The sequence below is a fragment of the Mus musculus genome, chromosome Y (assembly GCF_000001635.26).
Source record: "Mus musculus strain C57BL/6J chromosome Y, GRCm38.p6 C57BL/6J".
Classification (NCBI taxonomy): Eukaryota; Metazoa; Chordata; class Mammalia; order Rodentia; family Muridae; genus Mus; species Mus musculus.
In genome coordinates this window covers 33013452-33085540 of record NC_000087.7, presented here as the reverse complement: position 1 = coordinate 33085540, position 72089 = coordinate 33013452, and positions in this window count along the sequence as shown.

The following is a 72089-nucleotide window of genomic DNA, read 5'->3' as shown; positions in this document are numbered from 1 at the left end:
AACTTAAAAAAGTTATCAAGCCACAAGTCCCAAGTGAGGACACCTCAATCCCACTTGGAAGGGAGAAGAAAGAAATCACAGAGTGGGTGGGGGTGGTGGGAGGGTCTCAAGTGGGGATGGGGACCAGGAGTACTAGAGAAGAACATGATCAGGTATTGGGTAGAGAAAAAAAAAAACTGAAGCCCTGAGGTTCAGCAGAAAGAATGAAAACAGGCAAACTGTGGAGGTATGGGGTTGGGGACCTCCCAGAATGTACCAGAGCCCTGGGAGGTGAGAGACTCTCAGGACTCAAATGGAGGTATCTTAGATGAAATGCCCTACAGTGGGGAGTATGAACTTGTAGATGGGGAGCACGAACTTGTAGAATCCACATCCAGTAGAAAGATAAGGAAGGCATGAAGTGAGTGATGGGGTTGCCATCCCACGTCAAAAGCTCTGACCCAGAACTATTCCTGTCAAAAAGAACTTCAAGAACAAAAACAGAGAAGAGCCTGATGGAAATGAGGTCCAGTGAAAGGATCAAGGTGGGGCCCAGCTTGGGGAAAGGCCCCAAGGCCTTACACTACTACTGAGGCTATGAAGTGCTCACAAAATGTGGCCTATTATGACTGTACCCGAATGACCCAAAAAGCAACTGGAAGAGTCAGGTACAGATATTTACACCCAACCAATGGACAGAAGCTGCTGATCCCTCTGGTTCAATGAGGGAAAAGCTGGAAGAAGATGAGGAGGAGGGCAACCCTGTATGAGGACCAGCTGTCTCATTTAACCTGGATCTCCAAGACCTCTCTGACACTGAGCCACCAATCAGGCAGAATATACAAGCTGACATGATGCCCCAAAAACACATACAGCAGAGGACTGCCAGGTCTGGGTTTAGTCAGAGAAGATGCACCAAACCCTCAAGAGATTGGAGGCCACAGACAGTCTCTTGGGTAGTTCTGGTGAGGTGGGGGTTGAAGACAATTTTGTGGAAATGGTCGGCAGTGGTATGGAATGTGGAATAATCGGAGGGGGGACCTAGAGGGGTATAACACCTGGAGTATGAAGAAAAGATTAAATAAATCAAAAAAGATAAATAAATAAATGAATAAATAAATAAATAAATAAATAAATAAATAAATAAATAAATAAATAAATAAATTCTAAATGAACACTGGCTTTTAAAGGTTTCTTTCTTTTGAGTACATTCTCTCTCTCTCTCTCTCTCTCTCTCTTTCTCTCTCTCTCTCTCTCTCTCTCTCTTTCTTTCTCTCTCCTTTCTCCTCTTCCTTCTCTTCCTATTTCTCACTTGCTGCTTTGCTCCAGAATATTTATCAACAGTCACCTATTATTCTACCTATGTTTAGAAGGGGTGAGTCTCTGCCTCTTTAAGGTATCTAAGGGAGTTTTCTTTTCCCTACAAAATTAAAATGAGAGTATTGGCCTGGAAATTACCCAATGCTTGTTTTGTAGTGTGTAGCACTTTCCTGATACTTCCAGAGGAGTTCCTATTGATTGAAAATTTTGTGTCTGTGTATCAGAGGGAGAACAATAAATGGAGAAAGAGAGGATAAGGTGGGAGTACTCATTGTTTTTTAATTGCTGAGAAATAATCTATGCACTAGACACACCAGTTCTTTGACCAATTCCCAGATAAAACACCTGCTTTTAGCTAAGAACGATTACAAACAAATATAGTAAAAATATGTAAGTATATTTTTGTGAGAATATGTTTTCCATTGATTTAATTATCAGAAATAATATTTTTCAGTCCTGTACTTAATTTGTGTAGCCCCTAGATATGAATCCCTGAAATATGTGTACTTGGGCTTTTGAAATATATTGAGATAGCTATCCAGGCTCTATTCTAATCTATCAGAACAATGTATGTCAGTTATAATAAGTATATAATATCCCTAACATAATTACTGAATAATATATAGATAAAGCAAGACATCAAACTTTAGCCTTTAGAGATGCCCAGACAAAGATAGCTGATAATAAATAACTCTGAAAAGATAGTTAATAAAATTTATATTTGTCCACTTTGGTGAAGTAAAACCCCTCTACACAGATATTTCTTTCATGATATAGAATAGAGGTCCTAACTGTCACAGGAACAGATTTATATAGTTTGTCAAATAATTCTTTACATGATTACAAAAGAGGTCGAATATACATGACATAGTCTTTAGTTGAATTGAACATTTATAAAGAGAAATTTGTCAAAAAATAATATTTACTCTATGGGTGCTTTCAAAAATAGAATGATTTGCATGGAACAAGTTAGTATTGGAAGAATTAGAAGTTCCAAGCTATCCTTGGTTACATACTAAGTTGGGGCCAGCCTAAGCTATATGACATCCTGTCTGAAAATATGAAATTACAGGGGAACCAGTAGTTTATCTTTATGAATCCTGTACTTTGGAGACTGAATCATGAGCAATATCAGAAGTACAAGGTCTATCAGTACCAGAAAGTATAAAAAGAATTTCTCCAAACTAAAATAATTTAAGAGTTATACTTAGTGGCGTGATTATGTTGCCAGGGAATAAAAGCACTTTGAGTTTAGAGTGTTCAGTAATGAGGAGTGAGTATTGCTCTTGGACAGGACTCACATTGGTTACCTTACAGTCACCTTTAGCTTGAACTTGAGGAGGCCTCTGGCACCTGTGGGCATGTGCATTTCCTTACATACATATGTACGTACCAACACATACACACACAAACACACACACAAACACACACACACACACACACACACACACACACACACACACACATTTAAATAATAGGGAAAAGTACTTTGCTTTATCTATCAGTTTAAAGGAAGTTTGAGTTGAATGTACTTAAAAGAGGTGCCTCATAACCAAAGTATGAAATCTGCTAGTCTTCCACAAATTAGGTGACTCAGAGCCACTAGTCAAATAAATTACACCCTATAAAATCAAATAACCCCATTAAAAAATGGGGCTCAGAACTGAACAATGATTTCTCACCCGAGAAATACCGAATGGCAGAGAAGCACCTGAAAAAATGTTCAACATCCTTAATCATCAGGGAAATGCAAATCAAAACAACCCTGAGATACCACCTCACACAAGTCAGAATGGCTAAGATCAAAAATTCAGGTGACAGCAGATCCTGGCGCGGATGTTGAGAAAAAGGAACACTCCTCCGTTGTTGGTGGGATTGTAAGCTTGTACAACCATTCTGGAAATCAGTCTGGCGGTTCCTCAGAAAACTGGACATAGTACTACCAGAAGATCCAGCAATATCTCTTCTGGGCATATATCCAGAAGATGCCCCAACCGGTAAGAAGGACACATGCTCCACTATGTTCATAGAAGCCTTATTTATAATAGCCAGAAGCTGGAAAGAACCCAGATGCCCCTCAACAGAGGAATGGATACAGAAAATGTGGTACATTTACACAATGGAGTACTAATCAGCTCTTAAAAAGCAGGAATTTATGAATTCCTAACCAAAATGATGGACCTTGAGGGCATCATCCTGAGTGAGGTAACCCAAACACAAAGGATCTCTCACAATATGTACTCAGTGATAAGTGGATATTAGCCCAGAACCTTAGGATACCCGATACAAGATATAATTTGCTAAAAACATTAAACTCAAGAGAACGAACACCAAAGTGTGGACACTTTGCCCCTTCTTAGAATAGGAAATGAAACACCCATGGAAGGAGTTACAGAGACAAAATTTGGAAGTGTGACGAAAGGATGGACCATCTAGTGTATGCCATATCCAGGGATCCATCCCATGATCAGCTTCCAAATGCTGACGCCATTGCATACACTAGCAAGATTTTGCTGAAAGGACCCAGATATAGCTGTCTCTTGTGAGACTATGCCAGCGCCTAGCAAACACAGAACTGGATGCTCACAGTCAGCTATTGAATGGATCACAGGGCCCCCAATGGAGGAACTAGAGAAAGCACCCCAGGAACTAAGGGAACTGCAACCCTATAGGTGTAACAACAATATGAACTAAGCAGTACCTCGGAGCTCCTGTCTCAAGCTGCATATGTATCAAAAGATGGTCTAGTCAGCCATCACTGCAAAGAGAGGCCCATTGGACTTGTACACTTTATATGCCCCAGTACAGGGGAACGCCAGGGCCAAAAAAGGGGGAGTAGGTGGGTAGGGGAGTGGGGGTGGGTGGGTATGGGGGACTTTGGTATAACATTGGAAATGTAAATGAGCTAAATAACTAATAAAAAATGGAAAAAAAAATAAATTACACCCTAGACATGTGCAGCCATGAGGTCCACTGGTAAACTGTGGATAGAGATCGATGGTAGAGCTATTGGATTATGTAAAGGGAGGCTTAAATAAAACTGAGAGAGTCACAGTCTCATGTGATATAAGCTGGCTTTTGTTTGTGTGTTGGTATTATATAGTATTATAATCCTTACTTGCTTTCGAGATATATTCCATATAGTTCAGACTGTCCTTTATCTCACTTAATAGCTCAATATGACTATGAACCACTGATCCTCCTGCTTTCATATTCCAGAACAGCTAGTATTAAAGAGAGGTACCAGCATGCCCTACTTGATGCAGTTTTAGAGAACAAACACAAGGCTTCATGCATGAGAATAAAGTACTCTACCAAATCTACTTCGGCAGCTGCAAGCCTTCCTGTTAAGGATAAGTCCAAGACAACATTTCTCACACTTAACACATCATGCCTATGGCTGTAAATATTAAAGTCCCCTGCTGTCTAAATCAATATGAACTTCACACAAGCCAGAGCCATTTGAGAATATTGAATTTCAATTGAGAAAATAACCCCACCAAACTTTTGCCTGGAAAAGGCTTTGTTGAATTTTATTAATTAATGATTTCTATGGAAGGATATCCCAGTTGGCAGTATCAGCTCTGGACTGATGGTACTGGATGCTATAAAAAAAAAGTAGGATGATCAAAACATGGGGAATATGCCAGTATGGAATTTTCCTACATATCCTCTACTTCAGGTCTTACCTGTTCCAAATTCCAGTCTAAGGTTTCTGGTGTGAATTTCATGTATGATGAATTACAAACTGAATTATGAACCAAACCATTTTCTCTCCCAGTTGATGTTGTTCATGATGTCTTATCACCTAAATACAATCCCTAACTAAGGCAAGTTAGTATGCCAATGTAGCTCATATGGAATACCAAGTACTGAATGTTCACGGTGGGCCAGATAGAGCATAGAAATAATGAACTTCACTGGTCATGATAATGCATACCTAATATCTATGTACGTGAAAGACAGGAGGATGAGTGTAAGTTCAATGCAATGCTGAGCTACATAGGGAGGTTCTGAGTCCAAAACAAAACAAAACAAAAACAAAAATAATATCAAAAATAAAGAAACACAAAACGGGAGGTTAATGAGATGCTAAACAAATAAAGCACTTGCTAAGCAACTGTGATGGCCTTCATTCCATTCTCAGAACATACATGAATGTAAAGAGGGAACTGCATTCAGCAAAGTGATGCTCTGACTTCCACATGTGCTCTAGATCACATATGCTACCACATATTAATAATAGTAGTAGTAGTAGTAGTAGTAATAATAATAATAATAATAATAATAATAATAATAATAATAATAAATGTGTTTTAAAAATGAAAAGAAAATTTATTCAGTCATATTATATTAGGCTTATATAAAAACTAGCACTGAGGAAGAGAAAATGGAGTAGTATTGAAAGTTTGATGCAAGCATGAACTGCATTAAGAAGGTTAGCACCTTATAAGTTTCTTTAGGTATCATGGCCAAAAGAAGATACATGAAAGTTTATTTTACACACAAATTTAGACTATAGTCCATCACTGTTGGGGCATCAGTGCAACAGGAAGTAGCAGAAACTTGACACAAGTCAAGAGTAGAGATAAAGGAATTGATGTTTTTATGGTTACTAGAGCTTAATTTGCTTTCTTTATTCTCATACACTCCAGAATCCCCATCATAAATAATGGTGCCACAACAAGGGAAGTTCTTTCCATAGAAATTAAAAGTAATCAAGGTGCAGGCCCACAACCATGCTCACAGACTAAGTAGTATAGACAATCCTTCATTCTGATTTCCCTCCCAGGCAATTCTATATTGTTTTAAGTATATAACATTAACCATCACAGCTTCATTCATTGTTAACCTTTTAGATAGACACATCACATTATGTTTTAGACATAACCTACCAACCCTTAATTCCAAAGTTCTCTGTGTGTTTAATAATGCAAAATACAGTTCAAATTTAAAAGTCCTCATAGTCTTTAAAACTTTACCACATCAAAAAATGTATTGTGATATCTTGTAGAAAATTATGTTATTGCTATGCATAATAGAATAATGTAAAAATTCTTATCACAAAATAAAAATAAGTATTAGGAATAGAAAGTGATGATTATACAAAAAGCCAAAATCAAGCAGAGAAAGGAAATCCTCCATTACTGGGGCTTTCCATGGAGAAATAAGCTTTGGTGTCACAATTCCTCTACATATGCTATCTTCAGCACACACAGATTTCCTCAGCATTTAAACTGATTCCATTTCTCACCTTCAGATGTCCTTGTCCAGATATTAGATCATGTCCCATCATCCTGGCCTTTCTAATACTCTGGAATCTCTACAGTAGCTTAAACTTTACCTTCATAACTTCATGCAAGCCTCTTGGGGCTTCTTTGCCAGGATTCAAACTTGTCACACAGTTCTGGTCTCAGCTGTTCTTAAAGACTGTCTTAGTTTTGCATCTTTCATATATTAAATTTAGAAAAATTAGACATTGACACCAAATTTCATGACTGGCCCAAGAGGTAACCTAGTTTCACTGGACCATAGCTGTAACATCATATCTACAGTTAATGTATCTGAAACGTTTGACCATGTTTCATCAAAACTAGTATCATTGGCGAATGTAAAACATACAGAGTTCCCAAAGCTTTTTAATCATTCCCAATTCTAAGGTATGTTAATTTTAGTTTTAAACAAATTCAACATATATATTTTTGGTATGAACTTCATTGTACAAAGTTCCATTTCAAGGACTTGTGACTTTGTGATTAAAAATATGAACATAAGATATTAAAAAAAGATAAAATGTATGCACAATGAAATGTTTTGTCCACAGACATCCAAATTCTCTCAATATGTCTTACATTTTCTAGCCTCCATTCTCCATTTAATGTTGCCTTAACTCAAGGGGATTAATGATAAACACCTTCTTTCTGAAAATATTTTTTTCCAAATTCAATAAAATAAAATAAAATAAAAGCCAATTCAGTTTAAAAGAATTCATTTCTCTTTGATGGGAAACTCAAGTTGATCGTGCTGTGCTTTAAAATATTTCGAGTATTTGATATGTTCTCTACTTTATAGAGTTTGACTCACATCTTAAGGGTACCCTGAGAAGTTCTGGTAAATAATTTTATAATATTCAGTCAAGTTCCTACAAATCCAAATTAACCAAAATATCTTTAGAAATCTGCAACCCTTGAAAAAACATATTGTCTTGCAGATTTTATAGTATATACACCTGTACTGGCTAGTTTTATGTCAACTTGACACAGGTGGGGTTATCACAGAGAAAGGAGCTTCAGTTGAGGAAATGTCTCCATGAGATCCAACTCTAAGACATGTTCTCAATTAATGAACAAGGTGGGAAGGCCCTTTGTGGGTGGAACCATCTCTGGGCTGGTAGTCTTGGGTTCTATAAGAGAGCAGGTTGAGCAAGCCAGGGGAAGCAAGACAGTAAAGAACATCCCTCCATGGCCTCTGCATCAGCTCCTGCTTCCTGACCTGTTTGAATTCCAGACCTGACCTCCTTAGTGATGTAAGCCAATAAATCCCTCCTTCCTCCCCAAATTGCTTCGTGGTCATGATGTTCTGTCCAGGAATAAAAACCCTGACTAAGACAACACCCTATCCTGTTAAATATATTATGCTATTTTTTCTAAGCCCAGTTTATAGAGATAATTATGTCTGACAGAAAATAAAGCTCATTAATTTGAACAAAGAGTTTCAATAACAGAATTTACTGTAGTATTGAAGGGTTAACATGGTGAGTCAAAAAATGAGATGAATTGCCTTGTTGCTGCTCTAAGAACTTAGGAGGTTTTTTTTTACAATGATGATTTGTGGGAATTTAAAAGGTATACTTAACTACATGTGTAATGTGTGTGTGTGTGAGAGAGAGATTAGGATAAAGTAATTTGTATTATTATTATTATTATTAACAATTTTTCATACAATATATTTTGAGCATGTGTCCCATCCCTGAATGCCTCCCAGATTTTCTCCAACCATCATACCCAATTTAATGTTCTTTCTCTTTCTTTCTCTCTCTTTTTCTTTCTCTCGCTAAATGAAAAAGCAAAAAAGCCTGAATCAACAACTACAAAAAATCATGAAATCAAAAAGCCTCAGAAAATCACACACACAAACACACACACAAAACACACACACATATACACACACACTCAGAGAGAGAGAAAGAGAGAGAGAGAGAGAGAGAGAGAGAGAGAGAGAGAGAGAGAGAGAGAGAAAGCCAAAACAAACAACATCAAAGAAATCCACAAAAATAACATGTGTTGGTCAACTCTCTGTAGGTATTAATCAACTCTGGAATGTGGTTGACATGCACAGCAATATTCTATCAGAAAAAAAATGTTCTTTCATATGCCTGAGGGTCTCAATTTAGAACAGAGTCTATGTCCATTTCCCCATCTAAGTGTTGGGATCTCATCTATCTTGAACTTGTAAAGGTTTCATTTGTGCTACCACAGTCTTGTGAATGCTCATGTTCAACACCCTTTTGTCTGGAAGAGAATGAAGAGGAAACCATATTTTTATGAAACTTAATAAATAAGTTTTCTCCACTTAAGAATAAGAACAAATTTGTTGTTAGAGTTATAACATCTCTCTTTTCTAAGAGACCATCTCATTACAGATGTGTTCATTCCAACTATGAAATAACTAATATAATAATGTAAACATTTAGTTATCTTCCAATATTGGTAAATATTTACAATGCAACTGATTTGGTAAATCATTTCAAAACTGACATTACCAATATGAAAATTAAATAACTTTATTAAAATTACTAAATTATAAAAATAAGTATGATTGCTATCAGAAAATATTGCCTTAATAAAATTAAGCATAAGTGAAGTAACAATTTTACTTAATATAGATTCTGTATCTCATATACATCAATACTATTTTAAGATATTATAGTCTTTATTTTATGCCTCTGTGATTAGATCACATGCTGAATTTCAGAGCCTTAAATAATAATTAGAGATGGTAGATTACTGGAAGAAAACTGGATTTGATTTTTATACTGAGTTTTTTTATAATACTAATAATTAAATCCATTGGTTACTACACTAAAGCTTTTTGAATCACTTTTTTTCAAATTTTAAAATCTTATGCTACCTCCTACACTACATAGCAAGGCATTATTCAACTGAAGCTTACTTTGTTAAATTGTTATTTGTGAATGACAATGATGTGTAAGAATACTAAAATCATCAATATACTCACCAAATAACTACAATGTTTTTAATATGTTGAAGGATTTTTTTATATTCTGCATCTGTTAGAAAAATATCTTAATGTTCATTAGACAAAGCCCTGGAAGTAATTAGGGTAATTTTTTTCTTTGAGCTTAGAGATGAGTGAGTCCTTCAGTAACATTTAGAATTTCTTTTTAACATGAGCATTCTTGAATCTCGACTGTCCTGACCCATGAAACAATCGAACAGGATTTGAGAAACCACCTAAGGAGTGAATGGGGAACAAGAAATACAAAGAATGGACAGCAAGACAAAAAAAAATAAAAAATAACAACAAAAAAAAACCTGATCAAGCTGACAAATTTTGTTTTTCCCAGGCAGGTTTTATACCCATAGAAACAGGAAATGGGGAGTGAAAATGATGCGAAATCACTTTGTTTCTGGGGGAATGCACCTGTTCCCCAAAGCAGGATATTGACTAGGTAAAAAAAGTTCAGCAGGAGGAACAGAACAGAGTGGGTTGCTAAGTACCTGTCCCCAATATCTATAGCTATTTGTTCTTAACTGGGACTAGTACTTTCCTACAGAGGCCTCAACTTTTCCCACAGAAATCTCAACTAAGTTAGGACTTTTCCACTAAGGCCAAAACTTTGTTAGTAAGGACTTCTGGCCTACAAGGCAGTTAACTTCACCCACAGTCAGTCCAAACACTTGACTATAAATACTGCACCTGGAAATTAAAAATAATATTTGTTTGCATGAGATGCAAGCATGAACATGTCTTGATTGGATTAACAACTTTTGGATTAGAATGGCTAGAAGATAAATACAAAAAGACAAATTAAAATTAAATTAACTATTGGGTAAGTAAACCTAATTAATATGCTTTATTGGCAAAACCAGAAAATAATATAGAGAAAACCATCAAAGTTTCAACATTAAGGTCAATGAAGCTATGAAACAAAAACCTTTTTAAAAGTAGGGATGTGAAAATTTTAATTTCTCATTTGTTTAGTGTTGCATGAGACTGTAGAAAAAATAGTGACAATGGGATAGAAGTCAACATAAGATTCAGAGTCACACAAAACATTAAAATAGACAGCATTTGATAAATAAAAGTGTAATTTCACAACTTAGTGAAATATTTATTTATAAAATATTATTTGAAATCATGTGACAATGAGCAGTCTAAAGCCCACACTAAAATGTTAGCTTATCTTTGGAGTTATAAATAGTATGCCAAAATTGGAATGTCTTCCTTTGAGACACGGATGCATTTGATGAAATCATATTCTCTCTAAAATTTTCATAACATCAACACTGCTGACAAGTATGAAGAAAGCAATGACTTGACTAGCTATTGATGTTGCAGTAAGTTTGTATTTTATTTTAATTTATTTACATTCCAAATATCCCACCTCCTGATCCCACTTCCTACAGTTCTTCAACCCATTTTTCTTCCCCATTTCCTCTGAGAGGGTGTTGCACAAGCCACCCACCCCATCTCACCTCAACATATCCCACAGCAGCATCCCTGATGCATCAAGTCTCTCCAGGATTCAGTCTATTGTTTCCCACTGGGCTGGAAAAAGCAGTTCTCTGCTACATATGTGCCAGATGCCATAGACTAGCCCAAGTATGCTCTTTGGCTGGTGGCTTAGTCTCTCAGATCTTCCTGGGAGTTTGGGTTAATTGACACTCTTGGTAATCCTATGGGGGTCTCATCTTCTTCAGTTCTTTCAAACTTTTCTCTAACTCTTCTGTATGCGTCCAATGATTAACTGTAATTATCTGCATGTGTCTCAGTCAGTTGTTGTTAGAGACACTAGGGGCTTTGCCTATTAACTGGAGGTGGTCTTTCCAGGTTCCATCTCCGCACTGTTGGGCAGTTCGGCTAAGATCACCACCGAGTTCCAGGAGCCTCTCACATCCCAGCTCTCTGGGACTTTCTAGAGTTCCTAAGAGCTCCCCACCACCAGATTACACATCTGGTACATGGATCAGACCCCCTGAAACTGGAATCATGGATGATTTCAACTTACAAAGAATGTGTAGAGAAACAAATGTTTTCTCTGGGAGAATACTGGCTATCACTCCTAACCACTGAGCAATCTCTCCAATTCAAGAATAGTATTTCTTTAAGACAAGATGTCTTTTCTGTAAGTTCTTAAATTGGAAATTATAGATAAAATCTTTTGTAACATGTTATTAATTGTCTGAGAATATGTTTCCCATCTGTACCTTAAATACTAGATTAATTTAAAATGTTAACTGTCACTAAACAACATTAATAACTATTTTTCATTTCATTTTTCATGCATGTTATTGAAGACTAAATGAATAGTCTGATGTTATGCTGGGCATGGTTGTGCACGCCTTTATTCCCAGCACATGGGAGGCAGAGGCAGGTGGATTTCTGAGTTCGAGGCCAGCCTGGTCTACAAAGTGAGTTCCAGGACAGCCAGGGCTATAGAGTGAAACTCTCTCTCACAAAACCAAAATAAATAAATAAATAAATAAATAAATAAATAAATAAATAAATAAATAAATAAATAAATAAATAAATAAATATTAAATAAAATAAAAAAGAAGTCTGATTTTATTGTGTGAATTGATGCATTTAAAATTAATGCAAAATATAACATATGATTATTCCCACAATGAAGATAACCATAAGATATCTTATGAGATAAAATGTTTTAGCAGTGAACTATATTTTAACAGAGAGATCATTGAGAAGCCCTTAACTTGTGTTTTTTTATCCGAAATAGGGTGTATTATGTGTATGTATGTATGTATATATGTATGTCTGCATTGTATGTGTGTCTTTCTGTGAGTGTATTTGAACTTTGTGAGGGTGCGAAGAGAAAGCGTTATAAACCAAGCAGTCCAGGAAGGTTGGGGTGAGTTGTCTCCTCTGGAGTTATACATCCCAGGATTTGTCTATATTTGAAGCCAGCAAACTCTAACAATAGTCTTGCTAATATTCCCTTCTAAATTTGAATCATATCTCTACACCCATTGCCCAAATTGTTGCTATATGAACAATAATGATGCTGTAAATTCAAACTCTGCCCTTGTGATTCATTAAAAATCTCAGTTAACTACTAAGACATCTCTTTAGATACTCTTTTGTGAACACAGACAAATAATAAAATTCTTCTAGTTTTAGAGCTTTATGATAGCTATGAATTTCAACAATATATCATAAGGATATATTAATGATTAGAGGTTTAGCAAAGGTAAGTGCTTGATCATGGACCATTTTCCCCTTTGGTTAATGCCTCACATGTTGAATTATACCATATCAGAATTTACATGAATATTTGTCTTAAGCATTAAACAGAATAAGAAAATAAACAGAATAGGAAAGTGAATGGAAGATAGTTTTGACATTACTAATTATTTTACAAAATTATTTTTAAGATGGAATTTAAAATGAGAGATAGTAATGGTTAGTGAAGTTGTTAAAAAAATGAAATTTTTGTGGAGAAAATAATTTTCTACACGAGATCTTTAGGCTAGTCTATTCCAATAGGGGAAAATAACTGGTATTGGTAAGACATAATTTTTATTTGCAGTATTCAGTAGGCTAATGCAGAAAAATCATACTTTCCAAGGAAATTTGAGCTATGTAGTGAGAGCATATGGCTTAATAAGTGTTCTATTAATACAAGATACCATCACCAGGAAAATATTGTAAAATGAAACCATTTAATCATGACTTGCTTACAGTTTCAGAGACTTAGTTCATTCTTACTGTGGTGGGAGTGCAGTAGCATGTAGACAGACATATTAATTGAGCAGTAGCGAGAGAATCTTCAGGTAGAAAGAAGAGAGAAACTCTGGTCTTGTAATGGACATTTTGAAATATCAAAATAATACCCAGTGTCAATACTTCCAAAAATGTTATACCCATTTCAACAAGGTCATACTTATTCCAATAAGGCCATACCTGCTTACTCTTTCAATAATGTTACTCAGTACTTATTCAAATATATGAACCTTATGGGGGCCATACTTATTCACACTGTTTCTAAATACTTTTTTTTTAAATTGGACACTTTACTTATTTGCATTTCAAATGTTATCTCCATTCCATGTTTTCCAACTAGAACCACTATATCCCATCTCCCTTTACCCTGATTCTATGAGGGTGATCCCCAAACCACCTACCCACTCCTGCCTCACCGCTCTAGCATTAGGCATAGAGTGTTGAATAACCACGATACAACTCAGGAACTACATGAACTTCAGGAGGAAGTAAGACCAAAGAGTGGATGCTTCCATCCAAATTAAAACAGGGAACAACATAATCAAGGGACGTAGATGATGGGAGGGAATTGTGAAGAAGAGAACAGGGGGAGAAGAAAAAGAGGGGAAGAATCAGGTATGGGAGAAGACAGGAGAGTTGTTCAGATGGTCAGGACATTGAACAGGGGTGTATAGCAACTGGGGGATGAGGAACTGGTGGTAAAAAAACAGAAAGTCACAGATGCCAAGAAAGCAAGAGCTTCCCAGGACTCCAGAAGGATGGCATTAGCTAAAATACTCACACAAAGGGAACGGGAAAACCTGTCGAGACTAAATATATTTTTTAAAGAGAGATAATAAAGTATTCTCTCGCTTCCTCTTTCTCTGTTTCTGTCTGTCTGTCTCTGTCTCTGTCTCTGTCTCTCCCTCTCCTTTCCTTCATCTCTCCCTCCATCCCTCCCCCTCGGTTGTGTGGTGTGGTATGGTGGTGGTGGTGGTGGTGGTGGTGGAGATGATGTGTGTGTGTCTGTGTGTGTGTTTGTGTGTGTGTGTGTGTGTGTTTGTGCATGTGAACACACACATGCCTGTGAAGAAATGCCATGGTGTGCATGTATAGGTCAGATGACATCAGAAGTCACTTTTATTTCTCTACAATATAGGACATAAGAGTCAAACTTAGGCTGTCAGGGTTGGCAGGAAACACTTCACCACTTGAACCATCTCTACTGCTCATAACATAAAGGTCTATATCTAGTTTTGTTTAGTCTATGTATAGTTTAGCTGACTATGGATTTACTTTCTTGGTGTATCCTGGCATAAAGACATCCTTCATAATTCTTTATACTTTATACTTTAGCAAGTAGTATAGTAGTGATGTTACTTTCAGAAATGTACTATGGTTATTTAAAGTATTACTATTAAAGAAAAAATAGATAAATGGTATATGAGGACACAATTCTGACAATGTTTCTGCATATATAAAATTTATCTAAAACAAAAATTGAAGACTAAATAATTAAGCTTGAGATATTCCTTCCTTTTATGAATATTCAGTAGGGACGTATAATTTAGGAGAAATAACAGATGTTTCAAGGTTTTGTTTCATAAGGCTTCTGCTACTCTGAAAATGTTTATGCAAACTGAAACGCCCAAAATAAAAATCAGTAAAGAAAATTTTATTTGAACACTGACATTCTTATTATGAACCACACATATGTAAACAAATTAAAATAGTAACATAAATATTTATCTTGCTAACATTTAAAATATTGAGTAATGAAGTATTTGTGCATATTTTACTGTCTTGAAACAGAATCTCAACAATTACCTTAGGCTGTTTTTTTAACTTAAAGGCCTCATGTCTTAGTCTTCCAAGTATGGCTGTAGCTATGAGTATTAACTACCACACCAGCAAGAATTGTTTTAGATATTTACAAGAAAACTATTAGCTGGGATATAGGTATCTGCATCGTAGATTTTCTAAGAGAAAGAAGAATAAAATATTAATAAATTAGAATATGTTAAAAAAATTCAGTTTTGTTGCTTATTTCCTGAACAGAAAAAAAAATCATGATTTATATACCATATATCCAGGATTATGTGTATAAGCTTGTGTGTATTTGTGTGTGTGTTTCCGCACATACATGCACATGCACACACGTGTGCAGGTATCTAACTTATTTCTAAACATATAGCATACTATAACTCTTCCAAATAAAATATCAGTTAACTCACAAAATGACATGTTTACAGGATATTAGTTCAATTTTTAGGGTAGAAACCTAGATGTCAGAAAAGTTAGTATTTTTTTTTTTATAATATGAAGATAGTTATATACCCTTGAGTATGTTTGACATTTTCCCTTTAACATAGAAATGAATAATGGTTTGAAAAGTTGGTACTCTTTTTCAAACTTTTTGTTTGATCTTCCTGATTTTTAAATCATACACCCAGTCCCACTTATCTCCTCATCACCTTGTATCCTGCTTCCACCATTGCAACCACCCCAAAAGAATAAGATTCTCATTGTGGAATTTGTAATGTCACAGTGTATATCCCACAGTGTGCCCTTTTATCTACACTTCTTTGTTTCCAAGTTGTTCATTTTAATGAGTCTTAAGAGGTCTCTGCCTTCTACTATACTATCAGTACTAATGCATAACTGTAACTCCTCTCAGATATCCTGTGGTTGCCCTTTGTCATTGAGATCCTGTAGTATGGGATCTGTATAATGGCCATTTTAATCTACTTCAGCAGTTCACCAATGGGGGTCAATGTTGTGTTGGGGCAATTCAAAGCCCAGGATCTGGGCCTGAGAGGGATCTGGCTAATCAGACTACCAGCTCTGCCACACTACCACCATCTGGGAGAGCTTTCCTGCCCTTCCCAAGCTTCCCTTTCCAAAGTTGCAGCCAACAAGGGGCAGAAACTACTTTCATGCTACCATACCCTCAGTGCTCTCGCATTTGTGCCCCTGCCATCAAAGCCAGATTTACTGTGCTTCCCAGACAAGGGAGAGGGGTCATACTCTACAGTGATACAGCAGATAAGGGATGGAGTCAGGTTTCTAGTTCTCACTCCCTCTGAGCAGGCTCACCAGTAACCCCCCAAATCTGGGCCAGCTCCTCCCTGCTGCTCAGATGAGGTGCATGGCCTAATCTCCCAAGTGCTGCAAGAGGTGATTGGGACATTATTCCTGGGCTCATGAACCCATTAGGGACAGCTCTCCTGCCAACGGTGGTGAGGGCAAAAGAGAGGGAAGGGGGTCTCTCCTTTGTCCAAACCACTGCACAGCACACAAGTCGCAGGACCAGGTATCCCATGCCCATGCCCACCAGGCAGCTGATCAGAAAGCCCCAAATCTAGGGACAGCTCTACTCTACTGCTCAATCAAGGAAGGCTGTCACTAGAGGCATGTTTTTAGATCATATATGCTCATGTCTGGCCAGTGTGTAGACAGCCTCTTTTTGCTGCCTGTGGAGGAAGATTTAGAGCTCTTGGCTTCATCTCTGGCTCTAACAAAAGATCTTCCTGAAAACTACCATGTTTATCGGCAAGACAATAATGAAATTAACCACTGAAACTGTAAGTCAGCCCCAGCAAAGTTCTTTGCTTTATAGGAATTACTGTGGTCTCTTCATAACAACAAAACCCAAATTTCGACAACTTCCATCCTTACCCTCCAATTCGTTCTCTAAATTTCTTTCTCACATTCACATTTTATTTTATACTCTATGATAATGATTAAAACATCCAGGTAATAGTAAATAAACAGTAAATTACTAAGATTTCTTTTTGTGAATCTATTCAACATTTTATCTTTTTTATCATAAATGTAACACTGTACTTGTTTCGAATACAAATAAAATGTCAAAGTAAAATGAACTGTAATAAGAGGATATTAGCCAAAGAAGTACAGATTTCCTAGGATACAATCCACAGAACTCAAGAAACTTAACAACAAGAAGGGTCCAAGTGAGAATGCTTCAATCACACTTGTAAGGGAGAAGAAAGTAATGACACGAGGCAGAGACAGAGAGAGAGAGAGAGAGAGAGAGAGAGAGAGAGAGAGAGAGAGAGAGAGAGAGAGAGAGAGAGAGAGAGAGAGAGAGAGAGAGAGAGAGAGAAATCTAGGTGGGAGATGGGAGGGGTGGAAAAAAATGAACACATTCAGGTATGGGAAAGCAGGAGAGAGGCCGTGAGGGTTAGCAGCTCTCCCAAGTCTGCCTGCCCAAAGCATAGGAGGAACTCTGGCCAGATGTGGGATATCCTCCCTACCCCTCCTTCCCCTGCCCTCATTAGTTTCCACATATTTGGTTCTAAATTTTCATTTTTTAATAAATCTATGACAATCCTAGAACTGAGGTATCACAAAACTGGTTCATCCTTGTTTTCTGCAATGATCACTTTTCATACTATTAAAAGAGCTGGAGTTCTATTCATCCCTCCATGTTAAAATTAACTAGGTCCTAAGATTGCGTTTTTTACTGACTGCATGTGCTGCTGTTCCCAGTCCATGTCTCCATTCAGAGATCAAAAACCCGCAGCAGCCTTAAGACTTGACTAGGACAATTGAGAATCCTGAAATGGGTTACTGGGCCCAACTGGCTAATAAAGAAAAACCACTTGGGATGTCAAGGTTTCCATATTTAACGTTTGATCTGTGCCTGCTGGCTGATAACTCATGGCCTAACACCCAACAGACTTTACAACATTCATACACTAAGTAGACTTAGGGAGACTTTTTTATATGTCTGGGGAAAAAAGAACTGTGGCATATGGGGAACCAGAACAATTCTATTATGCTTTTTGGGGTTGTGAAACATCGGTATGGAAGGCATCAAAGGAAGATCTTATCACAGTCACCTGACAGGGGAGGGAATCTGAAATTCAACTTAAGTTCACCAGCCTAGGAAAGCAGGAAAAGGGCTGGGAAACTGAGAAACCTTGGGGCCTCCGATTTTATATTATTGGGGGGAAAAAACCTCAAACTCATTTTCAGAATTAGGCTCCTGATAAAACCAATAGTAAACCCCCTGAATGTGACTGTAGGAACAAACAGAATTCTGGCAAACACTAAACCTATACCAAGAGGTATTGCCCTGAAAATCCTATGCCAATGTCTGTTCTCAAACCAGTGTTTGTTGACCTCCCAGTCCGTCCCCAGCAGGCTCCCCGGCCCTGTAGATCTGCTCTGGTCAATGATGCTAAAAACCTTTCAGATTTTGACCAGTTCCCAACCAGAGCTAACCATCTTCTACTGGCTGTGTTATTATGCCTGAAACCCTTTTTATGAAGATGTTGGATTTATGTCTAAATATAATGAGTCCAAGAGAGACACTGCATGCATATGATCCCAAGAGAAGAACCTTAACTATACAGACCATATCAGGACAGGGGACCTGCCTGGGAAAAGTTCCCTTGTCACATCAACATATTTGTAACCAAAATACGCCCATGGTGCATTCCAAATATGTTATTTCCCCTGAACAGGCATGGTGGGCCTGTTCAACAGGGTTGACTCTGTGAGTGCATGGAGAGGTTCTTATTTCCCCTACTGCAAAGGAGTTCTCTATTCTAGTCCAATTGGTGCCATCCATAACCTATTATTCAGAGGAAATAGTGCTGAAGAACCTAATAGGGCATGTTGGGGGGAGACCTCAAAAGACAGAAGAGAGAAACTATTTCCCTAAAGTTGGCTATAATTTTGGGAGCAGGGCTACCTGGTGCAGGCACTGGGATAGCAGCCCTAACATTGTAAGAGAATAACCATATAGCCTTAAATTAAATACAGATCAAGACAGCCAATGCTTAGAAAAATCCATTGCACACCTAGAGTGAAATGTAGATTTCCTGGCTGAGGTAGTTGAACAGAACAGACAAGGGTTAGACTTTGTGTTACTACATCAGGGAGGCTTGTGTTATGATGTATTCAAAGAATGTTGGTTTTATGTAAATCACTCTTGCATCAAAGAATTACTACCTAAGGTTAGAGAAAGCATAGAGAGGTACCAAAGAGAACAAGAAAACTCCAAAAGCTGGCATCATTCCCTATTTGATAATTCCCCATGGTTAATTACTCTCATTTCCACAATTACAGGGTCCCTTATAATTTTTTTGTTGCTGCTCACATTTGGGCCATGCATAATTAAAAAGCTTTTGCAGTATATAAAGCAGAGATTATGGACTATTCAACTGATGGTGATGAGATCCCAGTACAAACCAGGTAGCACAGATGATTTAGGCCTATAAAGAGTCCAAGATTGGCCTCTAGCGTCACCAAAAAGAGGGGAGAATGTTGTAACCCTCAGATTACTAATACTAGAGAGACTTCAGTGTTGTACAGACAGAGGCTCCCATCTTCTTTCCCCCTTCCCCCTTCCCCTGCGGCTATGCAGATAGCAAACAGGTGGTTTCTGTGCAGCATCCTTCTGCAGCAGACTGGGCTACCTCTTCCTCCCCTGGAGATACAATTTCAGGGCCCATAATGAGGACACATTCTCTCTGCCTCTGTGTCTGCAAAAACCAAAACTCCTGCTGGAAAGAACTCCAAGTACCTATCCTTGAGACCTTAGTGAAAAAGCAAGCTCAAGGGACACCATGGAAAAAGTAAAAGGTAAGCAGATGTCAGGTCACAGACAGATAAAACTGGCCATAAAGTTAGTCCTTGAACAGACACTCATTACCCCTCCCATTTCAGGACTATTACACCTTCTAGTCAACTTTTCTGTAAATATTTACACACTTCCTATACTGTATATAAACCCAATGTTTTTTGGATTCAGGGTCACTTGCCAGCATTCATGCAGTGAATGCTATTTGGGCGAACAAAGGTTGAACTTGAAAATAAGAATTTTTGTGAATTTCCCCCTGTGCCCATATCTTAATGGCTTTAATCCACTTTCTTCTCTATAAGTTTCAGTGTCCCTGGTTTTATATAGAGTTCTTTGATCCACTTAGACTTGAGCTTCTTTTTCTTTCTTTTCTAGATGTATTGGATTTTTTGCTAATATTCATTATAGAAGAATATGTGAAATGTTCGCAAAAAAACATTCCTAAATGTTCCATAACCTTCCCAAACACTGTCTCTAGCTGGAGACCAACTAGTTAAATATATTAGACTACTCAAAATATTATATATTCAAATATAATAATAATCATAATAAGACTGAAGCTATGGTGACAGCTAGAGGCATAAATTGCTTCTGAGTAAAATTTTCATACTAAATGGACCACTTTGACCATAGAACAGGCACTGAGTTAACATGTCAGTTGTGGGCATAAATAAATAATAAATAAAACCTCCTGTTTAAACATGTACACTGTGTTTAAACTGTAAGACAGACTTTGCAACACCTATCCTCTTGTTTGTCTTCACAATATTTTATTATTGAATAAAGCTTATTTGTATGAATTTTATTACTTGTCTAATTGGTTGTTATATAGGAGATAGGTTGGCAGGCATATTACTTCTATGACTTCTAACTTTGTGATTGGTAGTCTTAGTTGTTAACTTTACTGAATATTGAATTAACTAAAAGTGAAAAGCACTGGATATAAGTGATTTTTGATTCATTGCCTCATTTGAGCTCTAAAAACCTATCCTAACTCTGGGACACATATTCTTGTGCTAGCTATGTAAAGCACATAGAAGACCCCTTTGGTTTTTGCCTGCTTTTCTTCATTCTCACAGGTATGCTTGTTCTTTTGAAGGTTTTAGAGTATATTTCTTTGAGAGTCCAACATATACTGAAGAACATGTGGGAAATTCAGTCTTGTGGACAGAATATCTATTGGATTCCTTGACTTTCTTTCTATAGACATCTATTTTTAAATACCTGGGCTGGACCACAGTGTATAAATCCCTCTACAAACACACACACACACACACACACACACACACACACACACACACACACACACACACATAATTATTTCAGTTTTTTCTTTGAAGAATTTTGACTACCATACCTAAAATCTCTAAAATTAAACTTATCTTCCTATATCCAATTACTTTCATGCTCCTGTTTTGAAGATATTCTAAACTATGTCATACTATCCATTTTACTAATTATTTTATTTATTTATATTTCAAATGTGATCCCCTTCAGCATACTCCCTCCATGAGGCCCCTACCACACTTCCCTCCTCTCTCTAAAAGGTTACTCTCCCACCCACCTCTCTAGAATTCCCCTTTTCTGGGGACATAAAGCTTCCACAGTACAAGCACACACCCTCATCGCACTGAGGCCAGACAATGCTATCCTCTGCTACATATGTATAGTAGGGGTTATGGACTAGTACATGTATGCTTTTTGGTTGGTGGCTTAGTACCTGAGAATTCTCAGAAATCTAGTTTTTTGATGGTGTTGTTCTTACTATAGGGTTGCAATTCCCTTCACTTCCTTCAGTCTTTGCTCAAACTCTTCCATAGGGGTTCCTGTGTTTAGACCAATGGCTGGCTGTAAATATCTGCATCTGTCTCAGTCATTTGATGGCATAGCCTCTTTTAGGACAGTCATGCCATGTTCCTGTCTGAAAGCATATCTTGGTCAATTAACAAATTAGACCTCCTGAAACTGAAAACGTTCTGTAAGGCAAAGGACACTGTCAATAGGACAAAATGGCAACCTAGTAATGGAGAAAAGATCTTTACTAATCCTACATCTGATCGAGGGCTAATACTCAAAATATACAAAGAATTCAAGAAGCTAGACTCCAAAAAAAAAAAAAAAAAAAAAAAAAAAAACATCCTAACGAAAAAATGAGCTCTAGAGCTAAACAAAATTCTCATTTTAGGAATCTCAAAAGCCTGAGATGGACCTAAAGAAATGTTCAACATCCTTATTTATAGTGAAATACAAATCAAAACCACGCTGAGAATCCATCCTAAACCAATCAGAATGGTTGAGACCAAAATGTCAGGTGAAAATAGCTGCTAGAGCAAATGTAGATAAAAAGAACACTTTATCTTTGCTAGTGGGATTGCAAAATGTTTTCCGGATTCCATAATCTGGAAAATATTCTGGCATTTCTTCACAAAATTGGAAATAAGTCTATCTGAATATTCATATATACAACTTCTGGGCATATACTCCAAAATGCTCTACCATATCATAAGTAAACCTTCAGTGTTTACACAGCAGCATTAATTATAATAGCGGAGGTTCAGGGACTATGCAGAACTTAGAAAATTAATCTGAACAGATGACAGGGTGCACCACAGAACCAGACAGCTTCTGGGAAAGGGGGAGCCACAGAACCGCTGAGGCAGCAACCTTTTCGGACAGCAGACAGACAGCCACCCTCCCGACCAGAGGACAGGTATCTGCCTGGTTCGGAAAACCTCAGACTCAGGAGCAGCAGGTGCCACCTTAGTTCTGGGATTCCACCGAACTTAGGAACTAAGTCTGCACAGGTGAGAGTGTGCACCACAGAAGCTGACAGCTTCTGGGACCTGCCAAGCAACACAGCTTCTGGAAAAGGTCCTGTTTTCGGCCCACTTCTTCATCCAGGAGGAAGTACAACACAAGATAATCTGTGCACCTTCCCTTTAATAGGAGACCTTGCCAGCAGAGAGAGCTCTGAGCACTGAAACTAAGAGGAGAGAGTCTGTCTCCCAAGTCTGCTGATAGACAGTAACAGAATCACCAGAAGAACAATCTCTAAACAGAGTCAACTATAACAACTAACTCCAGAGATTACCAAATAGTGAAAGGTAAACGTAGGAATCTTACTAACAGGAACCAAGACCACTCACCATCATCAGAACCCAGCACTCCCACTTCGCCTAGTCCAGGGCACCCCAACACATCCGAAAACCTAGACGCAGATTTAAAAGCATATCTCATGATGATGGTAGAGGACATCAAGAAGAACTTTAATAACGCACTTAAAGAAATACAGGAGAACACTACTAAAGAGTTAAAGTCCTTAAAGAAAAACAGGAAAACACATCTAAACAGGTGATGGAAATGAACAAAACCATACTAGACCTAAAAAGGGAAGTAGATACAATAAAGAAAACTCAAAGTGAGGCAACACTGGAGATAGAAACCCTAGGAAAGTAATCAGGAACCATAGATTTGAGCATCAGCAACAGAATACAAGACATGGAAGAGAGAATCTCAGGTGCAGAAGATCCCATAGAGAACATCGGCACAACAATCAAAGAAAATGCAAAATGCAAAAAGATCCTAATTCAAAATATCCAGGAAATTGAGGACACAATGAGAAGACCAAACCTACGGATAATAGGGGTGGATCAGAATGAAGACTTTCAACTCAAAGGACCAGCAAATATCTTCAACAAAATTATTGAAAAAAACTTCCCAAATCTAAAGAAAGAGATGCCCATGAACATACAAGACGCATACAGAACTCCAAATAGACTGAAACAGAAAAGAAATTCCTCTCTACACATAATAATCAGAACAACAAATGCACTAAATAAAGATAGAATACTAAAAGCAGTAAGGGAAAAAGGTCAAGTAAATTATAAAGGCAAGTCAATCAGAATTACACCAGATTTTTCACCAGAGACTATGAAAGCCAAAAGAGCCTGGACAGATGTTATACAGACACTAAGAGAACACATATTCCAGCCATGGCTACCATACCCAGCCAAACTCTCAATTACCATAGATGGAGAAACAAAAGTATTCCATGACAAAAACAAATTCACATATTACCTTTCCACAAATCCAGCCCTTCAAAGGATAATAAGAAACAAACAAACAAAAAAAATACAAGGAAGGGAACCTTGCCCTAGAAAAAACAGGAAGGTAATCCGTCAACAAACCTAAAAGAAGAATGCCACAAAAACAGAATGTCAACTTTAAAAACAAAAATAAGAGGAACAAACAATTACTTTTCCTTAATATCTCTTAATTTCAATGATCTCAATTCCCCAATAAAAAGATATAGACTAACAAACTGGATACACAAACAAGACCCAGCATTTTGCTGCTTACAGGAAACTCATCTCAGAGAAAAAGATAGACACTACCTCAGAATGAAAGGCTGGAAAACAATTTCCCAAGCAAATGGTATGAAGAAACAACCTGGAGTAGTCATCCTAACATCTGATAAGATTGACTTACAAGCAAAAGTCATCAAAAAATACAAGGAGGGTCACTTAATTTTCATCAAAGGTAAAATCCTCCAAGAGGAACTATCAATTCTGAATATCTACACTCCAAATGCAAGGGCAGCCAAATTCATTAAAGACACTTTAGTAAAGCCCAAAGCACACATTGCACCACACACAATAATTGTAAGAGACTTTAACACACTACTTTCACCAATGGACAGATCAAGGAAACAGAAAGTAAACATGGACAAAGTGAAAATAGCAGAAGTTATGAAAGAAATGGATCTGACAGATATCTACAGAACATTTTATCCTAAAACAAAAGAATATACCTTCTTCTCAGCACCTCATGGTACCTTCTCCAAAATTGACCACATAATAGATCACAAAAGAGGCTTCAACAGATAAAACATATCGAAATTGTCCCATGCATCCTATCAGATCAACATGCACTAAGGCTGATCTTCAACAACAAAATAAATAATAGAAAGCCAACATTCACGTGGAAACTGAACAACACTCTTCTCAATGATATCTTGGTCAAGGAAGGAATAAAGAAAGAAATTAAGGACTTCTTAGAGTTCAATGAAAATGAAGCCACCACATACCCAAACTTATGGGATACAATGAAAGCATTTCTAAGAGGAAAACTCATAGCTCTGAGTGCCTCCAAAAGGAAAGTAGAGAGAGCATGCATTAGAAGCTTGACAACACACCTAAAAGCTCTAGAACAAAAGGAAGCAAATTCACCCAAGAGGAGTAGACGGCAGGAAATAATCAAACTCAAGGGCAAAATCAACCAAGTAGAAACAAGAAGAAGTACTCAGAGATCAACCAATCAAGGAACTGGTTCTTTGAGAAAATCAACAAGATAGACAAACCCTTAGTCAGACTCACTAGAGGGCACAGGGAAAGAATTCTAATTAATAAAATCTGAAATGAAAAGGGAGACATAACAACAGATCCTGAAGAAATCCAAAAAACCATCAGTTCCTTCTACAAAAGGCTATACTCAACAAAACTGGAGAACCTGGATGAAATGGAGAAGTGTCTAGACAGATACCAGGTACCAAAGTTGAATCAAGATCAGGTTAATGATCTAAACAGCCCAATATCCCCCAAAGAAATAAAAGCAGTCCTTAGTAGTGTCCCAACCAAAAAAAGCCCAGGACGAGATGGGTTTCGTGCAGAGTTCTATCAGACCTTCAAAGAAGATCTACTCCCAGTTCTGCACAAACTATTACACAAAATAGAAACAGAAGGTACTCTACCCAACTCATTCTATGAAGCCACAATTACTCTGATACCTAAACCACAAAAAGACCCCACAAAGATAGAGAACTTCAGACCAATATCACTTATGAATATTGATGCAAAAATCCACAATAAAGTTCTTGCTAACCAAATCCAAGAACACATCAAAACAATCATCCATCCTGACCAAGTAGGTTTCATCCCAGGGACGCAGGGATGGTTCAATATACAGAAATCCATCAACGTAACCCAGTATATAACATACTCAAAGACAAAAACCACTTGATCATCTCGTTAGAAGCTGTGAACACATTTGAAAAAATCCAACACCCATTCATGATAAAAGTCTTGAAAAGATCAGGAATTCAAGGTTCATACCTAGATATGATAAAAAAATCTACAGCAACCCAGTAGCCAGCATCAAAGTAAATGGTGAAAAGCTTGAATCAATCCCACTAAAATCAGGGACTAGACAAGGCTGTCCACTCTCTCCCTACCTATTCAACATTGTACATGAAATCCTAGCCAGAGCAATTAGACAACAAAAGGAGATCAAGGGGATACAAATTGGAAAGGAAGAAGTCAAAATATCACTTTTTGCAAATGATATCACAATATGTATACGGACCTTAAAATTTCCACCAGAGAACTCCTAAGCCTGATAAACAGCTTCAGTGAAGTAGCTGCATATGAAATTAACTCAAACAAGTCAATGGCCTTTCTCTTCACAAAGGACAAATAGGCTGAGGAAGAAATTAGGGAAACAACACCCTTCTCAATAGCCACAAATAATATAAAATACCTAGGCATGACTCTAAGGAAGTGAAAGATCTTTATGAAAAGAACTTCATGCCTCTGAAGAAAGAAAGTAAAGAAGGTCTCAGAAGATGGAAAGGACTCCCGTGATCATGGATCGGCAGGATCAATATAGTAAAAATGGCTATCTTGCCAAAACAATCTACAGATTCAATGCAATCCCCATCAAAATTCCATCTCAATTCTTCAACGAATTAGAAAGAGATATCATCCGATTCATCTGGAATAACAACAAACCTAGGATAACAAAAACACTCCTCCAGGATAAAAGAAAATCTAGTGGAATCACCATGCCCAACCTAAAGCTGTACTACAGAGCAATTGTGATAAAAAACTGCAAGGTACTGGTATAGTGACAGACAAGTAGATCAATGGAACAGAATTGAAGACCCAAAGAAAAACACACACACACATGGTCACTTGATCTTTGACAAGCAATCTAAAACCATCCAGTGGAAAAAAGTCAGCATTTTCAACAAAGGGTACTGGCACAACTGGATATTATCATGTTGAAGATTGCGAATTGATACATTCCTATCTCCTTGTACTAAGGTCAAATCTAATTGGATAAAAGAACTCCGCATAAAACCAGAGACACTGATACTAATAGAGGAGAAATTAGGGAAAAGCCTCGAAGATATGGGAACAGGGGAAAAATTCCTAAATAGAACAGCAATGGCTTGTGCTGTAAGATCCAGAATCGATAAATGGGACCTCATAAAATTGCAAAGTTTCTGCAAGGCAAAAGATGCCTTCAATATGACAAAAAGACCAAAAACAGATTGCGAAAGGATGTTTACCTATCCCAAATCGGTGAGGGGACTAATATCCAATATATATAAAAAACTCAAGAAGGTAGACTCCATATAATCAAATAACCCCACTAAAAATGAGGCTCAGAACTGAACAAATAATATGCCCCAGTACAGGGGAACGCCAGGGCCAAAAAGGGGGAGTGTATGCGTATGGGAGAGGGGGTGGGTGGCTATGGGGGACTTTTGGTATAGCATTGGAAATGTAAATGAGCTAAATACCTAATAAAAATGGAAAAGAAAAAAAAAGAAAAAGAAGTATCATAAATTTCTGAAATATATAATCTAAGGTTGCTCTTTAAGTCCTTGAAAAAAAATAAAAACAAAAGTTATAGTAAGAAATAATAAAATCAAAGGCAGACATGAATGTGAACTAGAGCACAGAATAAGGCAACTCAAACAAAAATTACATTCTTTTAAAAGCTTAAAATAATAAAATCAAATAAAAAGAGTAAAATACAAAAGTGGGTGGTGAGTGGGAGATGCTAGATATACAAATGACATGAGAAAGAGAGACCAAGAGAGAAGAAAAAAAGATTTTGTAGCTCTCCCAGGAACAGAAGGAAATTTGGAGATGTACTGCTTTCTCTTTGGCCCATACAGGAGACATCCATAATTCTGGTTACATCAAGTTCTCTACCCTCTCTGTATTGTCTGTGTTTGATGCACCAGTCTGATTCTGGTTACATCAAGTTCTCTACCCTCTCTGTATTGTCTGTGTTTGATGCACCAGTCTGTCCATGTGTCAATTTGTGTCTGTTTTTGTTTTGTTGTCTGAACAACTGTTGTTCTGTCTCATGTTGAGTAAAAATAGTTAAAACTTAAAAAAAAAAAAAAAAAAAAAAAAAGATTTCCTACCTGAGGAATACCGAATGGCAGAGAAGCACCTGAAAAAATGTTCAACATCCTTAATCATCAGGGAAATGCAAATCAAAACAACCCTGAGATTCCACCTTCACACCAGTCAGAATGGCTAAGATGAAAAATTCAGGTGACAGCAGATGCTGGTGAGGATGTGGAGAAAGAGGAACACTCCTACATTGTTGGTGGGATTGCAGGTTTGTACTACCACTCCTGAAATCAGTCTGGCGGTTCCTCTGAAAATTGGACATAGTACTACAAGAGGATTCCGCAATATCTCTTCTGGGCATATATCCAGAAGATGCCCCAACCGGTAAGAAGGACACATGCTACACTATGTTCATAGCAGCCTTATTTATAACAGCCAGAAGCTGGAAAGAACCCAGATGCCCCTCAACAGAGGAATGGATACAAAAAATTTGGAACACTTACACAATGGAGTACTACAAAGCTATTAAAGAGAATGAATTTATGAAATTTCAAACCAAATGGATGGACCTGGAGGGCATCATCCTGAGTGAGGTAACCCAATCACAAAGAAACTCTCACAATATGTACTAACTGATAAGTGGATATTAGCCCAGAAACTTAGGATACTCAAGATATAAGATACTATTTGCTGAACACATTAAACTCAAGAGAACGAAGACCAAAGTGTGGACACTTTGCCCCTTCTTAGAATAGGAAACAAAACACCCATTGAAGGAGTTACAGAGACAAAATTTGGAAGTGTGACGAAAAAATGGACCATCTAGTGATTGCCATATCCAGAGATCCATCCCATGATCAGCTTCCATATGCTGACACCATTGCATACACTAGCAAGATTGTGCTGAAAGGACATGGATATAGCTGTCTCTTGTGAGACTACGCCAGGGACTAGCAAACACAGAAGTGGATGCTCACAGTCATATATTGAACGGACCACAGGGCCCCCAATGGAGGAACTAGAGAAAACACCCAAGGAACTAAAGGGAACTGCATCCCTATAGGTGGAACAACAATATGAACTAAGCAGTACACCGGAGCTCTTGTCTCTTGCTGCATATGTATTAAAAAGTGACCTAGTCGGCCATCACTACAAAGAGAGGCCCATTGGACTTGAAAACTTTATATGCCCCAGTACAGGGGTATGCCAGGGCCAAAAAGGGGGTGTGGGTGGTTAAGGGAGTGAGGGGGGGCTTCCTATGGGGGACTTTTGGTATAGCATTTGAAATGTAAATGAGCTGAATACCTAATAAAAATGGAAAAAAAAAAAGAACTGACCATAAATTTCACCAAAGGAGCAGTTTGTAATTTTAAGAAATAAAAACAAGTGGTTGTACCATTAAACAAAGAAAAAAAATTATAATAGCAGAATGCTGGAAATAACCCAGATGCCCTTCAATGAAAAATATATACAGAAAATGTGGTACATTTACCCAGTGAAAGACTACTCAAGAGGCAGGCAGATTTCTGAGTTCAAGGGCAGCCTGGTCAACAGAGTGATTTCCACGACAGCCAGGGCCATATAGGGAGATCCTATCCCGAAAAAACAAAAACAAAAAACAAAACAAACAAACAAACAAAAACAAACAAAAAAGACCACTCAGCTATTCAAAATGAGGATATCAATTTTTTGTTTTGTTTTTGTTTTTCTTTCCAGGAAAATGCATGGAAATAGAAAATATCATCCTGAGTGAAGTAACCCAGACACCAAAGGAGATATGTATGAATATATGGTATGTACTCACTGATAAGTGGATATTACCCAAAAAGTTCAGAATATCCATGAAGAATTCACAGACCATATGAAGTTTAAGAAGAGGGAAAGCACAAATGTGGATGCTTCAATCTCCATTCTCACTTAGAACATGAAACAATATAATCATTGGTGGCAGAGGTATGGAGGGACATGTGTGAAACAGGGAAGGTGGAGGGAAGAAAAGGAGGCAATATCTGGTATGAGGGAGACAGGAAAGAAGCCCTGAGGGCCAAGAGAATGAATAGAAATATCTAGTAGTGTGACGTGGGGAATGGAAAGAACCACTACTAAATCCCAGACAGCATGGTTGTGGGAGGCTCTCAGGACCAAATGAGGATGACATTAGACGAAATGCCCAACAGCAGTGTGATAGATAGCATAGGTATTCTATTTTATTGTTTCATGTGTGGTAAATTATGATTATGAGGGCATATCTCTGATGTAGGTCCAATTTGATTATAGTGATTTTTTTAATGCAGTATGAAAGTTTTTTCTACTAAGTTTGCAAACCTGGAAACCACTTTTGGAAGGAGAGAAACAGCTTCTGAAAGTTGTCCCATGACCTGCACGTTCATGATGTGACGTATGCAACCACAGAAATGAAAGTATATACAGAGAAACACAATGTAGTTACATTTACAAAAGAAATTCTGTAGTCTGGTAGAACTCATTGTTAAATCCATCTAGTCCTGGACTTTTATGGTACTTTCCCTGCCATGATACCATTACCACATTTCAAGAACAAGAGTTCTTATATTGGTTTTCTTTTATTCCCTTCATTTAAATATGTAGGTAATATATTCCTATAATTTTTTTCAGTTACTTCAAGATATTATACTTTTTGTATTATTATTTCAGAATATTATCTTATGTTTCATTGAATTTCTTTGGTATATGTTGGACTATATATGGTTTTGTTGACTTCTGTACTGTACTGTCCTTAGCAATAAACTGCCATCTAGTAGTATCATTTCTACCCCTGAGAATAGAACTACCAACCACCATGTCTTCCATAGAACACATTTAAATGTTCTACAAAGTTTGTGACATGTTCATTCCTCTAAGTTATAGATTATTTTACTCAAACTTCCTGCATAAGATTACTCCAGTGACTCAGAATTACAATTCCTATGATTTTTGAATCTGCACTGTAGCTCAATCTGTAAAGAAGAAGAAAAAAAAAACACATCTCAAGATGGACTCAGGTTGAGCATCCAGAGAAATGTAAATGATGTAATGGATTTTTCTCTTCTTTAAGAGAGAATCTATGTGATGAAAATATCTTTGTAACTGATTCAAACAGTAAGAGATTGCATTTCTGGCTCAGACTACATATTTATGTGTGTGTGTGTGTATAAATATATATAATGAATTTTGTTATGCTTGAGGTGTGCAGTTTCCTTCTAACTTGTATTATCCATGTGATTTTTCTTAAAGGTGAAATTCTGGTATTTATATTCATTGTTCATAATAAAGAGTGGAATTTTTTAAATATCATATTTGCATTTCTGAGCACATGCTGAATTTACACTGTTGCTTTTCTTAGATTTGCCATTTGTGTTATTTTGACTTTGTTTTTTACCTGTCTGACTTCTAGAGATGAATATTAATTATCTATATTGTTTCCCAAGTTTTTCTGACTCTAAGCCTAATATAGATATAATATTTCTATATTGTATGTAGAAAGGAAATAAAAATTACCAACTATCCCTGTATTCTCCGTTTAGAATGAATTCTAAAATTCTCGAAGTATTAATTGTCATTTCATTGGTGAGATGAAATATTTAGAATTTAGATTCTACTTTCTGAAAAAAAAATCTACCTATCTCTTTTATTCATTTTTATTTTGCTGTTTCTTTTCCAGAAGTATCTGCTGTGGCCAATTTCTGAATATTTAAAGTTTTGCAACACTGGCTGAATTGGCTCTGGACATTCCTCACCATCAAATTTGGATTCAGTTTTTCTTCTTGGCTCAGTTGTTTATTTTCCATTCATCTTTCAAATTCCTTTGTTCTTTCATGTGAATTCACAGCTGGTCACTTGATATTAAGTAACTAATTTGGTTCCTTTTTTGCCAAAAAAATAAATCAGTCGCTATTTATAACAAATTTTAGATTAATAAAGTCAGTGGCCTTTATAAAAATTATGAACTGAATTGTAGTGGGTTTGACCTAATGCTGCTTTTATTATAATTTTCTGCATGTACTACACTGAGGGATTCTGCTCTGAGTTGGTTTTGATTGGTAAATGAAGATTCAACCAGGTAATGGCTGGCCAGGGCAGACAGAGGTAGGACTTTTAAGGTTCCAGTGCTTAAAACAGAGAGGAAGTAGTACAAAGGAGATCCATCAGGCTGGGAGAAGAAGAGGTGAAATGCCATACCTGAGAATAGTGGAGGGCAGGAGTCATAGCTAGCATTTGAAGGTGCTGGAGAGGGCGCACAGACGTCTGACTACCACTAGCTACCCACAACACCCGCCAAGCGATCTTAAGACCTCTGGTGAGTGGAAATAAGCATCTTCTCCAATCCAATCTCGCCGGAATTGACACGGCGTTAGTCAGGGAAGCAAAAACCAGGTCTGAGTAGGGGCACAAGCCCCTTTTGGTCCGAGCAGCACCAGGGTAGCTAGGGCACACAGTCGGCTAACTATAGCCAGATACACACAACACCAGCCAGGCCATCTTAAGAATTCTGAGGATTGGGATCTGCCTGGCATGGGAGCCCTTTGCCCGAGTATTGGCAACAGACATCTTAGTTCTGGGACCCTGCCAAGTGTATCCTGCACAGCTCCAGAGAATACCAGATGGCAAAAGTAAACTTAAGAATCCTACTAATAGAAATCAGCACCACACACCATCATCAGAACGCAGCACTCCCATGCCACCTAGTCCTGGGCACCCCGACACAACCGAGAAGCTAGACCCAGATTTAAAAGCATATCTCATGATGATGTTAGAGGACATCAAGAAGAACTTTAATAACTCACTTATAGAAATACAGGAGAACACTGCTAAAGAGTTACAACTCCTTATAGAAAAACAGGAAAACACATGCAAACAGGTGATGGAAATGAACAAAACCATACTAGACATAAAAAAGGGAAGTAGACAAAATAAAGAAAACCCAAAGTGAGGCAACTCTGGAGATAGAAAACCTAGGAAAGATATCTGGAACCATAGATGCAAGCATCAGCAACAGAATACAAGAGATGGAAGAGAGAATGTAAGGTGTAGAAGATTCCATAGAGAACATCAGCACAACAATCAAAGAAAATGCAAAATGCAAAAAGATCCTAACTCAAAACATCCAGGAAAATCCAGAACACAATGAGAAGACCAAACCTACAGATAATAGGAGTGGATGAGAATGAAGATTTTCAACTCAAAGGACCAGCAAACATCTTCAACAAAATTATTGAAGAAAACTTCCCAAATCTAAAGAAAGAGATGCCCATGAACATACAAGAAGCCTACAGAACTCCAAATAGACTGGACCAGAAAAGAAATTCTTCATGACACATAATAATCAGAACAACAAATGCACTAAATAAAGAGAGAATATTAAAAGCAGTAAGAAAGAAAGGTCAAGTAAGAAATAAAGGTATTCGTATCAGAATTACACCAGGTTTTTCACCAGAGACTATGAAACTCAGAATAGCCTAGACAGATGTTATACAGAAACTAAGACAACACAAATTCCAGCCCAGGCTACTATACCCGGCCAAACTCTCAATTACCATAGATGGAGAAACCAAAGTATTCCACGACAAAACCAAATTCACAAATTATCTTTCCACAAATCCAGCATTTCAAAGGATAATAACAGAAAAGAAGCAATACAAGGACGGAAATCATGCCCTAGAACAAGCAAGAAAGTAATCCCTCAACAAACCAAAAAGAGGACAGCCACAAGAACAGAATGCCAACCCTAACAACAAAAATAAAAGAAACCAACAATTACTTTTCCTTAATATCTATTAATATCAATGGTCTCAACTCCCCAGTAACAAGACATAGACTAACAGACTGGCTACACAAACAGGACCCAGCATTCTGCTGCCTACAGGAAACCCATCTCAGGGAAAAAGACAGACACTACCTCAGAGTGAAAGTCTGGAAAACAATTTTCCAAGCAAATGATCTGAATAAACAAGCTGGAGTAGCCATTCTAATATCGGATAAAATCGATTTCCAACCCAAAGTTATCAAAAAAGAAAAGGAGGGACACTTCATAGTCATCAAAGGTAAAATCCTCCAAGAGGAACTCTCAATTCTGAATATCTATGCTCCAAATGCAAGGGCAGCCACATTCATTAAAGACACTTTGGTAAAGCTCAAACCACACATTGCACCTCACACAATAATAGTGGGAGACTTCAACACACCACTTTCATCAATGGACAGATCTGGGAAACAGAAACTAAGCAGGGACACAGTGAAACTTACAGAAGTGATGAAACAAATGGACTTAACAGATTATCTACAGAACATTTTATCCTAAAACAAAAGGATATACCTTCTTCTCAGCACCTTGCAGGACCTTCTCCAAAATTGACCATATAATTGTCACAAAACAGGCCTCAACAGATACAAAAATATTGATGGTATTCCATATATCCTCTCAGACTACCATGGCCTAAGGCTGATCATTCACTTGGAAACTGAACAACACTTTTCTCAATGATTCCTTGGTCAAGGAAGGAATAAAGAAAGAAATGAAAGACTTTTTAGAGTTTAATGAAAATGAATCCACAACATACCCAAACCTATGGGACACAATGAACGCACTTCTAAGAGGGAAACTCATAGCGCAGAGTGCCTCCAAGAAGAAACGGGAGAGAGCACATACTAGCAGCTTGACAAAACATATAAAAGCTCTATAAAAAAAGGAAGCAAATTATCCCAAGAGGAGTAGAGGGCAGGATTAATCAAACTCAGGGGTGAAATCAACCAAGTGGAAACAAGAAGAACTATTCAAAGAATTAAAAAAAACGAGGAGTTGGTTCTTTGAGAAAATCAACAAGATAGATAAAAACTTAGCTAGACTCACTAGAGGGCACAGAGACAATATCTTAATTAACATAATCAGAAATTAAAAGGGAGACATAGCAACAGATCCTGAAGAAATCCAAAACACCATCAGATCCTTCTACAAAAGGCTATACTCAACAAAAATGGAAAACCTGAATGAAATGGACAAATTTCTAGACAGACACCAGGTACCTAAGATAAATCAGGATCAAGTTAATGATCTAAACATTCCCATATCCCCTAAGGAAATTGAAGCAGTCATTAATAGTCTCCCAACCAAAAAAAGCCCAGGATCAAATGGGTTTAGTGCAGAGTTCTACCAGACCTTCAAAGAAGATCTAATCCCAGTTCTATACAAACTATTCCACAAAATAGTAGTAGAGGGAACTCTACTATTTCTCATTCTCTGAAGCCACATTTACTCATTCTCTGAAGCCACAATTACTCTGATACCTAAACAACAGAAAGATCCAACAAGTTACAGAAATTCAGACCAATTTCCCTTATGAATATCGATGCAAAAATCCTCAATAAAATTCTTGCTAACCGAACCCAAGAACACATTAAAGCAATCATCCATCCTGACCAAGTAGGTTTCATCCCAGGGATGCAGGGATGGTTTAATATAGGAAAATCCATCAATATAATCCATTATGTAAACAAATTCAAAGACAAAAACCACATGATCATCTCATTAGATGCGGAAAAAGCATTCGACAAGATCCAACACCCATTCATGATAAAAGTCTTAAAAAGATCAGGAATTCAAGGCCCATACCTAAACATGATAAAAGCAATCTACAGCAAACCAGTAGTCAACATCAAAGTAAATGGTGAGAAGCTGGAACAATCCCACTAAAATCAGGGACTAGACAACGCTGCCCAGTTTCTCCCTACGTCTTCAACATAGTACTTAAAGTCCTAGCCAGAGCAATTCGACAACAAAAGGAGATCAAGTGGATACAAATTGAAAAAGATGAAGTCAAAATATCACTTTTTGCAGATGATATGATAGTATATATAAGTGACCCTAAAAATTCCACCAGAGAACCCCTAAGCCTGATAAACAGCTTCAGTGAAGTAGCTGGACATAAAATTAACTTAAAAAAGTCAATGGCCTTTCTCTACACAAAGGACAAACAGGCTGAGAAAGAAATTAGGGAAACAACACCCTTCTCAATAGCCACAAGTAATATAAAATACCTAGGCGTGACTCTAACTAAAGAAATGAAAATTCTGTATGACAAGAACTTCATGTCTCTGAAGAAAGAAATTAAAGAAGATCTCAGAAGATGGAAAGATCTCCCATGCTCATGGATTGGCAGGATCGACATTGTAAAAATGGCTATCTTGCCAAAAGCAATCTACAGATTCAATGCAATCCCCATCAAAATTCCAACTCAATTCTTCAACAAATTAGAAGGAGCAATTTGCAAATTCATCTGGAATAACAAAAAACCTAGGATAGCAAAAACTCTTCTCAAGGATAAAAGAACCTCTGGTGGAATCACCATGCCTGACCTAAAGTTTTGCTACAAAGAAATTGTGATAAAAATGCATGGCACTGGTATAGAGACAGACAAGTAGACAAATGGAATAGAATTGAAGACCCAAAAATGAACCCACACACCTATGGTCACTTGATCTTCGACAAGGGAGCTAAACCCATCCAGTGGAAGAAAGACAGCATTTTCAACAATTGGTGCTGGCACAACTGGTTGTTATCATGTAGAAGAATGTGAATCGATCCATACTTATCTCCTTGTACTATGGTCAAATCTAAGTGGATCAAGGAACTTCACATAAAACCAGAGACACTGAAACTTATAGAGGAGAAAGTGGGGGAAAGCCTTGAAGATATGGGCACAGGGGAAAAATTCCTGAATAGAACAGCAATGACTTGTGCTTTATGATCTAGGATTGACAAATGGGACCTCATGAAACTGCAAAGATTATGCAAGGCAAAAAACACCTTCAATAAGACAAAAAGACCACCAACAGATTGGGAAAGGATCTTTACCTATCCTAAATCAGATAGGGGACTAATATCAAATATATAAAAAGAACTCAAGAGGGTGGACTCCAGAAAGTCAAATAGCCCCATAAAAGATGATGCTCAGAGCTGAAAAAAGAATTCTCACCTGAGGAATACTGAAAGGCTGAGAAACACGTGAAAAAATGTTCAACATCCTTAATCATCAGGGAAATGCAAATCAAAACAACCCTGAGATTCCATGTCACACCAATCAGAATGGCTAAGATGAAAAATCAGGTGACAGCAGATGATGGCGAGGATGTGGAGAAAGAGGAACACTCCTCCGTTGTTGGTGGGATTGCAAGCTGGTACAACCACTCTTGAAATCAGTCTGGCGGTTCATCCGAAAATTGGACATAGTACTACTGGAAGATCTTGCAATACCTCTTCTGGGCATATATCCAAAGATGTCCCAACCGGTAAGAAGGACACATGCTCCACTATGTTCATAGCAGCCTTATTTATAATAGACAGAAGCTGGAAATAACCCAGATGTCCCTCAACAGAGGAATGGATACAAAATATTTGGTACATTTACACAATGGAGTACTACTCAGCTATTAAAAAGAATGAATTCACAAAAATCCTAGGCAAATTGTTGGATCTGGAGGGCATCATCCTGAGTGAGGTAACCCAATCACAAAAGAACTCAAATGAAATGTACTCACTGATAAGTGGATATTAACCCAGAAACTTAGTATAGCGAGATATAAAGTACAATACATAAAACATATGAAACTGAAGAAGAACAAAAACCAAAGTGTGGACACTTTGCTCATTCTTATAATTGGAAACAATCACCCATGTAAGGAGTTACATAGACAAAGTTTGGAGCTGAGACAAAAGGATGGTCCATCTAGAGACTGCCATATCCAGGGATCCATCACATAATTAGCCTCCAAGCGATGACACCAGTGCATACACTAGCAAGCCTTTGATGCAAGGATGGTGATATAGCTGTCCCTTGTGAGACTAGGCCTGGGCCTAGGAAACACAGAAGTGGATGCTCACAATCAACTATTGGATGGATCACAGGGCCCCCAATGGAGGAGCTAGAGAAAGTATCCAAGGAGCTAAAGAGATCTGCAACCCTATCAGAGGAACAACATTATGAACTAACCAGTACCCCAGAGCTCTTGAATCTAGCTGCATATGTATCAAAAGATGACCTAGTAGGCCATCACTGGAAAGAGAGGCCCATTGGTCAGGCAAACGTTATATGCCCCAGCACAGGGGAATGCCAGGGCCAAAAAATGGGAATGGGTGCGTAGGGGAGTTGGGGGGGGCTTTTGGGATAGCATTGGAAATGCAATTGAAGAAAATACGTAATAAAAAAATTAAATTGATAAATACTCAAAATAATTCAGCAAAAATCAGGAACAAGAAAAGGCTGTTCAGTCTCTGCAAATATATTTAATAGAGTACTTGACATTCTAGTTAGAGGAATAAGACAACTGAAGAGGATCAAAAAGATACAAATTAGAAAGGAAGAAATCAAAGTATCATTATTTATAAGATAGTATAGATAAACAATTCCAACAATGCTACCAGATGATAAACACCTCGAGCACAGATGATAAACACCTGGAGCAACATGTCTAGATTCAAGATTAATTAATTAATTAATTAATTAATTATAAATAAATACATAATTAAATAAATAAATAAAATGAAGAATGTGCTGGAAGAGTGTGACCCAGTTTGGCAGTTCTCTGGTTCCAGGGCAACAAAAGTAACACAAAGAAGTTAGTAGGTAATAACCAGGATTGTCAGTGGGAGGTTGATTAACCACATAGAGGCTAGAAAGTGGCCCAACTGTTACACTGTTTAAAGCATAACAAAATATAAAAATTCTGTGAGTTTTTTTCATAAGGGAGTGCAAATCATTGGGGCAGTAAACAGAAAAATGCCATTTATGATTTATACATAACAATATTGTTACACTGAATAAAATAAAAAATAAGTTCCAGAGAACTAATGAATTTTGTACTTGTTATACTTAATATTATCATAAACATACACAGTGAGTTAATTGTCAATATTCTTTAAAGTCATTATAAAATACCATAACTGTATCAAGTAATAGATGATATTTCAATAGTTTTAATCAGTTCATTATTATTTATACATAAAAAACATGTATAAGACATATTTGTGACATACACCTTAATAAAAGAAAGGTAATACAAATTTTACAAATATTACAGAACACTGCCTATGTATTCTGCATGCTCTCAAATGAATATTAATAAAAAAAAAAACAACCAAGAATCACTGCCATTGAAAAGTTAATAAACTTGTAGTACAATTTACCCTATTGATCCATGAAACTCATTGTACTATAGAAGACATATTTCATAAAGTAGAAAATAGGTGAATTAGAGTGTTTTAATTACTTTTCTGTTGTCACAATAAGACACTGTGGCAAAAACAGCTTACAAATAGAGTTTATTAGGGGTTTATTCTTGGTTTCAGCGGCTTGGAATCCATGGTCATCATAATGGAAAGCATAGCAGCAAGTAGACCCACATGGCATTGGGATAACAATTTGAAGGCAGACAGAATAATCTAACCAGGAATGGTAAAAGCTTTTACATCTCAAATCCCACCCACAGTGACACAACTTCTTCAACAAGGTTATATTAACTAATTATTCCTAAAAATTTACACTAACATAGGATCAAGTACTCAAATATTTGAGCCAAATGAGATTGTTCCCATCCAAAGAAGCCCCCAAACCATACTTATTTTGTTTTTCAGATCATCTGTTAATGTGTTTCTTTATTTTCTGTTGTGGTGTTTACTTTTAATTGTCATCTTGACACACACTAGAATCAGTTGATAAAGCAATCAAAATTGTGTGGATAAGACTGACATATGGGCCAGGCATGGTGGTGCACACATTTAATCCCATAACTTGGAAGGCAGAGGCAGGCAGATTTCTGAGTTCGAGGCCAGCCTGGTCTACAAAAGGAAGTCCAGGACAGCCAGGGCTATACAGAGAAACCCTGGCTTGAAAAACAAAAACAAAAACAAAAACAAAAACGACTGACATACGTTTGTTTTAATTATTAGTTGATGTAGGAACACTCACCCTGATTATAGTTGACAAAATTTTTTATTTTTTATTTGGGCTGTGGACACTTCTGTGAATGAAAAAAGTAGCTAAGTCACAAGAACATACAAGGATATACTCATTTCTCAATCCTTCTGAATGCAGACATGTGACCATCTGCCTAGGCAACTTTCATTAGATGAAAAGTGGCAAATTGTAAATTCTAATTACAAGCCAAATTAAGCCTTTCTCCCTAAGATGGTTTGTTTAGAGCATTTTATTGTAGTAATAGAAATAAGACTGGAAGATTCATAAAGTAACAAGACAAATTTATAAGTTCTCATCGTGTACTTTTCAAGTTCTGTGGCATTTTTTTACACACAATAATTTCTACACACCCTTTGATTAACATGGATGTTTGCTGAAATTATAAATAAAAAGTCTAGACCAACTTCAGGCACCCCAGGTAACATTCCACTCTAGGCTCTAGGCTCACCAACTCCCCTTCAAGTATTTTGAACAACTATAAAGTGCAACCCATGACCTGACTCCATATTCCTTCTCACAACTTGAGCTGAAGATCTCTGCTTTTTTTTTTCTTTTTTTTTTTTTTATTTTGGAGGCCCCACCTATGGAACCCAGAGGTAATGTTGACACCCAAAACCTCAGAAGACAGAGGAGTCACAAAACTCTCAGCAAAGACACCCTCCTGGACCTGAAGACTTCCTGGTCACTAGAACCCCAAGGCATTAAGACCAGAAAACCTGGAGGAAACAGAGACCAAGGGAATAAAAACATCAACAAATCAAAACAAAAATCCATGTATCTGACAATTACATATGTAGAAATCAATACATAAACCTATAATAATCTCAAAATTCAAGTAGCTAGAGAACAATCTAAGAACACACTCTACAACAATTTGGGAAACCTGACAGCACTTAGCCACAGATGCCTTACTGTAGAACACTCTGGCTGTTCCATCATAAATGAAGCACAAGAAAATGATCTTAAATCCAATTTTATGGAGATGGTAGATGTCTTTACAGAAGAACTACATAAGTCCCCTAAAGAAATAGAGGCATGCACAATGAAACAGGTGAAGTAATTGAATAAACTATTTAAGACCTGAAAGTGGAAATAGAAACAATAAGGAATGAAAAAATTCGCTAGGAGATAGAAAATGTAATGAGTGACTTTCTGAAGATTGTCCAACATTTTGGACAGATGTGATGGATCTCTGAATTGCAAGGCCTTCATACATTTCATTTGAGGAATCGATCTTACCTCTAAGTATTCTAGAGTATAATTTTCCCTGGCATATAGCCCATCCTATTGGATGCAGATCAACACACATATACTCTCTTGTAGTAATGCTATGTAAGTAAATTAATGATTTCTTAAGACTTTATATAATTTTATAGAATTACCAAATGTACATAAGTAATTTTGAGCTCTTTATTGAAAAGCTGCAGTTGAAGTACTGTAAGACTTCTTGTGTCAAAGACTAATTGCATTAGGATAAAATGCAGGCTTAAAACAAATTTATAATCAGAGAAACTAATCCTTCTATGATAGATGTGAATGCATTATCTGATAAGTATTTTCACAAACTGAGAATGAACAATTTCTAGGACGTTCAAAGACAAAAGATAAAATATTGACTAGATTTATCTGTATAAAACTTCAAAATGAATGAGACACTAGGCATATGATTGACACCCTTGACATAAAATTTTGTTAAAACTTATATGAACTTGTGGAGTTACTAGCAGCTAATGAATATACAATTAATAACCAATCACAATGGACTTGCAAGTAAACATTCTTCCTGACATTCCTTATTTGATTTATTGACTTGTAGTATTGTTGTGAACTTGATAGTACCTTTTATAAAATAGAAGCCTGGAATACCATATGATCATGTATTCTGAGAAAGTGTGAGAATTGAATACAATAGAAAATAGGTACCCCTTTTTTCTCTCTCCTAGAAATAAAGTCTAAAGCCTTCTTTTGAAGCGAGTACTTTTTCTTGTGAATGTGAATTTCTCTGGCTACACAAGGTTAAAGAACTTTTAGCACTGAGCAGGGAAGGGATTGTGTTCTAAATCAATACTCCACTATTAAACCACAGGTATTAATCATCAAAAGTGGGCAAATTTAACCACAAAATAAGCCAGAAAGTTTTAAGCTTCCAGAAGCCATTAGCTCTCAACCATCAGGGCAATTATAAGGAAATTTAAAAAGGAAAGAGGAATTAAAGATTTTCTGGAATTCAATGAATTGCACAAAATTCCAAGTAAATGGGGTACAATGAAAACAGACCTAAGATGAAGTTTCATAGTTATGAATGTCTTCATAAGAAATTGTCGAGATCTCATACTCACCAATTAACAGCATGTCAGAAAGCTCTGGTTCAAATAGAAGCACAGCCACCAAAGATAAATAGACAGCAGGAAATTATCAAAATCAAAACTAAAATCAATAAAAAAATCAAAGAGAACAAGACAAAGAAACAGGCAACAAATATTTGGTTCTTTGAGGAAATCATCAGGATGGACAAAACTTTTTTCAAAACCAACTAAAAGAAAGAGAGCGAAAGCATACAAATTAACAAAATTAGAAATGAAGAGGAAGACATAACAACAGACACCGAGATCATTGGGTTTCACTTCAAACCCTGTACTCCAGAAACATGGAAAACCAAAATAGAAAAAATAAAAAGGACAATTTTCTCAATAGATACAATTTGGTAAAGCTGAATCAAGATCAACTTGAATAGTTCTATAGCCAAAGGAAATATAACCTATCATTTAATATCTCCCAAACAAAACCAGATAAGGTCAGATGGTTTTAGAGCAGGTTATACCATACTTTCAAAAAAGGGCTAATACTGATACACAAATTATTTCACTAGATAAAAACAGAATGAAAATTGACAAAATTTACTTTATGGGAATACAGTCAATGTGAGACTTAAGTCACACAAAGACTCAAAAAAGAAAGAGAATTTCGGACCAATTGCCCTTATAGACATCGATTTAAAAATACTCAATAAAATACGTGTAAACAGAATTCAAAGATATATGAAAAATATCACCCCTATGATGAAGTAGAGTTCATTTTACATATGCAGGGATGGATCAACATACCAAACTCTTTCACTGTAATCTACCATGTAAGCAAACTAAAAGGAAAAAATACCAGAAGTTTATCATAGTCAATGTTGAAGAAGACTCCAACAAAATCCAACACTCTTTGATGATAAATTCTTAAAGAGATGAGGGATACATGTCACATGCTTGAACATAATAAAGCCAATACATTGAAAGCTGACACCCAATATCAAATTAAATGGAGAGAAAAAAATATTCCCTAAAAAGCAATAATATGATAAAAGTATATATTCTCTGTATCTATTCTGTATAGCACCTGAAGTTTTAGCAACAACAATAAGGAAAGGAAGAAGATTAAGCTATACAAATTGAAAAGAAAAAAGTCAAACTATTGCTATTCAGATACAGTAGTATACATAAGTGACATGATGCAAAATTAACAGAAAATAAACAGTATACTTCCTATAAACAATCTCTCTTCCTATTGATGCCAGATAAGGCCATCCTCTGCTACATGTGCACCTGGAGCCATGGGTCCCTCCATGTGTTTTATTTGGTTGGAGCTTCAGTTCCTGAGAGCTCTGAGGAGTCTGGTTGGTTGATATTGTTGTTTTTCCTATGATATTACAAACCTCTTCAGCTCCTTCAGTCCTTCCCCTAACTTCTTTTTGGGGTCCCAAAGCTAATTCTGATGGTGGACTGCAAGCATCCACATCTGTATCAGTAAGGATTTGGCAAAGCCTCTCAGGAAACATCTATATCAGGCTCCTCTCAGCATGCATTTGTTGGCATCAGCAATAGTGCCTGGGCTTGGTGGCTGCATATGGGATATATCCCCATTTGGGGCAGGCTCTGAATGGCTTTTCCTTCAGACTATGCTCTACTCTTTGTCCCTGTATTTCCTTTCAACATGAACAATTCTGGGTCAAAATTTTTGAAAATGGTAGGGGACCCATCTTTCAACCAGACGCAATTCCTAACCTCTGGATATGGTTTCTACAGGTACTCTCTCCCCTTTGTTGGGGATTTCACCTAATGTCATCCCCGTAGGGTCATGTGATCCTCTTGTTTCCTGGAATATAGAACTTTCTGTTGGCTTCCCCCAGTTCCCTACCCCCGGTTTCAAGCTGTACTACAGAGAAGAAGCGATAAAGACTGCATGGTATTGGCATAAATACAGATAGGTTGATCAATAAATTGATGTGAAGACACAAAAGTGAATCCGTACCTATGAACACTTGATTTTAACAAGACGCCAAAACTCTACAGTGGAATAGATGAAACATTTTCAACAAATGATGCTGGTAGTAATGGATATCTTCTTGTAGAATACTACAAGTAGATCCATGTCTATTACCCTGCACAAAAGTCAAGTCCAAATGGATCAACGATCTGATCAAGAAACCCTGATATACTAAATCTGATAAAAGAGGAAGTGGAGAATAACCTTGAAATCTTTGGCACAGAAGATGACTTCCTAAACAGAACTCTAGTAGTTCAGCCACTAAGATCAACAATTGATAAATGAAACCTCATTAAACTGAAAATATTTTGTAAGGCATGGGGCACTGCCAATAGAACAATATGTCAGCTTACAGAATGGCTTAACCAACCCTATATCTGACAGAATGTTGATATCCAAAATATATAAAGAACTCAACAAATTAAACATCAACAAAGCAAATAATACATTAAAAATGGGGAACAGTGCTAATCAAAGAATTCTTGATAGAGGAATCTAATGGCTGAGAAGCACTTAAAGAAATGTTCATTATCCTTAGTCATATAGTAAATGCAAAATGATATGACTCAGAGATTTTATCTTACAAACATCAGAATGGCTAATATGTAAGACTTAAATGAAATCACTTTCTGCCTCAGGGACAAAGACAGACAACACATCAGAGTAAAAGGCTGGAAAACAATTTTCCAAGCAAATGGTCTGAAGAAAAAACCTTGAGTAGCCATTCTAATATCAAACAAAATCAACGTCCAAAACAAAGTTATCAAAAAAGTCAAGGAAGGACAGCACATTATGTTGAGGTTGTGGAAGTAATGGAAGACTCCTTCATTGCTGGTACAAATGTAAACTTGTACAACAACTTTGGAAATAAATTTGGTGTCGTCTCAGAAAATTGGGAGTAATTGTATCAAAAAAACAAAAAACAAAAAAACAAACAAACAAAAAAAAACCAGCTATAACACTCCTAGGTATATACCAAGATGAAACTCCATCCTACCACCATAAGAGTACTTACTCAATTATGTTCATAGAGACATTATTCATAATAGCCAGAAACTGGAAACAACCTAGATATCCCTCAATCAAAAAAAGAATAAAGAAAAGGTGGTACACTTACACAGAGGAATACTTCACAGCTATTAAAAACAAAGACAATTTGAAATTTGTACAAAAAAATAGATGGCACAAAAAATTATCACCATGAGTGAGGTAACCTAGACCCACATAGGCAAACATTGTACATATTCACATATAAGTTGGTACTGATTATAAAGGATAACCATGTTGTAATCCAAAGATGCCAAAAATGATATCTCACTAAGATTGGAATATAGTCTAGGCATGTTCATTGGACATGGGACTAGCACTGGACAAGAGTTGGTGTTTGGATGCAAACCAGAAGGATCATGAGGGGAAAGAATTGAGGGAGGGAGTACTTGAAGAGAAAACTGGATTGGGGGAATTCATCTCTGGAATGAGCTAGAAACCTACAGAAATAGAAATTCTTCAGAATCTAAGACAGTGAATTGAGGGTAACAGTAATTAACCCTCCTTGCAATGGGTAATATGAAGCCTGAAATGTCCATCTCCTGTAGCCAGGCAAGATTTTCAAAGGAGGGAATGGGACACCAGTCCTACTATAAAAACTTCATCGTCCAATTTCTCCTGCCTACAAGATGTGCAGGGGTCAAGTTAGAACAAATATTGAGGGAATGGCCAACCAATGACTGGATCAGCTTGAGACATATGCCAAGAAATAGAGCACATCCTTGATATTGTTAACAATGTTCTGCTATACTGGCAAATAGGAGTCTAGCATAAATGTCATGAGAAAGACTTCAACTAGCAATTGATGGAGGCATATGCAAGAACCACAGCCAAAGTTTCATTTGACTTTAGGGAATCTGTGAAAAAGGAAGAAGGTTTACTGGAGTCAAGGAGGTCAAGGAAACCACAAGAAAATTCACAGAATCAACTTACCTGAGTTCATGGGGCCACACAGACACTGAGACAAGGTAGCATTCATGAGAATGACCTTGGCCCTTGGCACATACTTAAAATTTATGTAGCCTGGGATTCATGTGGAACCATTAACAATGTGAGAACAGTCTCTCCCTGTCTCTGTTGCCTGCCTTTGAGACATTTTCAACTGATTGAGCTGCCTCTTCTAGCTTTAATAGGAGAGGATTTTCCTAGTCTGTAATTTGATATGACAAGGCAGTTTTATATCCATGGGAGGTCTCTCCTTTTCTGAAGAGAAAGAGAGGAGGAATGCATTGGGGAAGGTGAGCTCCTGGGAAAAACTTCAAGAAGAGGAAGGAGGGGAAGCTATATTTGAGATGTATTTTCTGATTACAGTTTCCCCTAACAGTTACTCCTTCAGGTTCCTTCCCTCTTCTCCTCTAATCCAGATTCCTACTGTCTGTCACTTTTTCGGAAACAAATAGTTATCTAAAGAATACTAATGAAATAAACCAAACTAACTGAATAGGACAAAATAACCAAAGAAAATAAACAAATGCACACACACACACACACATACACACACACACACACACAAATATAGAGAAACAGAAACACACATTCACATACTCCATCTAATCAAAACCCCAAACCAGAAAACATAATATACACAAAGAACCTGTATGATAGGAAAGCAAACAAACAAAATACCCAAAGTTAACTTTCTTAGACACAGAGGCTCTAAAGATGCTTTCTTAGGGTTTTACTGCAGTGAACAGGCACTAAGACCAAGGCAAGCCTTATAAAGGACAACATTTAATTGGAGCTAGCTTACAGGTTCAGATGTTCAGTCCATTATCACCAAGGTGGGACATGGCAGCATCCAAGCAGGCATAGAATTGGCACAGCATATTTCCAAGTGGTCCCCCAAAGAACTCTCAACAGGGTGCCACTAGATATTAGAGGAGGGACCAGTTGCTAAAGCCCAAGACCAGCGAGCTCAAAGCCCAGAGGGACCAGATTCAACTATCGCACTGCCTTTATGTATTTATGACTCTCATCCAGCGGACCGCAGACAACTGCAGCCCCTTCAGTAATGGCCTTTTACCTCCTCTGATCTAAATAACTGGAAAGCAAATCACACCCTCCTTTGTGAAAACCCCTCTAGCCTTGCTAATCTAATGGAATCTCTCATATTCTCTCTTCAGCCTACTTGGGATGACTGTAATCAATTTTTACAGGTTCTTTCACCACAGAGGAGAAGGAGAGGATTCTGAGAGGAAAGAAAGAGCATGCTGGGGCCATATGACTACCAATAAAACTTCTGAATGAAATAGATGCAGCCTTCCCTCTGACATGTCCTGACAGGACTGACCTTATGGAGCAATTGACAATTTTCTGCTGGGCTCTGATAATAGGACGGAAAGGAGCTGGCAAGTGCCCCACCAATTTGGCCAAGGTAAGAGAGATCGTACAAGTGAAAAAGGAGCCCTCAGCAGTGTTTTTAGAGTACCTCTTAAAGGTATAGAAGTGTTACACTACCTTTGACCCTCCTTCAGCATGCCAGCAGGTGACAGGTGTCATGGCTTCTATAGGGCAGACTTCTTCTGACATTAGGAAAAGGTTACAGCGTCTAGAGAGTCTGAAAACATTATCTTTACAACATCTGTTTAAGGAGGCAGAGAAAGTGTACCATAAGAGAGGGACTGACAAGCCAGCACCAGGGCACATTGGGCTCGGGAGTCTGCAGATACCCCTAAGGTCCCCAAAAGACCCTCAATAGGAATATAAGACTTCTCATGAATGTAACACAACCTCTGCTCCAATCCAATCTCACAGGATCTGAGACTGCATTATTTAGGGAAGCAGAAAAACTGGCCTGACAATGGTCACAAGTCCCTCTGGTCTGTACCAGCACCTGGGCAACATTTTGCGCAGAGTCTGAGGACAGCCCCAAGGTCTTCACAGAATCATCCACGAGATCTTAAGACCTTTGGTGAGTGGAAATCAACTTCTGCTCCAATCCTATCACGCAGTACCTGAGACTGCATTAATTAGGGAAGCAGAGAAAGAGGTCTGACCAGGGTCACAAATCCCTCCCAGTCCAGGAGAGCACTGGGCACCTTGGGGGCAGAGTTGGTGGACAACACAAAGGTCCCCACAGGACTCTCCATGGGATCTTAGTATCTCTAGTGAGTGGATCACAACATCTGCCTGGAGGAAAGTTCGAACACCAGATATCTGGGCACCTTCTCTTCAAGAGGAGATCATGCCTGCAGAGAGTACTCTGAACACTGAAACTCAGGAGAAAACAAGTCTCCCAGGTCTGCTGATAAAGGCTAACATAATCACTGAGGAACAAGATATAACCAGAGACAATTATAACAACTAACTCCAGAGATTACCAGATGATGGAAGGCAAACATAAGAATCTTACTAACAGAAACCAAGACCACTCACCATCATCAGAATTACAGCACTCCCACCTCACCCTGGCCTGGAAACGCCAAAACACTCGAAAAGGTAGTGCCATATTTAAAAGCATATCTCAGGTTGATGGTAGAGGACATCAAGAATGACTTTAATAACTCACTTAAAGAAATACAGGAGAACACTGCTAAATAGGTAGAAGACCTTATGAGGAAGCACAAAAAAACCCTTAAAGAATTGAAGGAAAACATGACCAAAGAGGTGATGGAATTGAATAAAACCATACAAAACCTAAAAAGTGAAGTAGACACAATAAAGAAACCCCAAAGTAAGGCAACACTGGAGATAGAATACCTAGGCAAGAAATCTGGAACTGTAGATGTGAGCATCAGCACCAGAATACAAGAGATGGAAGAGAGAATGTCCGGTGCAGAAGATTCCATAGAGAACATTGGAACAGCAATCAAATAAAATACATATTGCAAAAGATCCTATCTCAAACATCCAGGAAATCCAGGACACAATGTGAAGTCCAAACCTACGGGTAATCGGAGTTGATGAGAATGAAGATTTTCAACTTAAAGGGCCAGCAAATATCTTCAAAAAATTATAGAAGAAAACTTGTCAAACCTAAAGAAAGACATGCCCATGAACATAAAAGAAGCCTACAGAATTCCATATAGACTGCACCAGAAAATACATTCCTCCTGATACATAATAATCAGAAGAAGAAATGCACTAAATAGAGATATACTGTTAAAAGTAGTAAGGGAAAAAGGTCAGGTAACATATAAAGGCAGGGCTATCAGAATTAAACCATACTTTTCACCAGAGACTATGAAAGACAGAAGATCCTGGACAGATGTTATACAGACACTAAGAGAACACAAATGCCAGCCCAGGCTATTATACACAGCCAAACTCTCAATTACCATAGGTGGAGAAATCAAATTATTTCATGAAAAAAATAAATTCACACATTAACTTTCCATGAATCCAGTCTTTCAAAGAACAATAACAGAAAAAAAAATAACAATACAAGGACAGAAACCACACCCTAGAAAAAGCAAGAAAGTAATCCCTCAACAAACCAAAAAGAAGACAGCCACAAGAACAGAATGCAAACTCTAACAACAAAAATAATAGGAAGCAACAATTACTTTTCCTTAATATCTCTTAATATCAATGGATTCAGTTCGCCAATAAAAAGACATAGACTGACAGACTGGCTACAAAAACAGGACCCAATAGTCTACTGCTTACAGGAAACCCATATCAGGGAAAAAGACAGACACTATCTCAGAGTGAAAGGCTGGAAAATAATTTTCCAAGCAAATGGTCTGAAGAAATCAGCTGGAGTAACCATTTAAATATCGATTAAAATTGATTTTTAACCTAAAGTTTTCAAAAAAGACAAAGAAGGACACTTCATACTCATCAATGTTAAAATCTTCCAAGAGGAACTCTAAATTCTGAATATCTATGCTCCAAATGCAAGGGCAATCCAATTCATTAAAGAAAGCTCAACGCACACATTGCAGCTCACACAATAATAGTCGAAGGCTTCAACAAACCACTTTTATCAATGGGCATATCGTGGAAACAGTTACTAAACAGGGACACAGTGAAACTAACAGAAGTTATTAAACAAATGGACTTAATAGATATCTACAGAATGTTTTATCCTGAAACAAAATGATATAACTTTTTCTCAGCACATCATGGTACCTTCTACAAAATTGGCCATATAATTGGTCATAAAACAGGCCTCAACTGATAAAAAATATTGCAATTGTCCAAAGCATCCTATCAGACCACCAAGGACTTAGGATGATTGATCTTCAATAACAACATAAATAATGGAAAGCCAAAATTCACGTTGAAAATGAACAAAAGTCTTTTCAGTGATACCTTGGTCAAGGAAGGAATAAAGAAATTAAAGACATTTTAGAGTTTAATGAAAATAAAGCCACAATATACCCTAACTTATAAGAGTCAATGAAATCATTACTAAGAGGGAAACTCATAGATTTGAGTGCCTCCAAAAAGAAACCAGAGAGAGCACATACAAGCATCTTGAAAACACATGAAAAATCTCCAGAATAAAGAAAGCAAATTCACTCAAGAGGAGTAGATGGAAGGAAATAATCAATGTCAGTGGTGAAATTAACCAAGTGGAAACAAGAAGAACTCCTTAATTAATCAACCAAAGAGGATTTGGTTCTTTGAGAAAATCAAAAAGATAGATAAACACTTAGCTAGCATCCCTTAAGGCACAGAGACAGCATTCTAATTAACAAAATCAGAATTGAAAAGGGAGACATAAAAACGGATCCTGAAGAAAACCAAAACACCATCAGATCCTTCTACAACAGGCTATACTCAACACATCCAGATAACCTGGACAAAATGGACTAATTTCTAGACAGATATCAGGTACTAAAGTTAAAACAGGATCAAGTTAATGATCTAAACAGTCTCATGTGCCCTAAAGAAATAGAAGCAGGCATTAATAGTCTCCCAACCGAAAAAAAAAAAAAAAAAAAAGGAACAGATAGGTTTAATGTAGAGTTCTATCAGACCTTCAAAGAATATCTAATTCCAGGTCTGCACAAACAATTCCACAAAATAGCAGTAGAAGGTACTCTACCCAACTCATTCTATGAAGCCACAATTACTCTGATACCTAAACCACTGAAAGATCCAACAAAGATAAAGAACTTCAGAACATGGCCCTTATGAATAAAGAAACAAAAATACTCAGTAAAATTATCACTAATCATATCCAAGAACACATTAAAAATTTCATTCATCCTTACCAAGTCGGTTTTATACCAGGTATACAGGGATGGTTTAATATATGGCAATCCATCAACATAATCCATTATATAAACAACCTCAAAGACAAAAAAACATGATCATCTCATTATATGCAAAGAAATCATTTAAGTATATCCAAAACCTATTCTTGATAAAAGTCTTGGAAGGATCACGAATTCAAGGCCCATACATAAACAGGATAAAAGTAGTTTACAGTAAACCAGTACCCAACATCAAATGAAATGGTATGAAGCTGGAAGCAATCTCACTAAAATCAGTGACTAGACAAGGGTGCCCACTTTCTCCCTACCTATTCAACATTGTTCTTTAAGTCCTAGACAGAGCAATTTGACAACAAAAGGAGACCAAGGGGATACAAATTGGAAAAGAAGAATTCAAAATATCACTTTTTGCAGATGATATGATAGCATATATAAGTGAACCTAAAAATTCAACCAGAGAAAACCTAAACTTGAAAAACAACGTCGGTGATTTAGCTGGGTATAAAATTAACCAAACATGTCAATGGCCTTTCCCTTCACAAAGAATAAACAGGCTGAGAATGAAATTAGAGAAACATCACCCTTCTCAATAGTCACAAATAATATAAAATAATTTGGCGTGATTCTAACAAAGGAAGTGAAAGGTCTGTTTGATAAGAATTTCAAGTCTCTGAAGAAACAAATTAAAGAAGATCTCAGAAGATGGAAAGAAAGTCCATTATCATGGATTGGCAGTATCAACATTGTAAAAATGGCCATCTTGCCAAAAGAAATCTACAGATTCAATAAAATCCCCATTAAAATTCCAACTCAATTCTTCAATGAATTAGTAAGGGCAATCTGCAAATACATTGGCAATAAACAAAACCTAGGACAGAAAAACTCTTCTCATGGATAAAAGAACCTCTGGTGCAATCACCATGCCTGACCCAAAGCTGTACTACAGAGCAATTGTGATAAAAACTGCATGGTACTGATATAGTGACACAGAAGTAGACCAATGAAATAGAATTGAAGACCCAGAAATGAACCAACACAGCTATTGTCCATTGATCTTCTACAAGGGAGCTAAAAGCATCCAGTGGAAAAAAAGACTGCATTTTCAACAAATGGTGCTGGCACAATTGGTGGTTATCATGTAGAAGACTGTGAATCAATCCATTCCTATCTCCTTGTACTAAGGTCAAATGTAAGTGGATCAAGGAGCTCCACATAAAATCAGAGACGCTGAAACTTGTAGAGGAGCAAATGGGGAAAAGCCTCAAATATATGAGAACAGGGGAAAGTTCCTGAATAGAAGACAAATGGCTTGTATTGGAAGATTTATAATTGACAAATGGGACCTCAAAAAGCTGCAAATCTTTTGTAAGGCAAAGACACCTTCAATAAGACAAAAAGGCCACTAACAGATTGTGAAAGGATCTTTCACTATCCTAAATCAGATAGGGGACTAATATCAAATATATATAAAGAACTCAAGAAGGAGGACTCCAGAAAATCAAATAACCCCATTAAAAAACGGGGCTCAGAGCTAAAGAAAGAATTCTCACTTGAGGAATACCAAATGGCTAAGAAGCACCTGAAACAATGTTCACCATCATTAATCAGCAGTGAAATATAAATCATAACAACCCAGAAATTCCATCTCACACCAGTAAGAATGGCTAAGATCAAATATTCAGATGACAGCAGATGCTGGCAAGGATGTGGAGAAAGCAGAAAACTCCTCCATTGTTGATGGAATTGAAAGCTTTTAAATCAACTCTGTAAATCAGTCTGGCGATTCTTCAGAAAATTGGACATTGTACTACCAGGGGATCCCACAATACAATTCTGGGCATATATCCAGAAGCTGTTCCAACTAGTAAGACACATTCTCCACTATGTTCATAGCAGCCTTATTTATAGTAGCCAGAAGCTGGAAAGAACCCAGATGCCCTCCATAGAAAATAATTACAAAATTGTGGTCCATTTACACAATGGAGTTCTACTACTAATAGTACAGCTATTAAAAAGAATAAGTTTATGAAATTTATAGGCAAATGGTTGGACCCGGAGAGCATCATCCTGAGTGAGGTAACTCAATCACAAAAGAATGCTAATGATATGTACTCATTAATAAGTGGATATTAGCCATGAAACCTAGAATACCTCCAAGATATAAGGTATAATTTGCCAAACACACGAAAGTCAAGAAGAACGAAGACCAAAGTGCGGACACTTTGCCCCTTCTTAGAATTGGAAACAAAACACAAATGGAAGGAGTTACAGAGACAAAGTTTGGAGCTTAGACAAAAGGATGGACCATCTAGAGATTGCTATATGCAGGGATCCATCCCCTAATCAGTCTCCAAACACTGACACCACTCCATACACTTGCTAGGTTTTGCTGAATTGACGCTGATATAGCTGTCTCTTATGAGATTATGCCAGGGCCTAGCAAACAAAGAAGTCGATGCTCACAGTAAACTATTGGATGGATCACAGATCCCCCAATGGAGGAGCTAGAGAAAATGTCCAAGCAGCTAAAGGGATCTGCAATGCTATTGGTGGAACAACATTATGAACTAACCAGTACCCCATACCTCTTGACTGTAGCTGCATATGTATCAAAAGATTGTCTAGTAGGCCATCACTGGAAAGAGCCCAATTGGGCATGCACACTAATTATGCCCCAGTACAGGCGATTGCCAGGGTCAAAAAGTGGTAATGAGTGGGTAGGAGTGTGGGGGAGGGGGAGGGTATGGGGGACTTTTGGGATAGTGTTAGAAATGTAAATGAGGAAAATACCTAATAAACTACATTAAAAATAGATTGAGACTGAAGAATAAAAAAGACAAAGAAAAAAGAGAGTGGCTGAGTAAAGAGAAAATAGACAAGATAGAAGCCTTGAAAAAAATGTAAGTAGGTTTGTGGTTGTATTCACAGGTGATAAAGAAGTTTATAGAAAAGGGAGACAAAGTAGGCAGAAAGAGTACCTGGGTAACACAGGGCTGAGAAGACCTAAGAACTCCAGAGGATCTCCACAACCTCTAGATAAGGACCGATGAACATACTATAAAGAAAAGGAACACTGGGCAAGAGACTGCCCCAAAAAAGAAACAAATACCAGACAGCTCAAGGTTTTTCCCCTAAAAGATGATGACTAGGAGAGTCAGGGCTCAGACCCCTCCCCAAGCCTGGGGCAATCCTAACTGTGGAGGGGACACCCACAGATTTCATTATTGATACTAGAGCAGAGATTTCAGTCCTGAAAGAGCCACTGGAGAAATTGAAGGACAACAACAAAAACAACAAAGACAACAACAAAACACCACCAAAAAAAAAAAACAAAAAAAACAAAAAAAGAACAAAACAAAACAAAAAACGTAGTAATTGTGGCTACTGATCAGAAACCATACACTTGGACCACTGATAAGAAAGTTAATTTAAGAAGAAGCCAAGTAACTCATTCCTTCCTCAACATTCTTGGATGTCAACGCCATTGTTGGATAGAGACTTACTATCACATTAAAAGCCCAAATAAGCTTCTCTTTGGAAGAAAATTCAATCTCTTGATAAGCCCCTCTCTATATAATTTTAGTTTTAAAATTAGAAGTATATAGATTATATGAGCCTCAAGCCACATCGAGAAAAGTTCTAGAATGACCTTGTTAGAGAGATTATCTTCAAGCCTGGGCAGAGTTGGAAGGTATGGGAGAGGCAACATTGTCCCCCACATCATTGTGAAGCTGAAAACTGGTGTGACATCTATTGGGGTACAACAATACCCCATGAGCAGAGAGGCCCAAGAGGGCATCAGACCTCACATTCAAAGGCTCATAGAACTAGGTGTTTTGGTCCCTTGTCAATCTCCATGGAATACTCCATTACTACCAGTTAAAAATTCAGGCACTAATGTTTATCTCCAGTACAAGACTTAATAAAAGTAAACGAAAGAGTATGAAATATTCATCCTACTGTCCCTAACTCCTACAATCTACTTAGTTCTCTCCACCCTGACAGACATTGTTATATAGTCCTGCACCTGAAGGACACATTTTTCTGCCTAAAACTACATCCCATGAGTCAGGTAATCTTTGCTTTCAAGTGGAGAGACCCATTTTAGGGATGGGCTGGACAAACTAACTTTGAGACATTTACCTCAAAAATTCAAGAACTCTCCTACTCTCTTTTTTGAAGCCTTCCACTCGGACTTGGCACTGTTCAGGTCAGAAATCCCCCAAGTTTTTCTTCTTCATTATGTTTATGACCTGCTTCTTGCTGCCACCACCGAAAAATGGTGGAGATTGGGAACTGAAAATTACTGGCAGATTTGAGCGAGTTGGGATACCAGGCATCTGCTAAGAAAGCACAGAATTGCCAGACAGAAGTAACCTATTTGGGTTATGGTCTCAGGGAAAGGAAATGGTGGCTGACAGAAGCTTGGAAAAAGACTGTAACTCAAATCCCCATCCCAACAACCTTAAAGCAGGTGAGAGAATTTTTGGGAATGGCTGGGTTTTGTAGACTCTAGATTCCAAGCTTTGCCACTCTGGCAGCCACACTCTACCCCTTTACTAAAGAGGCTGGGACTTTCTCTTGGACCCCCATACACCAGTAGGCCTCTAAAGAGATTAAAAAAGGCCTTGCTTAGTGTACCAGCCCGAACCCTGCAAGACCTGACTAAGCCTGTCACTCTATATAGAGGAATGAGCAGGAAAAGAAAGTGGGGTTCTGATCTAAGCTCTGGAGCCATAAAAACAACCTGTGGAATACTGGTCAAAACAAAAAAAAAACAAAAAAACAAAAAAACAAACAAATAAAAAACTAGACCCAGTATCCACTGGATGGCCATTTTGCTTAAAAGTTATCGATGCTTTGGCCATACTTCTCAGAGAAGCTGATAAACTGACTCTAGGTCAAGGAATGATAGTGGTAGATCCGTGCCTTAGAAAGCATCAGTAGACCACCGCCTGATCACTGGATGACTAAATCTCACATGACCCATTATCAGAACCTCTTACTGACTGAGAGTGCAGTTTGTACCCACTGCTATCCTGAATTCTGCCACCTTGCTGTCAGAAGCTTACAAATCCCTACCAGAGCACCAGTGTATGGGCATCCTTGCAGAAGAAACAGGAACTAAGAAAGAACTCACTGATCAGCCATGGCCAGACTGCCCCAACTGGTGCAAGAATGATAGCAGGTTTTTGGTTAAAGGTAAGTAAAAGGCAGGGGCAGCACTGGGCAATGGAAAACAAACCATCCCCACCAGCACCTTGCCTAAAGGGACAATAATCCAGAGAGCAGATCTAATTGCACTCACACAAGCTTTGCAGCTGGCAAAAGAGAAATACAACAATATCTACACAGACAGCAGGTAAGTTATCACCACCACTCACATATGTGGGACAATCTACAGGCAACGGGCGCTACTCACTTCTGCTGGAAAAGATATTAATAATTAAAAAATTTTTTGAGCTTATTAGAAGCCAAAACTTGAAAATAAATTTAAAAAAACCACAAAACAAACAAAACAAAACAAAAACAAAACAAAAAACAAAATAAAACAAAACAAAACAACAACAAAAACAAATACAAAACAAACAAAACAAAACAACAACAACAAAAACGAAAAAAAAAACTAGCCACCATACATTGTCCTGGTCACCAGAAAGGACTTGATGCCAGAGGGAAAGGAAATCAGATGGCTTACCTGGCTGAAAAACAGGTGGCTCTACGAGAAAAATAAAGAACTTAAAGACCATTATAAACTCAAAGACACAGGCTTTAAATGAAATCAGAAGATCAGTAACTAATTGGCAAAGTACCTGAGATATGTGGGTACTCTCCTCAGGAAGTAGATAAGACCCAGGATGGTTGCTATTACCTGCCCACCAGAAAAGGGCAACAATATGTAGACAGTCTGCACAGGCTCACACATTTGGGAAATGAGAAGCTCAAAGAAACTGTTAAGAGCTCAAACTACTATGTTATAAAAATATTTGACATTGCTCAAGATAGTGCAAATAAATGCCAATCCTGGGTCCGCATCAATACCAGACACAACAAGAACACCCCTGGAAGGTGGCTAAGCTGTAATTGTCCAGAAGCATACTGAAAATTAGATTTTACTGAAGTAAAATAAGCCAAGTACAGTAATAAATATATATCAGTTTTTATAGACACTTTTTCAGGTTGAGTAAAGCCTTCCCCACTAAGAAAGAGACCTCCAATATCATGGCAAAGAAGATATTAGAGGAAATTTTTCCAAGATTCAGCATCCCTGAGGTACTTTCCTCAGACAATGGCCCCTCCTTTGTTACCAAAGTAAGTCAAGAGTTAGCCAGACAATTGTGGATCAATCAGAAGTTACATTGTGTTTATAGACCCCAGAGTTCAGGACAGGAAGAGCAGATGAATAGAACATTAAAAGAAACCTTGAATAAATTGGCTTTAGAGACTGAAGAAAAGACTGGACAACTCTCCTTCCCTTCACTTTGTTCCAAGTACAGAACACCCCAGGAAAATTTAAGCTTACACCCTTTGAAATTCACCATGGGAGACTGCCCCACTTAACAGAAGCAGGGAGAATGTGTGACCCTGATGTTTCTTTTTTCCCAACCCCTTCTAGCTCACTTGAAGGCCTTAGAACTGGTTTGAAAAGGACACCTGGAAATTGCTGGGAAAAAAAAAAGGAACGAACCAGGAACTGACCACAGTGCCACATAAAAGTCAAGTAGGGGATCCTGTCCTGGTCTGGCACTATTGTTCCAGGAACCTTGATCCCAGATCCCTCCAGCATGTGCCTGGTTACCCATCCTGACCATACAGAGGTCCACTAGCCTGGCCCTGCTCACACTCTGAAGACACTGCAGAGGAACCTCCTCCCTTCCTGCTACCACTGACTAGAGACTCTCTAGTCTCATTTGAGGGGCTTCTGAGGCTCTCAATGTTACAAATTCTAAAGATGCAAACTCATGTTGGCCTTATTGACAACTGGGCCAGAGGTTTAATTTTCCCACTTCTAAGATAAGAACTCTATACTAGAAGGAGTGGGGAATGTGTGACCCCAACTTAAAGTGTTTCTCCCAGGAAGGTAAAGCCTCTAGATGTTCCCCAAGCTTGTTTTCCCTGATCTCTGAAAATACAGCTAGAAAGAACCTCTTTTTCTCTATAGGCAACAAAAGGCTTTTTCTTTCTATACTTTACAACCAGAGATACCTCCCTTCCTGTGCCAAGGACAATAAGATAAAAATTCAGAAAGATTTCACTCCCTACTCCTGCCTTGTAAATTTCAGCAAGGACACCCAGAAGAAAAGAACTCTCTTTCTAACACCTCCCAACTCTTCCCAACTTCTCCCAACTCTTCTCCCAACTCCTCCCAATTCCTCAGCTAGCTGTTAAAAGCCCTCTACTGTCACTGCTCAGGGTCAATCTGCCCTGACCTGCATGGTGGAGGACTTCATCCTCAGCTTGCTGACAATAAAACCTCTTGCAGTTTGCATCAGGTGTGGTTTTCCTCTCGAGTTTCTGGGGTGCTGGCCAGCTCATCCTGGGACTTGAGCATAGGCCCAGCTTTGGGGTGACTTACACTAGCTTTCCACTATATTTCATGCTTTAGTCTTTTATTGTTCTTTCTTCTAAAAGATGAATTAGACAGTATGTTGGATATATCTGGAAGTATGTGTTTTTGGAGATATTTGCCTGATTTTTGAAGAGGCCAGAAGAGGGCATTACATCTCTATAGACACTATAGCATAGGGGAATAATTTTAGGTTTCACAGAAATCATAGTTTTCCTTAAAACACATACAGATGACTTTTCACCCAACATTTAGAAGTAATGTTTACCTGGAGATGTAGCTCAGTGGTAAAGCACCAAGTAAAAGTTATGAGTTTCATCTTCAGTTGTGGAAAAATCAAAACAAAACAAAACAAATAATAAAACAAAAAAAATTAAAAAAAGCAACCAAATAATCAAGCAAACAAAAAAAATTCAAACAACCAACCAAATTAAAAAAAAACCCTAACAATCAAACTAAACACAGCAACAAGTCTCACAAATGAAATATGAGTGAAATATGAATCTGACAAGTTTGTTTACCCAATTAACTGTATAATGTAAACTGAGCAAGAAAACCAATTTTCTATTGTAAGGAAATAAGCAAAAACAGCATTAAACAATTTAGGAGCCTAAACTTAGGCATGATTAGAGCAATAGAAAAATAAAATTATAATGGTAGTGACTACAGTAGAACAAATCTCACAAGGGGTCTACAGAGATGGTTATTTTGATAAATTGCTTTCCTTGAAATTATATGGAATTAAGATGGGGGTCTAGAATCCACGTTAAAGTACATTCTCTAGGCCAGTGCTGAGTAGGTGGATACAGATGACTGGCTAGCCAGGCTAGTGGCGTTTGAGCTGCAGATTCATAGATATCCTGTCTCAACTTTTAAGTTGTTTCAGACAGTGGTGGCACATGCCTTAATACCTGCAATTTTGAGGAAAAAGCAGGGAAATTTCTGAGTTTGTGGCCACCCTGGTATATAGGGTGAGTTCCAGGACAAACAGATCTATACAGAGAAACCCTGTCTCATAAAAAAAAATAGTTGGAATTTAATTAAGGATAAAACAGTTGTCTATTTCTAACTTCCTTATGCACACATATACTGAAATGTATACACATCGTTTTTTGCTGAAACTCTTTTTACGATTTACACAATGTATTCAAATTATGGTGTTTTTATTTCTTTTCTAGAAATAGAAAATATTAAGAAAGTGTCATATTTTTATTATCTCCACTGTATAGTAAAATTAAACATCTATTGAGAGAAATGATCCAACATACTTTAAAACACACACAGGGCAGGGAATGAAAGATGACTTAGACATTAAGAGCACTTGTTGCTCTTGGACAGAACCAAGGTTTAGTTCCTAGGACCCACATAATGGCTCACAAGAATGTTTAATTCAAGATCCAGGGGATTTTGCCATCCTATTCTAGTTTCTAAGAGCACCAGACATGCATGTTGTATAAACACCAGACATGCAAAAATACAAACGTGCAAAAACATGTTTGGTAATAAATAAATCAATTTCGAATTACACATGACAGTCCCTTCAACTAAAACAAAGTAGGAGAGACTTCTTTGGTGTTTTTTTTGTTTGTTTGTCTGTTTTGTTTTGTTTTTTTTTTTCTTACTTTCAAGTTAGCACTGCAAACTTGAGAAATGGAAAAAACTCTTAGTAGTAGTGGAAGCTATAATACTACCTCCTTTTTGCTACTGTGATGACAGATGACTGATAAATCCACTCTCACCCTTTGTAGGAATGTGTAAACAGGGCCAATCTGCATCTGCAATGGGCTTGGCTAAGATTGTTTTCCTGCTGTCCAAACCCTGTTACTCAGTATGCTTTGTGGTGGCCAGGAAGCTGAGTTCCTGAGGAAGTAAAGTTCTTGAGGAAGCATGGTAGGGAGAAGTCTCTGTGGAGGGAGTCAGTGAACTGTTGAAAGATGGTTAATCCTGGTTCAGCTGGGGGTCCCAGTGGGATGATGGTGGAGGGATGGAGGTGTCACTAAAGGAGAAAGGAGAGCATGTGACCCTCATTGGACTCCTGTGGTTAATGCTTTGGGTTCACAATACACTTTACCCAAGAAAAACAGAGAACTTTTTCTGCTATGGGCAGGAGATTGAACAGATTATCACCTAGCAGAAAGCAGGAAGGCTAGGGAATTGTAGACCCTACAAGTATTCTTGTGGCCTGGGTATGTGAGTTATGAGTAAACTGGGGGTCAGTTAGTGGGGGAAACAGAATAGATCCTTTTCTGTACTGCTGCTGCCAGCCAGGAATTCATTAAAAACAAACTGAAGACCAGTCCTCATTTTCTTTTACCTGGTTTTGAAAGGCCAGATTTTCAAAATTTGCATATAAAGGCCCCAAATTGATTCCAAATCCAGAGGCTCCTCTCAACCTCCAAAGAGCTGGTACTTCAGACATAATTCAGGGAAGGCTGTGTTTATGTACGTGTTGTTTTGATATAGGAAGGTAAGCTCTAACTCTATATCTCAGTATTATCTCAGAGCATATGTGCAGTTTGGACTGGCCTTGAAAATGAAGTACTCAGCCTGACAAATTTACTGGGGCCTAAGGAAAACATGTCTTCTATATTTTTTATACTTAAATTTTATTTTTTATTTATTTATTATTTATTGTTGAAGATTGAATCCAGAGCTTCTTTGTGTAGCATTAATATATAAGTCCAGTCAGGCGAAAAGTATTTCATTAATAATTGCAAAAAAAAAAATTGTTTATATATCTTGTTGTATTACCAACCAAGAACAGAATCTCCAGTAACTAATGATAATTAGAATGCAAATTCTGAAGAAGTAATTGGAGATACACTGTAATATGTTCAAACTTATTATTTCCTTCTTAGTGTATTTCAATCAAAGTATAATTGATTGTATAGCAAGTAATCTGCATTAATATTTTGCATATGATGTATATTCCAAACAATAATTATGTATGATTAATCTTTAATTTTAATGGATTTCTTGGAGGGTATAGTGGTGTGGGTCAAATTCTCATTGTCATGCCTGTAGGTCAAAAGCTGAGCCATCAAACTCTAACATCTGCATTCTTACTTTTTAAAACTTTAATTTCTTTATAGATTTCCAGTACAAAATCTTCTGGGAAAATTTGAAGGTCCATTTATATATATAATTTTTTTTAAACTATATAGTATTAGCATAATTTCTATATTAGGAAATAATAGTTAATATACTGTATGACATCATAGTGAATTATTCTTTTTATACGTAGTATTTTTAAACTATTTTTATATTTATTTATGTATCTATTTATTTATTTATTTGTTTATTTTTAGTAGATATTATCTTTCTTTACATTTCAAATATTAGTCCTTTCTTTGTTTCGCCACAGATAATCCCTATTCCATTTTCCCTCTCTGTGTTTCTATGAGGGTCTTCCTCCATCCACCCATTTTACCCTCCCCACCCTGGTACATGCCTACACTGGGGAATCAAGCCTTCACAGGACCAAGAACCTCTCCTCCCACTGATGTCTGACAAGGTCATACTCTGCTATATATGCACCTGGAACCATGGGTTGGTGCTTAGTCCCTGGGTGCTCTGGACAGTCTGGTTGGTTCATATTGTTGTTCTTCCTATAAGGTTGCAAACCCATTCAGCTCCTTCAGTTCTTCCTATAACTCATCTACTGGGGACCCCATGATCAGTCTGATAGTTGTCTGTGAGCATCAACCTCTTTTCTTGCCAAGAAATGGCTGAGCTTCTCAGGAGAGCAAGCACGTGTTGGTATCCACAATAGTGACTGGGTTTGGTGTCTGTATATGGGATGGATCCACAGGTTGGGCAAACAATGGATAGTTATTCCTTCAGTCTCGGCTCTGCATTTTGTCACCATATTTTTTCCAAGGAGTATTTTGTTCCCCACTCTAAGAGGGATTGAAACACCCACACTCTCATCTTCCTTCTGCTTGACTTCATGTGGTCTGTGAATTACATTTTGGATATTCTGAATTTTTAGAATAATATCCCTTTATCAGTGAGTGTGTACCATGTTTGTAATTTTGGGATTGTGTTACCTCACACAGGATGATATATATTATATCCTTCCATTTGCCTGTGTATTTAATGAAGTCATTGTCTTTGTATCATTAGCATATAATTTTATCTCTATTGCTCTATTCTACAGCTTGAGGTCAAGGATGATTCCCCCTGAAGTTCTTTTATTGTTGAGAATAGTTTTTCCGTATCCTGGATTTTTTTTTTTATTCCAGATGATTTGGTAAATTGTTCTTTCTATCTTTATGAATAATTGAGTTTTAATTTTGATTGTGATTTCACTGAATCTATAGATTGCTTTTGGCAAGATGACCATTTTAACTGAATTAATCGTGCCAACCTATGTGCATGCGAGGTCTTTCCATCTTCTGAGATTTTCAATTTCTTTCTTCAGAGACTTGAAGTTCTTGTCACACAGATCTTTCACTTGCTTGGTGCGAGTAACAGAAAGGTATTTTCTACTTTAAGTAAATGTTAATGAGATTTTAAAATTTGATTTACATTTGTTGTGGAAATTCAGAAGTTTTGCACAGAGTTTTAGAAATGTACTTTATGGTTTATTATGTTTAACAGTATGGAAAAGAATCAGTTACATATGCAGGCAATTTGTATATTTTAATTGAATTATGATTTACAATAAGTCTTAACTGAGTCAATATAAAAAAAAATTAGACCTTCTATTTGGTAGAACAGAATAAAACCCTACTTTGAAATACAATTAATTTTCTAAACAAGATCATCTATCTATCTATCTATCTATCTATATTTCTATCTATCTATCTATCTATCTATCTATCTATCTATCTATCTATCTATCTATCTATCTATCTATCTATCTGTCTGTAAACTTTAATTTTGAAAATCTATCAGAACAATGTATGTCAGTTATAATAAGTATATAATATCCCTAACATAATACTGAATAATATATAGATAAAGCAAGACATCAAACTTTAGCCCTTAGCGATGCCCAGACAAAGATAGCTGATAATAAATAACTCTGAAAAGATAGTTAATAAAATTTATATTTGTCCACTTTGGTGAAGTAAAACCCCTCTGCACAGATATTTCTTTCATGATATAGAATAGAGGTCATAACTGTCACAGGAACAGATTTATATAGTTTGTCAAAGAATTCTTTACATGATTACAAACGAGGTCGAATATACATGACATAGTCTTTAGTTGAATTGAACTTTTATAAAGAGAAATTTGTCAAAAAATAGTATTTATTCTATGGTTGCTTTAAAAAAATAGAATGGTTTGCATGGAACAAGTTAGTATTGGAAGGATTGGACATTCCAAGCTATCCTTGGTTACATACTAAGTTGGGGCCAGCCTAGGCTATATGACAACCTGTCTGAAAATAGGAAATTACTGGAAACAGTAGTTTATCTTTATGAATCCTGTACTATGGAGACTGAATCATGAGCAATATCAGAAGTACAAGGACTATCAGTACCAGAAAGTATAAAAAGAATTTCTCCAAACAAAAATAATTTAAGAGTTATACTTAGGGGCTAGATTCGGTTGCAAGGAAATAAAAGCACTTTGAGTTTAGAGTGGTCAGTAATGAGGAGTGAGTATTGCTCTTGCACAGGACTCACGTTGGGTAGCTCACAGTCACTTTTAGCTTGAGCTTCAGGAGGCCTTTGGCACATGTGGGCATGTGCATTGACTTACATACATATATACGTACCAACACACACACACACACACACACACACACACACACATACACACACACACACACACACACACACACACACACACACACACACACACACAAACTTAAATAATAGGGAAAAATACTTTGCTTTATCTATCAGTTTATAGGAAGTTTGAGTTGAATGTACTTAAAAGAGGTGCCTCATAACCAAAGTATGAAATCTGCTAGTCTTCCACAAATTAGGTGACTCAGAGCCACTAGCCAAATGAATTACACCCTATAAAATCAAATAACCCCATTAAAAAATGGGGCTCAGAACTGAACAATGATTTCTCACCCGAGGAATACCAAATGGCAGAGAAGCACCTGAAAAAATGTTTAACATCCTTAATCATCAGGGAAATGCATATCAAAACAACCCTGAGATTCTACCTCACACACGTCAGAATGGTTAAGATGAAAAATTCACGTGACAGCAGATGCTGGCGCTGATGTGGAGAAAGAGGAACACTCCTCCTTTATTGGTGGGATTGCAGGCTTATACAACTACTCTGGAAATCAGTCTGGTGGTTCCTCAGAAAATTGGACATAGTACTACCAGAAGATCCAGCAATACCTCTTCTGGACATATATCCAGAAGATGCCCCAACAGGTAAGAAGGACACAAGTTCCACTATGTTCATAGCAGCCTTATTTATAATAGCCAGAAGCTGGAAAGAACCCAGATGCCCCTCAACAGAGGAATGGATACAGAAAATGTGGTACATTTACACAATGGAGTACTACTCAGCTATTAAAAAGAATGAATTTATGAAATTCCTAGCCAAATGGATGGACCTTGAGCGCATCATCCTGAGTGAGGTAACCCAATCACAAAAGATCGCTCACGGTATGTACTCAGTGATAAGTGGATATTAGCCCAGAACCTTAGGATACCCGATATAAGATATAATTTGCTAAAAACATTAAACTCAAGAGAACGAAGACCAAAGTGTGGACGCTTTGCCCCTTCTTAGAATAGGAAACGAAACACCCATGGAAGGAGTTACAGAGACAAAATTTGGAAGTGTGAAGAAAGGATGGACCATCTAGTGATTGCCATATCCAGAGATCCATCCCATGATCAGCTTCCAAATGCTGACACCATTGCATACACTAGCAAGATTTTGCTGAAAGGACCCAGATATAGCTGTCTCTTGTGAGAATATGCCAGGGCCTAGCAAAACAGAAGTAGATGCTCACAGTCAGCTGTTGAATGGACCACAGGGCCCCCAATGGAGGAACTAGAGAAATCAACCCAGGAACTAAGGGAACTGCAACCCTATAATTGTAACAACAATATGAACTAAGCAGTACCCCGGAATTCTTGTCTCAAGCTGCATATGTATCAAAAGATGGCCTAGTCGGTCATCACTGCAAAGAGAGGCCCATTGGATTTGAAACTTTACATGCCCCAATCCAGGGGAACGCCAGGGCCAAAAAGGGGGTTGTTGGGTAGGGGAGTGGGGATGGGTGTGTATGGGGGACTTTGGTATAACATTAGAAATGTAAATGAGCTTAATACCTAATAAATGAAAAAAAAATAAATTACACCCTAGACATGTACTGCCATGAGGTCCACTGGATAACTGTGGATAGAATTCGATGGTAGAGCTATTGGATTATGTAAGTGGAGGCTTAAATAAAACTGAGAGAGTCACAGTCTCATGTGATATAAGCTGGCTTTTGTTTGTGTGTTGGTATTATATATTATTATAATCCTTACTTGCTTTCGATACATATTTCATATAGTTCAGACTGCCCTTTATCTCACTTAATAGCTCAATATGACTATGAAACACTGATCCTCCTGCTTTCATTTTCCAGAACAGCTAGGATTAAAGAGATGTACCAGCATGCCCTACTTGATGCAGTTTTAGAGATAAAACACAAGGCTTCATGCATGAGAATAAAGTACTCTACCAAATCTACTTCGGCAGCTGCAAGCCTTCCTGTTAAGGATAAGTCCAAGACAACATTTCTCACACTTAATACATCATGCCTATGGTTGTATTCATTAAAGTCCTCCGCTGTCTAATTCAATATCAACTTCACATAAGCCAGAGCCATTTGAGAATATTGAATTTCAATTGAGAAAATAACCCCACCAAACTTTTGCCTGGAAAAGGCTTTGTTGAATTTTATTAATGATTGCTATGGAAGGATATCCCAGTTGGCAGTATCAGCTCTGGACTGATGGTACTGGATGCTATAAAAAAAAAGTAGGATGATCAAAACATGGGGAATATGCCAGTATGGAATTTTCCTACATATCCTCTACTTCAGGTCTTACCTGTTCCAAATTCCAGTCTAAGGTTTCTGGTGTGAATTTCATGTATGATGAATTACAAACTGAATTATGAACCAAACCATTTTCTCTCCCAGTTGATGTTGTTCATGATGTCTTATCACCTAAATACAATCCCTAACTAAGGCAAGTTAGTATGCCAATGTACCTCATATGGAATACCAAGTACTGAATGTTCACGGTGGGCCAGATAGAGCATAGAAATAATGAACTTCACTGGTCATGATAATGCATACCTACTATCTATGTACGTGAAAGACAGGAGGATGAGTGTAAGTTCAATGCAATGCTGAGCTACATAGGGAGGTTCTGAGTCCAAAACAAAACAAAACAAAAACAAAAACAATATAAAAAACAAAGAAACACAAAATGGGAGATTAATGAGTTGCTAAACAAATAAAGCACTTGCTAAGCAATTGTGATGGCCTTCATTCCATTCTCAGAACATACATGAATGTAAAGAGGGAACTGCATTCAGCAAAGTGATGCTCTGACTTCCACATGTGCTCTAAATCAGATATGCTACCACATAGTAATAATAGTAGTAGTAGTAGTAATAATAATAATTAATAATAATAATAATAATAATAATAGTAGTAGTAGTAGCAGTAGTAGTAGTAGCAATAATAATAATAATAATAATAATAATAATAATAATAATAATAATAAATGTGTTTTAAAAATGAAAAGAAAATTTATTCAGTCATATTATATTAGGCTTATAAAAAAAACTAGCACTGAGGAAGAGAAAATGGAGTAGTATTGAAAGATTGAGGCAAGCATGAACTGCATTAAGAAGGTTAGCACCTTATAACTTTCTGTAGGTATCCTGGCCAAAACAAGGTAAATGAAAGTTTATTTTACACACAAATTCAGACTATAATTCATCACTGTTGGGGCATCAGTGCAACAGGAAGTAGCAGAAACTTGACACAAGTCAAGAGTACAGATCAAGGAATTGATGTTTGTATGGTTACTAGAGCTTAATTTGCTTTCTTTATTCTCATACACTCCAGAATCCCCATCGTACATAATGGTGCCACAACAAGGGAAGTTCTCGTAGAAATTAAAAGTAATCAAGATGCAGGCCCACAACCATGCTCACAGACTAAGTTGTATAGACAATCCTTCATTCAGATTTCCCTCCCAGGCAATTCTATATTGTGTTAAGTATATAACATTAACCATCACAGCTTCATTCATTTTTAACCTGTCACATAGACACATCACATTATGTTTTAGACATAACCTACAAACACTTATTTCCAAAGTTCTCGGTGTGTTTAGTAATGCAAAATACAGTTCAAATTTAAAAGTCCTCATAGTCTTTAAAAACTTTACCACATCAAAAAATGTATTGTTATATCTTGTAGAAAATTATTTTATTGTTATGCATAATAGAATAATGTAAAAATTCTTATCACAAAATAAAAATAAGTGATGATTATACAAAAAGCCAAAATCAAGCAGAGAAAGGAAATCCTCCATTTCTGGGGCTTTCCATGGAGAAATCAGATTTGGTGTCCCAATTCCTCTACATATGCTATCTTCAGCACACACAGATTTTCTCAGCATTTAAACTGATTCCATTTCTCACCTCCAGATGTCCTTGTCCAGACATTAGATCATGTCCCATCATCCTGGCCTTTCTAATACTCTGGAATCTCTACAGTAGATTAAACTTACTTCATGCAACAGCCTCTTGGGGCTTCTTTGCCAGGATTCAAACTCTGTCACACAGCTCTTGGCCTCAGCTGTTCTTAAAGACTCTCTTAGTATTGCATCTTTCATATATTAAATTTAGAAAAATGTAGACATTGCCACTAAATTTCATGACTGGCACAAGAGGTAACCTAGTTTCACTGGACAATAGCTTTAACATCATATCTACAGTTAATGTATCTGAAAAGTTTGACCATGTTTCATCAACACTAGTATCATTGGCGATTATAAAACATACAGAGTTCCCAAAGTTTTTAATGATTCCCAATTTTAAGGTATGTTAATTTTAGTTTTAAACAAATTCAACATATATATTTTTGATATGAACTTCATTGTACAAAGTTCCATTTCAAGGACTTGTGACTTTGTGATTAAAAATATGAACATAAGATGTTAAAAAACATAAAATGTATGCACAATGAAATGTTTTGTCCACAGACATCCACATTCTCTCAATATGGCTTACATTTTCTAGCCTCCATTCTCCATTTAATGTTGCCTTAACTCAAGGGGATTAATGATAAACACCTTCTTTCTAAAAATATTTTTTTTCCAAATTCAATAATATAAAATTAAATAAAATAAAATAAAAGCAAATTCAGTTTAAAAGAATTCATTTCTGTTTGCTGGAAAACTCAAGTTGATCGTGCTGTGCTTTAAACTATTTCGAGTATTTGATATGCTCTCTACTTTATAGAGCTTGACTCACATCTTAAGTGTACCCTGAGAAGATAAGATGTTCTGGTAAATAATTTTATAATATTCAGTCAAGTTCTTACAAATCCAAAGTAACCAAAATATCTTTAAAAATCTCCAACCCTTGAAAAAACATATTATCTTGCAGATTTTATAGTATATACACCTGTACTGGCTAGTTTTATGTCAACTTGACACAGCTGGGGTCATCACAGAGAAAGTAGCTTCAGTTGAGGAAATGCCTCCATGAGATCCAACTCTAAGGCATGTTCTCAATTAATGAACAAGGTGGAAAGGCCCTTTGTGGGTGGGACCATCTCTGGGCTGGTAGTCTTTGGTTCTATAAGAGAGCAGGCTGAGCAATTCAGGGGAAGCAAGACAGTAAAGAACATCCCTCCATGGCCTCTGCATCAGCTCCTGCTTCCTGACCTGTTTGAGTTCCAGACCTGACCTCCTTGGTCATGTAAGCCAATAAATGCCTCTTTCCTCCCCAAATTGCTTCGTGGTCATGATGTTCTGTCCAGGAATAAAAACCCTGACTAAGACAACACCCTATCCTGTTACATATATTATGCTATTTTTGTCTAAGCCCAGATTATAGAGATAATTATGTCTGACAGAAAATTAAGCTCATTAATTTGAACAAAGAGTTTAAATAACAGAATTTACTGTACTTTTGGAGGGATAACATGGTGAGTCAAAAAATGAGATGAACTGCCTGTTGCTGCTCTAAGAACTTAAGAGGTTTTTTTTGCAATGATGATTTGTGGGAATTTAAAAAGGTATACATAACTACATGTGTATTGTGTGTGTGAGAGAGAGAGATTAGGATAAAGTAATTTGGATTATTATTATTAACAATTTTTCATACAATATATTTTGAACATGTGTCCCATCCCTGAATACCTCCCAGATTTTTTCCAACCATCATACCCACCCAATTTAATGCTCTTTCTCTTTCTTTCTCTCTCTTTTTCTTTCTCTCTCTAAATGAAAAAAGCAAAAAAGCCTGAATCAACAAAAAAAATCATGAAATCAAAAATACTCAGAAAATCACACATACACACACACACACACACACACACACAAAACACACACACACACACAGAGAGAGAGAGAGAGAGAGAGAGAGAGAGAGAGAGAGAGAGAGAAAGATAGAGAGAGAGAGAGAGAGAGAGAGAGAGAGAGAGAGAAAGCCAAAACAAACAACATCAAAGAAGTCCACAAAAAAAACATGTGTTGGTCAACTCTCTGTAGGTATTAGTCAACTATGGAATGTGGTTGATATGCACAGCAATATTCCATCAGAAAAAAAAATGTTCTTCCATATGCCTGCGGGTCTCAATTTAGAACAGAGTCTATGTCCATTTTCCCATCAAATTGTTGGGATCTCATCTATCTTGAACTTGTGCTACCACAGTCTTGTGAATTCTTATGTTCAACACCATTTTGTCTGGAAGAGAATGAAGAGGAAACCATATTTTTATGAAATTTAATAAATAAGTTTTCTCCACTTAAGAATAAGAACAAATTTTTTGTTAGAGTTATAACATCTCTTTTTTCTAAGAGACCATCTCATTACAGATATGTGTTCATTCCAACTATGAAATAACTAATATAATAATGTAAACATTTAGTTATCTTCCAATATTGGTAAATAGTTACAATTCAACTGATTTGGTAAATCAATTCAAAACTGACATTACCAATATGAAAATTAAATAACTCTTTATTAAAATTACTAAATTATAAAAATAAGTATGATTGCTATCAGAAAATATTGCCTTAATAAAATTAAGCATAAGTGAAGTAACAATTATACTTACTATAGATTCTGTATCTCATATACATCAATACTATTTTAAGATATTATAGTCTTTATTTTATGCCTCTGGGATTAGATCACATGCTGAATTTCAGAGCCTGAAATAATAATTAGAGATGGTAGATGACTGGAAGGAAACTGGATTTGATTTTTATACTGAGTGTTTTTATAATACTAATATTTAAATCCATTGGTTACTACACTAAAGCTTTTTGAATCACTTTTTTTCAAATTTTAAAATCTTATGCTACCTCTTACACTACATAGCAAGGCATTATTCAACAGAAGCTTACTTTGTTAAATTGTTATTTGTGAATGACAATGATGTGTAAGAATATTAAAATCATCAATATACTCACCAAATAACTACAATGTTTTTAATATGTTGAAGGAATTTTTATATTCTGCATCTGGTAGAAAAATATCTTAATGTTCATTAGACACAGCCCTGGAAGGAATTAGGGTAATTTTTTTTTCTTTTAGCTTAGAGATGAGTGAGTCCTTCAGTAACATTTAGAATTTCTTTTTACCATGAGCATTCTTGAATCTCGACTGTCCTGACCCATGAAACAATTGAACAGGATTTGAAAAACCACCTAAGGAGAGAATGGGGAACAAGAAATACAAAGAATGGACAGCAAGACAAAAAAAAAAATAAAATATAACAACAAAAAAAAACCTGATCAAGCTGACAAATTT